Source organism: Gracilinanus agilis, chromosome 2 (assembly GCF_016433145.1).
Source record: "Gracilinanus agilis isolate LMUSP501 chromosome 2, AgileGrace, whole genome shotgun sequence".
NCBI classification, from domain to species: Eukaryota; Metazoa; Chordata; class Mammalia; order Didelphimorphia; family Didelphidae; genus Gracilinanus; species Gracilinanus agilis.
This window is the reverse complement of record NC_058131.1, coordinates 77,795,137-77,867,225: the sequence shown is the minus strand read 5'-3', so window position 1 is coordinate 77,867,225 and position 72,089 is coordinate 77,795,137. Positions and strand designations below refer to the sequence as shown.

The 72,089-nt window shown below is 37.2% G+C and overlaps 1 protein-coding gene and 1 pseudogene across 1 annotated transcript; both read left to right on the top strand.

Moving 5' to 3' along the window:
* Positions 1 to 46,669: 46,669 nt before the first annotated feature.
* LOC123233309 (zinc finger protein 420-like) lies at positions 46,670 to 48,388 on the top strand. The gene is made up of 2 exons (XM_044659453.1): positions 46,670 to 46,900; positions 47,069 to 48,388. The coding sequence occupies exons 1-2, from the start codon at positions 46,670 to 46,672 to the stop codon at positions 48,386 to 48,388; spliced, it is 1,551 nt and encodes a 516-aa protein (XP_044515388.1).
* A 23,189-nt stretch (positions 48,389 to 71,577) lies between these two features.
* LOC123233308 overlaps positions 71,578 to 72,089 on the top strand; it is a 9,004-nt pseudogene continuing 8,492 nt past the window's right edge.

Sequence of the window (72,089 nt, the reverse complement as noted above, 5' to 3'; positions counted from 1 at the left end):
TTAAGCTGCTAGGCGACCCTGGATAAATCATTTAGCCTCTGCCTTGGCCTCTTCATCTGTAGACAAGGATGAGAGTAACATTACCTTGCTTCCAGTCCTTTAATGAGGATAAAATGTAATACCTATAAAGTATTTTGCAAATTTAAAACACTATATAAATGCTAGCCACTATTATTACAAAAGCAAGTATGCTGGGAAGATACTTCACAGAGATCAATGAAACAAGGAAAGCCTCATATATTCTAAAATATTTCAAGTAGCACCTTTCCTGATAGCAAAGAATTGGAAAATAAACTATCCATTAACAGGGGAATGGTTGAACTAGTTAAGGTACATAAACACAATGGAATGATTTTATGTCAAATTATGTTAAAGGACAAATAAAGAAATTCAAAAGAACATGGGAAGACATATAAAGTGATGTAGAATGAAGGAAGGAGAAACATATGTATACTGGCTAAAAAGGTAGACAGAGTAATTTTAATGATCAATCTTGCTCTTCAAAGAGATAATGAAATATACCACAGATAGGAGTGGAGTGTTAGATATATACAGTCATTGGGAGGGAAAAGGTGGTCTGTTTCTGGAAATTTGAATAAAAATATAAAACATTTTAAAAGAAATATACTCAATTATGTATTGTATACTGTCATTTTGTTGTTACTATCAAAGATATGCATACTATTGCTATGTGAGTCATAAACATTCTTCATCCACTTGGTCTTGGTTGTGTGTACGGGCAGGCCAAATTCTATTACACATCTCCTCCAAGAGGTTCTGCAATATTTTAGGGTGTGATATACTCAAAATAGTATCATCCTCATATAGGACCTCCTGTTACAATCTTTGGGGAGGATATAGAGGAGTCATATAGAATGGGCAGAAATGGATGTGCAGTAATCTGCATTGCTGGAAAAAGATAATGAATCAATAAGATTTCAGATCCATTTAAATATTGAATATGCGTAGTGCCAAATAGCAGAACTAGGAACAATTGGTAAGAGAGTTGAGGAGAAGTCACTTTTATCTTAACACAAAAGTTTTAACATTTTCACAACCAGAATCACCTAATATCAGATAGACTGCCTCACAAAAAAAAACATGATTAGACTAGAAATTAGAGATTCTATAGCCCAATATCCTTTTTTAGAAAATATTTTATAACTTACTTTATAATGTGAACATTTCACATTGACTCTTCCCACCTCCAACAAGCCCTCTCTCATAACAAGTATTGTCATGCTTCATCATCAGGCTTACAAAGTTATAATTAGCCACTGGTTCAGAGTTCTGAAATTTTTCAATTTTTTAAAAAACTTTTGTGGAAATATAAACTGTTTTCTTGGTTATACTAATTTCACTTTTATCACTTCATATGAGTCTTTCCAAATTTCTCTAAATTCTTTATATTCACCATTTCTCATGGTACAATAATAGTACATAATTCACATACCACAATTTAGTTTACCATTGCCCAATTGATTGGTACCTTCTTTGTTCCTAGTTCTTTGCAACTACAAAAAGTGAAGCTATACATATATGAATATATATGGAAACTTTCCCTGTCTTCAATTTCCTTGGGAATATACCTACTAAGTAATATTACTGGATTGAATAGTATGTATAATGTACATGCTTAATTATGTTAGCCCTCACACTAATTACCTAAATAAGAAAACTAAGGCTGAGAGTCTCAATTATTTACCAGAGATCATACAACTAATCTGCACCATAGCAGGGTCTACAAATTTCAGTTTCATTTCTCTTTTCACAATACATTGTGCTCATCCCACAATGGAGCAGTTTATTCTGTCTGAAACAGAATAGAAGATCATCAGTTAAGCCTACTGTGGAAAAAAACCGTACACTAAATAGGATCCAAGACTGAAATGTCCCTAAGTTTCTAAGTACATTAACTCTAAGAATCTTTGATTCTAAAGCTTATTTGTCATATATGCATTACCAATTGCTAGGACAATGAATGAAAGAATAATGAGGCTCTCTAACCTTGTGTCATTTCCTTCCCTAGGACTGCTGAATGCTTTCAGGTTTCTGAGCCTCCTTCTATCCCACCCTCTGGCAAAACTCATGTTTCTGGGTACTAAGGCACTCAGCAGAAGAGAAATAAAAAAAAAAACTATGTCAAATAGCCAATATTTCCAAAAGAACACATGTTAAGAATAACTTTTTCCAAAAGTTGTAAGGAATGTATGAGACTAATGTTTATTTTATTCAAGCTTACTACAAATAATATCTATGAAGATTATGTGGCTTTGACAGCTACAGTCTTTGAGAATGGGGAAAAGATAAGAAGGGGTAAGGATGAGCCCAAAGAATAAGGGGAAAGGGAAGACAGAAATAGTGAACAGCCTAACGGATAAAGGAAAAGGGATAAGAATAAATATCAGATAATTAAGTTCTTATACAGACACTAAAATTTTAGAAGTATCTTCTTGTCACATCCGCAGTACTGTAAAGAATCCTGACTCTCCACTTTTATTTTCTTTCTACTTCTACTCTATTCCACAAATAGCTGGCAGATTAATCATTTTACAACATCATCTTAAAAGTTTTAATTCATAAAGATGAATGTCAGGAGAAGGGACAGAAAAGGAACAGTATTTCATTTGGATTAAGGCAGAACTGCAAATCTTGCCTACGATATTTATCAGCTTTGTAAATTAAGCAAATTACTTCTCTTAGTCTCAGTTTCCTAAACTATAAAAGACAGATAGAACCTATAGTACATGAGAGGAGTGTTATATGGTTCAAATGAAAGTGTACATAAAGTACTTTGCAAACCTAAAACTGTTAAATAAATATCGACTCAACTTTATTATTACTATGTCATTGCCCTACTTAAAAACCTTCAGTACTTCCTTCCTATAACTAAATTATACAAATTCATGAAACTCAATATTCCATTTCCTGCAGGCTTCACACAAGCCTGAAATGTACTCATTCATCACCTACAGCTCAAAAAATTCTTGTCTTCTACCAAGGTCCAATTTGTGGCCATTTCTGCTATGAAGCCTTCCCTATTCCCTCTCCCCCTATTATGAGGACTCTCCTTACATTCCTTTGAATTTACTCATGTGTACATGTTTTACATCACCCACTCCCTAACAGAATGTAGGCTCCTTGAGGAAAAAATATTTTTGTTTCATCTATGCATACTGGAAGTTCCTAGCACAATGCCTCAAACGAATGCATGTTGAATTACTTTGTTGAGGCAAGAAAATGAATTATGGGATTTTTCTTAAATAAGGAAAAGGACATGAGGATGAAGGTGAAGGAATAATTACAGTGTAAAACATCTTATCTTAAAAGAATGGGAAAAGATGATGGATTTTCACAATACTCTCTGTTATAATAAAGAACTGGAAACAAAGTGGGTACCCATCTGTCAGAGAATGATTAAATAATATTCTGTATGAATGTAATGGAATTTTATTGTGCCATAAGAAATGACAAAAGGGAAATATTCAGGGAAGGATGGACAGATTCATATGAACTAAAGCAATCACAACTTCAGAAGACTGATGATTCATGTTTCTCACCTCTTAAAAGTGACTAGAGGTATAGAACGTGACATACTTTTATCAGACATGCTGGATTTGTTTTTTTTGACTGTGTTTTTTTTTTGTTTGTTTAGAGAGAGAGAGAGAGAGAGAGAGAGAGAGAGAGAGAGCCATAATAGTGAGGGAAGGGAAAAGAAAATCTTAAAAAATGATCATTGAAACATTAGTAATGTACACAGACAAGAGCATAATCAGGTTTTGAAGAAAAGACAAAGGAAGGGCAGTTCTGTTACTATTATGTTAAATCAATGATGTGCTTAGTTCAATTTCACATACAATCTTCTTTTCTGTTTTCTAAATATTAAAGTATTTATGCTTAAATTCATGATAAAAAATCAAATTAAAATCAGCAAGTTTTGTCTCTCAAGCAACTCCATAACTCCTTTGGTGTCTGTCTCTTCCCCTTTTTCCACTCACATAACCACCACTCTAGATAGACCTCTCCTTATCTGGCACCTGGACTAAAAGAATCTAATTGGTCTCCCTGAATTCAGCGTCTTCTTTCTTTAAACCGTCTTTCACCCACTTGTCAAACTAATATTACTAAAACAGATTTGACCATGTCATTCCTCTACCCACAAATCCTTACCACTAAGGATCCCTGTTGCCTCTAGGCTAAAAATTAAAATGCTGAGACTGGCATTTAAAGTCCTCAACAATATGGGTCCCACCTACCTTTTCAATCTTTTTTTTTTAATTCCTTACCTTCTGTCTTAGAATCAATACTGTGTATTAGTTCCAAGACAGGAGAGTAGTAAGGGCTGGGCAATGGAAGTTCAGTGATTTGCCCAGGGTCACACAGCTAGGAGGAGTCTGAAGAACCCAGAACCTCCTGTATCTAGACCTTTTCAATCTTATTTCCTACTATTCTACTTTATGTACACCTTTCCCATAAAATTAGTCTACTAGCTGTTCTTATTAATAGCCTTAAATCCTACTTTTCTGCAATGTACTCCCTTCTAGCTAGGTGTAGATAGAGTACTGAATCAAGATTCAGGAAGAACTGAGCTAAAATCTGGCCATAAACATTTACTAGCTATGTGACCCTTGGCCAGTCACTTAACTTATTTGCCTCAGTTTCTTTAACTATAAAATGAGGATAATAATAGCACCCACCTTGCAGGTTTATTGTAAGGATTGAAATGAGATACTTAGAAAATGCTTAGCACAGTGCCTGACACATAGCAGGCACAATATAAGTGTTTATTTCTCATCTCCTTCCCCTCCCCAAAGATTTAGAAGCCTTGATACCACCACCTGCAACTGACTTTTCTTAATCCCCTCTTCCCCCCATCCCTACCCACTTTAATGCTCTGTACAACTGGAAACTTCTTTACAGTTGTTTGTACATCCTTTGAATATATACAGTTGCTCCCAGAAGAAGGTAAGAGCAGGAACACTGGCAGAGATACTTATAGTCTAATGGCGCAGTGCCCTGAACCAAGTAGGTTTAATAAATGTTTTCTGAATTGATTTGACATAGTAAAAAAAGGCAGATTCAGAACACACTTAGAGAGACTATGAAAGAAAAAAAGTAGCACTATCATCACAAAAAAAATACACAGAAGAAAAAGATTTTAAGACAGAGAAAAATATATTCTTGTTTTGTTAAATATACACTTTTAAAACTGAATAATTGAGGCAGCCAGGTGTCACATTAGATAGAAAGCCAGGTCTGAAGATGAGAGGACCTGAGTTCAAATCTGAATTGAGGCAATTCCAAACTGTGTGACCCTGGGCAAGATACCTAATCCCACTGGCCTAATCCTTATCGCTTCTATGTTTTGGAACCGATACTTAGCATTAATTCTATGACAGAAGGTAAGTGTTTTAAAAAAATGGTCATAGGAAGATGGGTGAGAAAAATGGCTATTAAGAGTCAAGTACCACTTGCTCAAAAAAAGTAAGGTAATGCCAAAGAAAAGTGAAAGGAAAGACAACCCTTCTTCTGGGCTAAAAAATGGATGAACATGGAAATGTCACAAAAAGTGATTTGCTAAAGTGAAGACGGGACTTAATGAAGGCAGGTTTTGCCAAACAGCTCCTCTCTACAAGCCTGCAAAGCTGAGATTTCCCTGTCCCTAAAATGGCCAGCTGAGCTGCTTGCTGCATGAAATGATTCTCAGCTTCTGGATTTTTACTCAGTCACCTGGACAGATATTTCTTGAGACTGTGTCCTTTGGCATCCATGGCACATCCCCTTGTTCCAGCTGGGAGATCACATCTGGTTTGGAAACTGCAAGTCCTGTTAATTGAAAATGAGAAAGCAGTAGGGAGAGATCCACCTTACAATTCAATTCTAGCCCTTCTCTCTTTATGGAAAAGATGGTGTTCTAGGAAAGTGGAAATCATGGTACAAAGGATCCCTGTTTAGGGTTATTAGGTAGTATGGCCAGGGAGATTGGGCAGAAAAGGGGAAAGGGAGAGTGTCACAGAGTGGCCTTAGGCTGAAAAAAAAGCTAGTTTATTTGATTTAATACCTCCCTAGAGGATGAGAAACTTTTTTCTTTTCTTCAAGTATTTCCACTAGAACTTGAAGGGAGGATCTGAAGGAATAGTGAGTGGGAAGAACCTTAGGTGTAACACAGTCAAATTGCCAATTTCCAGTTTTGCCAATTTCTAATTACGAACAGAAAAGTAACCTCGCTAAACTACAAAGAATTAGGAAATCTCTAATCTCTCTCAGCACATCAAATAACTTAATTATTAAAAGGATTTCATAGGACTTAGTGGTAGAAATAAAAAAAAATAACTTCAATAGGCAGATTCAGTATCAAAGGAGATAGTTGTCCATACCCAGGCATAGCAGGTTTCTATAGTTCTCTAACATCACATCTTTGTACAGCTCCTTCTGAGAACTATCCAGATGTGCCCACTCTTCTGAGGTGAAATCCACAGCCACATCAGTGAATGACAAAGACTCCTGAAACACCAAACATATTCCTGATTATCAGCATGCAAGACAGGAATTGTCAAAAGTGGTTCATGCTTCTGAGTATTTCAAGGCAAAGGTTTAAGTGTTTACTGTGTAGATTATTTTGTACTAAATCCAATTATAATAAAAGCAACTCATTTTATTGTAATTTTTTAAAATTTCAAAATACCTTCCTTACAAGTTATCTTCCTTCAACCCCACATCCCTGGCACATAACAAGTCATTAATAAATACTTGCTAACTAGAACTAGTAGTTTGACAAATGAGAAAAATGAATCAAAGTTAGGCTAAGTAGTCACTCAGCTAGTGGATATCAGAATGGGGATAAACCCAGAGTTTCTGACTCAGAATCTAATTCTTTTTTCACAATACCAAGTCATATAGTCACTCCCTCAAGGAATACAACTGAATAAAGCTGAAACTTCCAAATCACATGTTCTATATCATAAAAATACATGTAAGTGGAAGCACAATCACCCATTGTACTTCAAATATTAATTTCTAGTCACACTATATAATCATTCTCCATTAACAATAAAACTATTCTTCAAAAGGATAATACTGTCCATTACAATTTCTTCCTAATTGTATAATTTCAGACCAATTCAAATTCAGACTTTTTTATTATGCCAACCCCCACATAGCATTTGCTCCTTTACCCAAAAGATTTGTATGTATTGGCAGTAACCATTTCCATAAGTCTTTAAGTAGTGCTTCCCCAATAGTTACCTTTTAACTATAAACTTTAGCTGAGCACTCTATAATAATAAAGTTATATAGTGCTTATAGGTATTAGGCATCATACTATGTGCTCTACAATTATTATCTTATTATTTCATCTGATCCTCACAACAACCCTCAGAAGCAGGACTATTATTATCCCTATTTTACAAATGAGGAAACTGAGACAAAGCAGAGGTTAAGTGACTTACCCAGGGTCACTGCACCACCTACCTTTTCTTGAAAATCCAAGATGTTGAGTTTATAAAATTTTATTTTTTATTAAAGTTTATAAAATGTTGAGTTCACTTACCTGCCCAGCCTGGGCTGGCAAGAATGCTGGAGCCATTCCCTCCTCCTCAAAACTGCGTCTTCTGGGCAAGGGGCAAGCAAGCCTTCAGAAGTCAGAGCTGGGTAGGGGGGGAAAAAAAGCATAGTTAGGAGGGGCGCCTGCGCTGCAGACCCCAGACATTCGCAGTGGGAGGAGCGGGGGAAGGGCGTCGCTGCCAGGGACCTCAACGGCAATCACGGAGAGGAGGCTTGCGGCATCCCATTAAAAGCAGGGATGAGAAATTCTCGGGGAACCACTCCCAGAGCTTGTCCTCCCTCCCTCGACACTGGTCACCACGGGAGAGGCTCGAATCCCAGAAGGAAGCAAGAGGCCCAGGAGGGCGCACCACGTGTGTGACCCTGTGACAGTCGCTTAACCGTTAGATTAAGCCTCATCTATAATAGGAAGGCCCTGGCCTCTGGGCCTCAGGAAATCTCTTCCAGCCCTTGGCCTCGCCCCACACGCACCTGTCAGGCCAGACCCAGAGGTGCAAGGATCTGGAGGCGTCACGGGGCGGGGCTGCCCAGCCTAAACCCCGAGAGCTGTCGGGACCTGGGCGGGGCTCGGAAGAGATTGGGCTCTCAACTACCTCTCGACGCGCCGACCAGAAAGAAGTCCATCGCTGCCCTTCTTCGGCACCTCAGGACACCCCCAAATCACCGCCTCTTAAGTTTCTAACAGCAAAAATTTTTCTCTTAAAACTCTTCGGAGGTTTTTGGGAAGTGTAGTTTTGGACCTAAGGGGGATTTCTGCGCATGCTCATGAGACCTGGGGCAGGAGGTGGGCTTGTAGCCGGATCCCCGCTTGGATTCTGTAGGGCATGCGCACAAACCTGCTTCGTTTCTGTGGAAGAAGCGGCTCCTTTCGGACTGTGGGCGGAGCTTCTGAGAAGTTCTAATGGTTTGCTTGCGTAGGGCTGCACGAAGTGGTGAAGGTGGCCCAGAACGTGGCTTTACGAGGGCGGAACCTAGGAAAAGACAGAAGGCCTGTGATGTTCCCTCCGTTCCTTCCTTCGAGTCTTGATTTCTTACGTCCCTCCCTTTTCACCCGATGACATTCCCTGGTGTTGTAGCAGAAGAGTCTGGGAGCCCAGAGCCGCCCATTCTCCCGGATGTCAAATAACTAGTCTTAGTGCCCACAATGGGCAAGGCAGTATGGCGGGGTAGCGGTGGCCTCTAAAACTGGAAGGCTGCGTGACTCTGGGCTGGAAGTTCAGAACTTCAGAACGTGGAGCAGCCTAATGTATAAATGTGTGAGTAATACGCCTAGTGATCAATGAAGATCCCAGGACAAGAGCTCCCTTCTCTTCCAGAAACTTACCCTATTGTCAATCATTCCTTTATTCTTAAGTCTCTCCTGATCTCTTGGTTGCTTCCCTGCTACCTAAATATGTGCATAGGGCTTTCTAAAGATAGACTGTAGTCCATTAAACCTTAAATGATTTACCAGCCTCTTCCCAAATTTTCTGCCAGAAACCACTATTCCTAGAGTGAAGAAAATGTTGGTTAGCTCTGTTCTTTTTCTAGACAACTATATGAGTTTTCAGGCTGCAATTGAGAGCCACTTAGAACATGAGAAGGGCATTTCTCCAAGACTATTCTATTCAGGGTAATTCTAGCTATTCCCAAAAAACTCTTTACCTAATCAAGAATAAGACTAAAGAAACTACTTCTATGCAAGTAAAATGTGAAGAAAATAAAGTAAAATAATAGAAAAATCTGAGCTCTGAGCCTAAGATTTTTTGTCTGGGCCTTGCTTTGTTCTAGTTTATATTCTTTTTTATCTTGCCAGTGCTTTCTTCAGGTTTATTATTTTTTAAAATTTTTTAAAAATTTAAAAATTAAAAAAAAATTTTAATTTTAAAAAAATAATAATTTTATTATTATTAAGTATTCTATTCTTCAGAGGTCTCAGGGTGACTCAGACTGGGGAGCAGCAATCTATCTGCACCTAGAATTGACTTATCAAAGACAAAGCCCGATTACTAGCCTCCTTATCTAAGTCCCTGACCCAAATTTAGATCTAAACAACAATACAATTATGAACTTGCTCGGGTTGGAGTTCCAGTAGACTGCTGTTAACTTCCAACCCCAGTCAGCTAACTGGAAGATTCTGCATGTTTAGAACAACAGAACTGCTGGCTCTAGCAAGTGAAGGCTCCAGCTCAGTGGTCTGAGCCCCCAGCTCTGGTTATTCCACTGTAAATTTCATATGAAGCTGAAAATGTTTTGAGATCCCACTTTACTTCTGGAGTCAGTCACACATCTGCATTCTGCTTCTGTTCCTAATTTTTGCCCTGTATACAGCCTCAGGCCCACAGTTACTCATTTCCCTGGCTGGCCATACCAGGCTCAGGTCAGAATCTTTAACTCAACACTGGGGTACCTACAACAGAGCTACCAGTTAGGACCAGTTCCTGATCTCATTTTTGTTCCCTGCACAGAATCGGGCCCATCTATGTTGGACCTCTTCTTGCCCTCATGGACAATCACAAGTTCTCCATGCTGGAAAGTTCTCTAAGTATGTTCCTGGCTAGACTCCTATTTACAGTGTCAGCAGATCTCTGTCTTCCTATCTTCTGTTTATTAAAGAAAGGACGCTGTGATTTTTCCTTGGATTTGATGATCAGGACTCATGTATTTGGGGTTTTTTTAGGGGTTTTTTAAGAAACAAATTAGTTGTTTCTGGGAGCTTGAGCCAACTATTTTTATTCTATTCTGATGTCTCTCATAGTCTAATCTGAAATACCATCTCTGCCCTTTTCCAGTCCCACAAAATGCAACAAATATTCATTCAACCAAACTAGAGAAGGAAATGAGGAGAGCCAAAGTAGAAAATGGATTAGGAAATCAACATCTGAGACAACTCCTAAGCCTGAAGGAAAGAGGACTGAAACCCAATTGAGACCTGCCCTTTTCCCATAGGGCTTGCTCAGAACAAGCATCAAGGTAGGAAAATTTTAATCCTACAATGTGGGAGGAGACTTCAGTAGTTTAACAGTCCAACTCTCAGCATATATTCACCAACAGAGAGGGAGGAATTGGAAAATGAATGAGAGGAGAATATAAAGGGGGAGGAAAATGCTGAAACACAGAAGATTTCAAGAGGGAAAAAATCTCATAAATCCAGAGCAAAAGCAATAGAGAAGACCCTAAAACTAGAAAGGATAGATACTGAATCTTCAAAAAGATTACAAAATTCACTGAACAAATATAAGACAAAAAATAGCAAAACAATGCTTGTTGAAACCATGACTCTCAAGAAAGCATGGAATAACATGAAATTCAAAAAAAGAAGTGAAATCTCAAAAAGGAGAAATTGAGAATGATCATAAGTTTAAAACTGGAAAAGCTTTATAAGGCATTGAAAACAAACCTGTTTATAAGTGAAAACACTGAGGCACAAAGAAATGAAATTACATCCTAAGTTACACCGCTAATAAGTGTCTAAGGCAAAATTTGAACTTAAGTCTTCCTGACTTCAAATCCAATGCTCCATTCACAACTACATACTGTCTTTATGTCAGAATTTTTAGGAAAGTAGGAGAGAATCTGGCAGGAGAGAAACAAAAGACAATGGCATTAAAAGAACATGATTTCTATACAAACAGAAAAAAAAATTACTTTTAAGACAGGATGTTCAGAAACAGATTAAAGATCATAAGTCTTCCAGAAGAACACAACAAACAAAAAAGCCTGGACACACATTCAGGATGTAATATAAGAAAATGCAGCTAGGTGTTTCAGTAGATAGAACCTGGAGTCATGAAGACGAATAAAAATCTGGCCTCACTCACTAGCTATGTGACCCTTCACAGGTATTTTACCTTTGTCTTAATCCAGTTGAGAAGGAAATAGCAAGCCATTGTAGTATCTTTGCCAAGAAAACTCCATATGGATCATGAAGAATTGGACATGACTGAACAAGTGTAAGAAAACCAACTAAAAATTCTGAAATCAGAAAACAAAGACTCAATCAAAAGAATCCACAAGAGAATACCTAAATAATCCCATATCAGAAAAAGAAATTGAACAAGCCATCAAAGAACTCCCTAAGAAAAAATCTCCAGGGCTTGATGGATTCACAAGTGAATTCTATCAGACATTCAAACAACAACTAATCCCAATACTACACAAATTATTTGATATAATAAGCAAAGAAGGAGTCCTACCAAATTCCTTTTATGACACAAATATGGTACTGATTCCAAAGCCAGGTAGATCAAAAACAGAGAAAGAAAACTACAGACCAATCTCCCTAATGAACATAGATGCAAAAATCCTAAATAGAATACTAGCAAAGAGACTCCAGCAAGTGTTCAAGAGGATCATCCACCATGATCAGGTGGGATTTATACCAGGAATGCAAGGATGGTTCAACAGTAGGAAAACCATCCACATAATTGACCATATCAACAAACTAACAAACAAAAATCACATGATTATCTCAATAGATGCTGAAAAAGCCTTTGACAAAATACAGCACCCATTCCTTTTGAAAACACTGGAAAGTATAGGAATAGAAGGTCCTTTCCTAAAAACAATAAACAGTATATACCTAAAACCCTCAACAAGCATCATATGCAATGGGGATAAATTAGAAGCCTTTCCAATAAGATCAGGAGTGAAACAAGGATGCCCATTATCTCCTCTATTATTTAACATTGTATTAGAAACACTAGCAGTAGCAATTAGAGAAGAAAAAGAAATTGAAAGTATTAAAATAGGCAATGAGGAGACTAAGCTATCACTTTTTGCAGATGATATGATGGTCTACTTAAAAAATCCTAGAGAATCAACTAAGAAGCTTGTAGAAATAATCAACAATTTTAGCAAAGTTGCAGGGTACAAAATAAATGCACATAAATCATTAGCATTTCTATATATTTCCAACACATCACAACAGCAAGAGGTAGAGAAACACCATTTAAAATCACCCTAGACAATATAGAATACTTGGGAATCTATCTACCAAAACAAACACAGGAATTATACAAAAACAACTACAAAACACTTTCCAAACAATTAAAACTAGATCTAAACAATTGGAAAAACATTGATTGCTCATGGGTAGGATGAGCTAACATAATAAAAATGACCATTCTACCCAAATTAATTTACCTATTTAGTGCCATACCTATCAAACTACCAAAAATCTTTTTCACTGAATTAGGAAAAACTATAACAAAAGATCAAGAATATCAAGGGAAATAATGAAAAAAAATGTGAAGGAAGGGGGCCTAGCAGTACCAGATATTAAACTATACTATAAAGCAGCAGTCATCAAAACGGTATGGTACTGGCTAAGAGACAGAAGGGAGGATCACTGGAATAGACTTGGGGTAAGTGATGTCAGTAAGACAGTATATGATAAACCCAAAGAGCCCAATTTTTGGGACAAAAATCCACTATCTGACAAAAACTGTTGGGAAATTTGGAAAACAATATGGGAGAGATTAGGTTTAGATCAACATCTCACACCCTACACCAAGGTAAATTCAGAATGGGTGAATGACTTGAATATGAAGAGGGAAACTATAAATAAGTTAAGTGAACACAGAATAGTATACTTGTCAGATCTCTGGGAAAGGAAAGATTTTAAAACCAAGCAAGAGTTAGAGAAAATTACAAAATGTAAAATAAATTATTTTGATTATATAAAACTAAAAAGCTTTTGTACAAACAAAAACAATGTAGCCAAGATCAGACGGGAAACAACAAACTGGGAAAAAATCTTTATAACAAAAAACTCTGACAAGGGTCTAATTACTCAAATATATAAGGAGTTAAATCAATTGTATAAAAAATCAAGCCATTCCCCAATTGATAAATGGGCAAGAGACATGAATAGGCAATTTTCAGGTAAAGAAATCAAAACTATCAATAAGCACATGAGAAAGTGTTCTAAATCTCTAACACTTAGAGAAATGCAAATCAAAACAACTCTGAGGTATCACCTCACATGAAGCAGATTGGCTAAAATGAAAGAAGGGGAGAGTAATGAATGTTGGAGGGGATGTGGCAAAATTGGGACATTAATGCATTGCTGGTGGAGCTGTGAACTGATCCAACCATTCTGGATGGCAATTTGCATCTATGCTCAAAGGGCTATAAAAGAATGTCTACCCTTTGATCCAGCCATACCATTGTTGGGATTGTATCCCAAAGAGATCATAGATAAACAGACTTGCACGAAAATATTTATAGCTGCGCTTTTTGTGGTGGCAAAAAACTGGAAAATGAGGGCATGCCCTTCAATTGGGGAATGGCTGAACAAATTGTGGTATATGCTGGTGATGGAATACTATTGTGCTCAAAGGAATAATAAACTGGAGGAATTCCATGTGAACTGGAGAGACCTCTAGGAATTGATGCAGAGAGAAAGGAGCAGAGCCAGAAGAACACTGTACACAGAGACTGATATACTGTGGTAAAATAGAATGTAATGGACTTCTGTACTAGCAGCAATGCAATGACCCAGGACAATTCTGAGGGATTTATGGAAAAGAACGCTACCCACATTCAGAGGAAGAACAGGAGGAGAGGAAACACAGAAGAAAATCAACTGCTTGAATACATGGGTTGATGAGGACATGATTGGGGATCGAAAGTACCACACCAATGCAACTATCAACAATTTGGAAATAGGTCTTGATTAATGACACATGTTAAAACCAGTAGAAATGCATATAGGCCAGGGGAGGGGGGAGGTTGGAGGGTGAAGGGGAAAGTAAGAGCATAAATCATGTAACCATGTTAACTTTTCTAAAATATAAATATTAATAAATGTTTAAAATAAAAAAAGAATCCACAAGTCACTTCCAGAAAAAATAAATCATCCTACATTGAAAATTTCAAGATATGCAGTGATTAAATTTTAAAATTCAAATGACAAAATCTATAAAAAATCAAAGTTCTTCAAATATAATAGAAAGGAAATTTTAGTAACTCAATATTGTTCCATATCCACTAGAAACCACATAAAGGAATGGAATAGTTTATTCTAGCAAGCAAAGGACCTTAAGCAACAATCCAAAGTTGTTGTTTCTTTTATTTTCAAAGAGGATATCATAAGTGAATGAGCATTTATTATTCACCGATGGTGTGCCAGGCACTGTGCAAAGTGATGTTATTGTTTGTCCTTTGTTTTCAAAGAAAGTCAATATCACTGGATGATGTCCTGGATTTAAATAAAGCCGACTTGCACAAAGTCATTGGCCTCACTTCCACAGTCATTGAAGTTCAGTTTCAAGACAAAATTCAAGACAACTGGTGATGACTTGTGATGCAGTGGACGACATTGGCTTCTTTAATGCTTAAGCACTTAAGTGCAAGCACAAGCTTAAGCACTCCACAATATCTGCTTCAGCTACTTTCATGACTATTGGAAAAAATTATTCTCCTCTGCCTATTCCACCAGAGGAAGTCCTCACAAGCTTGGAGTACAAGTCCCCTTAAATTGTTAATAGATTTGAGGCCTGGTACTCTAACCTAATTTAGTCCATCTGCCAAGATGGTTTTACCAGGATGTGCCATTGCACATGCTTCAGCTTTTTGGAGTCACAGGTGAGAGTTGGATGAGAGGTAGGCCCAAAAGGTGAATGATTAGCCCTGTAAAGGGCTCTGCAAGCCCTTCTATCAGAGGTGCTAGTCCTCCCTGAATGACTCCATATATATCATATATCATACTATGCAAACCTAAGCCTAATGATTAATTTAAAAGATGCACATTCAATAAAAGAAAAGAGTCTGATATATTCCTAAAAATAACCCTCCCCAAAATAAATAAGCAAATTCTATTTATGAATATCCCAAACAACGGAAGTATGAGAAATCTAACTACCAAGGAAAAGGAAAAGGAAAAAATCCTCCAATTACTTTTAAAGTTCCTTATTCTAAGGAACTGTTCTCTCAATGAGGAATTGTTTGGGAGTAGGGGGAGTTCACAGTGGTAAAATGTAAGTGCCATAAAAATAAAAGGGAGTTATTATTATGGTAGAGAGGAGAGGTATCAAACTTGGACCCTCTATAGATCAGCAAAACTCCAAAATGGATCAAAATGAAATTGAGAAGTGTTTAAGAAAATAAATAACAATGGGATACAACATGGATAATGTTAATTCATCATTTTCTAAGTCAATATACTTGACAGGGATTCATCTCTATTTGAGTTTGACACCACTGTTGTAGAGGATTGAAATCCAGCCCCTAAATCAGAAGACCTAGGTTCAAGATCTATCTCTGATGCATATAGGCTATGTGACTCTGGGCATATTACTTAACTCTCAGTATTCTAAGCAACTTTCTGAAGATTATAAGTTTTGGGAAAAGTATCAATCTACATTGGAAGAGGTTTTCTTATTTTGTAAACTTCACTATACCATTCAAATCACAGATCTAGTCTCCTATCCTCATAAAAACAAAAGAGATCAATAAAAATTATTTACAAAAAAAGTAATCAACAAGCATTTTTAAAGCACCTAATATGTAACCAGCACAGTGCTAAGCAATGGGGATAAAAATAAAGCAGAAAAACCAATCTTTAAAATGTGTTCATATCCTAATGGAGGAAAAAACATGTAAACAACTATGTACAGATAAGTCATATCAGGATAAACTGGACAATCTCAGAGGGAAACCATTAAATCCATACAGTTCTTCACATGAAAAATAAGCCCCACTTCCTACTCTTAAGTTGCCTGCTCTTGAACACTTCCACGCTACAAATGTACCACTCCAGGTCTGATTGTTCCCCTTATAGGAATTAAAATCATTACATTGATGGTCTCAGAATATAAAAATCCCCCAAACACATGGTGACTTTATATTAGAAAGTTCTCAAACCCTGTGTAAGGACACAGTAAAGCAGATGGTCTCATCTACTTTTGTAATAGCTACTTGCTGTCCTTAAATAAGAGATCCTGCAGTTTTGTCTAAAAAGGCTGCTTTTTCAACTGCTTGATCGCGTGGTTCAATGGGGATATGAATGGGAATGTAGACTCTAAACGATCACCCCTGTGCAAATATTAATAATATGGAAATAGGTCTTGATCAAATGACACATGTAGTGACCCTGGGCAAGTCATTTGACCCCCATTGCCTACCCTTACCACTCTTCTGCCTTGGAGCCAATACACAGTATTGACTCCAAGACGGAAGGTAAGGGTTTAAAAAAAAAAAAAAATGACACATGTAAAACCCAGTGGAATTGCTCTTTGGCTACGGGAGGGGGTGGGAGAAGGGGAGGGAAAGAACATGAATCATGTAACCATGCAAAAATATTCTAAATTAATTAAATAAACTTAATTTTAAAAAATAAAAAATTAAAGGGCTGTTTTTTGTAAGAGTATGTGGGTTCTTCCCCTTGTTTCCTACTCTTGAATAGGGAATGTTTTCTTATTCTGATAATGAATACTATCACTTGCATTCCAAATACTACCCTTTTCTCCACTGGGTGATATTCTTCTTTCTCTACTCCTCCCTTTGCTGTGAAATGCTTTACTTTTCTATTCTAAATTGCCACAGAATGATGCTGTTTGACTGTGTATGCTATGTGTGCCCTGGAAGGTTATTCAAACTGTGAAATTGATTATTTGCTTTTCATATAAACCAGCCACAGTCTTATTTTAGTTTTCATAACCACCAAATTATATGAAATGCTGCTCTGATTGTTAGATATGTCTCTGCTCATTGAGACACCATTGACCTCTATTGCTGGCAACTGCTAGCCTTGCTAATAAATAGATGATGTTCAGAAATTTGTGCCTCAGACTCTCTTCACTGGAAATCTTTATCAAAACAAAACCAAATCTGTACCCCAGGAATCTGAATTTGGTAACATTCAGAGCAGATTCCTGAGTTTTCTAAGAAGTCTTTTTACATTCAGTCTGACCTCCTATCTTGAGCCACACAGTCTTTGGATCCCTACTGATTGGTACACCTGTCCCAAAAGGTTGAGATAATTCCTAAATAGCTTTCCATAGTGCCCTCAGGAATACCTGCACCATATTTTTAAAATTTCCTTTAATCTTATATAACAAGTTATTTTCTTCTTCCTATGGATATAGGCTTCACCTTTGAAGTTCGCTCTACTTCATATTATCCTGGACCCCTTCCTTGTGCTGTGCACCTTAGAACCTGCTCTATGCTTAACAAATTCTTCTTATTCTATATCTCTCCCTTTCACATTATTTATATCTATTGTAACTTAAGAAGAAACTATGTTTTCTCTGGAAGTCAGCTATTTCTAAAACAACCACGTCAGTGATTATTTCTCTCAGCCCTCCTTTCCCACATGCATGAGTACTTTAGGTTCAAGTTTTACTTAGACTTGTGAGCTTACCTTTAAAAATCAGTCAGTAGGGGGCAGCTGGGTAGCTCAGTGGATTGAGAGTCAGGCCTAGAGACGGGAGGTCCTAGGTTCAAATCTGGTCTCAGACACTTCCCAGCTGTGTGACCCTGGGCAAGTCACTTGACCCCCATGGCCCACCCTTACCACTCTTCCACTTAGGAGCCAATACACAGAAGTTAAGGGTTTAAAAATGTAAAAAAAATCAGTCAGTAGACACTATTAGCTTAATCAAGTAAAAATTAACTCAAAATATTTCTCCCTCTCCCTCCAAACTTAGTGCACATTCTCTTACAATACATCCAGAATTAGTCTGGGGATACATTGGCACACTGGTAGAAAGGCACACTTGCAAGAACTACATCATGGAGAAGGGAACTCATGCCTCCCATACTTCAGGGCCAGCATGTGCTTTTCCTTCTGTTGTCCCCATGCTATTCTTCACCACTCATGCCCTTCTAGATAATGAAAGAAGGAACACGAAATATGGCACCTTCCCATGTGAGTACCTTTAACAATTTGAAGCCTATAGACCCCTTCTCAGAATCATTTTTTTAATCCAAAAATAGAACACATAGGATTTAAAAAAAGTAATCATACTGAAAAACAGAGAGGGAAGAACAGCCAGATTAATTGGGGTATAAATCTTTATCTTACCCTACAGAAAAATAGAAGGGGTATAAGGGAAGGAGTGTGTAGGGAGGGGAATAATATAATATAATAATATAAGGAAGAGAAAAGTTGTAGGAGGTGGTGATTAGGACCCCCATAGAGAAGTAAGAGGGGAATAAGAAAGGAGGTGGTAGGAAGGGGAATAAAATAAGGAAGGGGGGGAAGGGGAGTGATTATAAGCAAAACACTGGTGGAGGGAAAGAATGAAAGGAGAAAAGTCAGGATTAAAAGAGGTAATCAAGATGAAAGAGAATACACAGATGGTAATCATAACTGTGAATGCGAATGGGATGAACTAACTCATAAAATGGAAGCAGATAGCAGAGTGGATTAAAAAACAAAATCCTACCATCACTTGTTTGCAAGAAACATATTTGAGATAGGTAGACACACACAGAGTAAAGGTAAGAGCCTGGAGAACAATCTATTGAGCGTCAACTCAGAAAAAAAAAAAAGGCAGGAGTAACAATCATGATCTCAGACAAAGCTAAAGCAAAAATAGATTTGATTAAAAGAGATAAGGAAAGTAATTACATCTTGATAAAAGGCAGTATAGACAATGAAGAAATATCAGGACTCAACATATATGCACCAAATGGTATAGCATCTGGATTTATAAAGGAGAAACTAAAGGAACTTGAGGAGGAATTAGATAGTAAAACTATACTAGTGGGGGACCTCAAACTTCCTCCATATGAACTAGATAAATTGAACCAAAAATTAAGAAAGAAATAATGGAAGTAAATGAAATTTTAGGAAAATTATAGTTAATAGATATCTAGAGAAAATTGAATAGAGATAAAAAGGAAAAAACTTCTTTTCAGCAGCACGTGGTACATATACAAGGATTGACCATGTACTAAGGCAAAAAAAAATCACAAATGCAGAAAAACAGAAATAATAAATGCAACTTTTTCAGATCATAATGTAATAAAAATTACAATTAGTAAAGGTTCATGGAGAGCCAAATTAAAAATGAATTAGAAACTAAATAATCTAATTCTTCAAAAATGATGGGTAAAGGAACAAATAATAGAAACAGCCATTGATTTGATTAAAGAAAATGATCAAGAGGAGACAACATATCAAAATTTATGGGATACAACCAAAGCAATATTCAGTAGTGTTATGGCCGAAGTAACATAAAAGGTATGGGCAGGGTCCTAAACTGTGGAGGAACTGTGAGCATGAAATATGGAATTTAAGAAAACAAGAGAAGAAAGAAAAAGGAAGAAAAAAGACTCCAACACAATATCAGATTTAGAGAGAATCTTACTTCCGCCCCCAAGGGGTTTTTGGCTAGCATTTTTATTAGCATATCAACACTCATCAATTATCTGATTAATATCTTAGACATACAGAATGAACAATGTAGTGGATTAAATCAAAGTAATCAATTCTGTTATAACTTAGTTAATAACAAATTTTTATTAAAGTCAAATGACACATTTTTGTCTCTATAATATTTTCTATTGAAATAGAAAAGATGAAGGAAAGAAAATACTTGATTGAGAAATTATTTGGAAGATAGGAGGATGGGCAGATCTCATACATAATCATTCCTATCAGTGTCAAGCCCAAGCTGAGTGACTCTTCTTGTCTCCAGAAGCCTTTCCCAGTATATTACACCCTCCTTCCAAGGATTGAACTTGGGACCTTCAGCTTTTGAGACTGACACACTGCCTACTGCGCTAAAGAGTTATTCGGGCTTGGACTTGGCCCTGATGGGAAGGATCATCCCCACTCAAGCTCAAAAAATAAGGTCTTTTGTTAGTCTGAGTCTAGTGAAGTTAGACTCTCCCTCAGGGAGGAACTCTCATGTGACAGGGTCAAACCTGGGGCTTTCACCTTTAAGCTAAGTAAACTGGGGTTCATTAAATCTTTCTAGGCTACAAGTTTGGGGGCTTCTAGGTTCCACATTGAGAAAGGGTAGAGTAAGCTGAAGAGTTACAAATATAAAAAACCATCCAGGAGCCACTAGGCTCCTTGGGAAAATCCTTCCCACCTCCTGTATGAGATTGTAACCCATCACAGGGTAGCCAAGCCCCTTGGGAAACCTCTTTCCTCTTGTATAAGACTGTAATAGAATAAAAGGCATATCTTTATATGTCCCATCCATTACTATGTGGAGGCAAAGACTACAATAATGAAAATCACTTCAGATGTCTCATCCATTACCTTTTTAATAAATGCAGAGGTGGGGAATACAATAGTGTTATTACACTTTGCTTCAACTCCTTGCCTTTTGTACAAACAACTCAAAGGCAGGCAAATGATTGGTTAGAGATAGTGGAACTCCTAATTATCTTTTTAAAAATCACTTATGAAAACCCCTTAAAATCAATTTAATTCCTTAGGCAATTAAATTCTCCAAAGAGTGTATACAGGTTGTAACCAGTTTGATGGAGTCCATCCATCATCATCTATGTGACAATTAACAAAGGCAAAAAAGAACAAAAGATTGTTAAGGCAACATGTGATCTTGATGGATCTGGTGACAAACCCAAAATCTGTAAGGACCTATGGTTTTGCCATGGAAAAGAGTTTGCACAAATTGTTTATGGATTTTTACAATGGTATTTTCTCCAGTTCAGTCATAGGGGAAGGGTACAAATAAAGACAACGTAACAGAACATATAGCTAATGGCCAAAACATAGTAATAGAAAGTGACATAGCGTAACAGAAGATATTATATTAGATCAATATGTGGACTTAACAAACAAAATTAAATCTTAAAACAATCAGCAAATACAATATATGCAACAGGATATAGGCACTGAATTCAAGAGTTCTTTTCTTCAATTCTGATAGCTACATTATAGAGAATTCTTCACTATTTGGAGGGGGAACAAATTGACACATTTAACATCAATAAGGCAATGTGGTCTGAAAAAGCTTAAAATTCACCTCCAGACTCATTAAGGTTCCTTCCCCTACCAAGTATCATCATCCATTTAGATTCCTTTGGTCACACTTCTGGGGTTCCCCATAGCCACACTGAGCATAGTGTGGATGAACCCCATATTGGATATGTTGCAGAGACTGGGCAGGCCAAAATGGCAAGGGGGTGTAGGGAGATGAATCTCCTCTATGAATCTCAAGATTACTCAAGCTATCAACTTCAAGGTATCCTATCAGTTCAAGAACCCCCAGGAACAGAATTAAACAGAGCCAATATGAACTTGTAAGCTTTTCCAACTCAGCGAAATTACCTGGGAACAAAAATTGTTCCCTTAGAGTTTCAACCATGTTTTGTAACATCATTACTCCTCAGATAAGCTCTCTGGCTTTTGATTACAGGGAAAACAAAAGACACTTACTTGAAGGGTAAAAAAAAAAATAACCTTCTGGAGTTAGCTAAGAGGTTTTGAAAAGTATTCTTCCTTCCCCTCCTCCTTAGGGGCAAAAAAGCCAGGGAGAACAAAAGGGTATTAGAATAGAAAATATAGGTTCCACCTGATGTTTGGGTCAGGAAACCCCAGAGGCTAATTTCCAAAACATTTTGGATTCAAATGCACTGACCTGCTACCTGCCCTCCCCTGTTATGCTGGGCTTTAGGGTGTAGAAGGTGGCACAGGAGACCCCCATGCAGGCTAACCTCTCAGTTTCCACCCTTTCAGACAGGACTGTGAAAAACCCTAGGGTCAGCTTGAAATTGGTTTGGAAGCTAGAAGCAGACTGGTCAGCATGGAAAGTGTTGCTCAGTGGTCTATGAGCCACCTCAGCTGCAAGCTGGAAGTTCTGAAAGAAAGAAGGGTGATTAGGATGTTTGGGGTGTAGTTGGTAACCCCCTAGAAGATGTATAAGGGTCACGTCTCCCTCTCAGCCACCCCTCCTTACTGGGAGACAAAATAGGGATTCCAGAGAAAAACAGGGGATCCCTGCTACATGTGCCAGGGTGTGGATGTTGAAGGGATGTTATCCCTACAAGGGGAAATGAATGTGACCCCAATAAGATGTTGGTGCCAGCCAGGGCAAACAGAAGCCTCCCCCTATTTCCCAGCTGGAGGTCAGGCTAAAAATGATGGTCAGTCTGCCTTCCTTTAACTCCCTTCACACTGCCTCCCACTGATGAAATATACACTGATCAGGGGCAGCTGGGTAGCTCAGTGGATTGAGAGCCAGGCCTAGAGATGGGAGGTCCTAGGTTCAAACCCGGCCTCAGAAACTTCCCAGCTGTGTGACCCTGGGCAAGTCACTTGACCCCCATTGCCTACCCTTACCACTCTTCCACCTATAAGTCAATACACAGAAGTTAAGGGTTTAAAATAAAAAAATAAAAATAAAAAAAAAACAAATATACACTGATCTTACAAAAGAAACTAAAGGTTTTTTTTTTTTAGGGAACTGATAGCAAAGGGATTTGAAATGGGGTTCACTGGGGAGAGTATATAAAGGTGATTCTCTAAGTCCCCTCAGTCCATGACTGTGTAAGGTACCCACAGAAATACTCTGTGTTCCCCTATCACTGCTTCTCTGACCCAAATCCCCACATAGGTTTCCTACATCTAAGATTTATTATTAAAACTCAGAGGGAATATTGAGGGGCAAAGCCCAAGGCAAAATGGGGTCCAGGGGTCTGTTCCCTAACAGAAGTTCAGACTCCCTTCCCAACACTGATGAATCTGTTGTTGAATATTCAAGTATGCTTCAGGAACCAATATGGATCAGGAGTGTAATAAGGGGGTAAAGTGGCTGATAATAGGGGAGCTGATGGTACAAGTGAGTCACTTGCCCAGGGAGCCTGTAACTACTGTAGCTGGTGATTTGAGACTGCCAAGGATGTGTAGCTTGAGCTGTGATGCCCAGTCAGTCTCCCTGCTATCTGTAGGCTCCTTTAAGGTGGAGAGTGAGGAGCCTCTCCCTGCTGGAGTGAAAGCAGTACTCAACAGGAAGTAAAGCTCACATACTTCCTGAACAAAAAAGATGCTTGCCCAGTACTTCCTTTGAAGTCAAATGGTTGCTATTCTCCCCTCTCCTCAGCCTCTTAGCCCAGGATGATGTTATAAATAACTACAGAAGCTCATAGTTTCAGGCTAAGGGTTTATTTAAACACAGAAGGGGAAACTGAGAAAAGAGGGTTTAGGGTCTGGAGAAGCTGTTGCTAAGGGTGACTGGCCAGTGTTGGCAATGGACCTAGAAGGTAAGACCAGGCTTAGGGAACCAGCCCTCAGCCAGAGATAATTTTCACTGCCCTGATGTTATGTGATCCACCAGCTAGACAGATGAAATTGATGAATTGGTTTAGGGGTGTCCCTGTTGCTAGGCTGATCTAATCTAAATCCTGCCCACAATCCGCAACCCAACCTCCCTTCAACCTCCCAGAGTCCCCAAGGGGAAATCAGGGATAGCTGGGTGTCTGGGTGAGGTCAAGGAAATCAGAACCCCCAGGTTGGTTCAGTATGGGGTATTTATAGTCCCAACTCAAACTGTCGGGTCTTGGGACTGGCACCTGCTGAGCCAAAGTTCCATTCTCCTAACTGCCAGGATTGCCTAGGGTAATTTGCAAATGTAAGAGATCTTACATAAATCTTGCATTACAGGAGAAATAGTAAATCTTCTTTGTAAGCCTGAATGAAACCTCCCAAGCTCACTTTGAGGGTCACACAGCCAAAAACAAACTCCTCCCACCTCAGCTAAAAACCTCCAAAGCTCCTTCAGTTGGCTCTTCAATCCCAGAATTCCTTGCTCCTGCCCACTGTCACTGCATCTGTGTTCTAATTCTCCCGGTTCCAAAACCTCTGGCTTTGCATTGCATTCTTACAGTTCAAGCGGCTACCATGTGCTTGAGACTTACATGTGTGTGCAGAAGGGGTGTGCTTGAGACCTACATGAGTGTGTGTGGGGAGGGGTTTAGCCATTCCAGGAGGCAGAGGGCCAGCTACTTAGCTTCTCACCTTCTGCGGAATCAGCTGTGGGAGGCAGAGGCCAGGAGCAGCTTGCAGCAAGAGTGCAGAGCGGGCAGAGATGCCCGTCCCTGCTCTCATGGTGGGCAGATCTATCTTCACTCAAAAGCTATCTTAAAAAAAATTGAGAATTCTTTTTCCAACTTTGGTGATTGCCAGAAATGTAAGATTAAAATTAATAGCCAATAACCCCAAGTATTATATTTTATAAGATTTATTAATAATCACTTGAAGTAGAGGAAATAAAATGACAAAAGTAAAGCCTGAGTAAAGAGAAGTTTTTCCCAATCACGTTTGTGGGATAAGAAAGAGAAGGGATGGGGTTACAGAAATTTTATCTCCAAAATATGAGGACATAACATGAGGATGAAAGTGGGACTCTGGGAAAGGAGTCCTGGAGTGCAAAATTCTAATTACACAGTTTGATCAAGAAAGAGTTTATATTGCTTTTTTCTCCTAAAAATGTTATCTCTTTCAAAGTAGCTCAAGGCTGGATTTTCTTTTTTGGCTGCTATGTCATTATGCTAACTCATTTGAAATTGCTGACTATTAATAAACTCAAATACTTTCAAAACAATTGCTGTCTAACCATGCAATCCCCATCATGTGCTTGGGAGGTTGCTTTTTTAACATTAAGTGTAAGAATTTATTCTTGTCCTCAAAATCTGAGTCCATGCTTTTGTCAAATATAAGATTACTGTAATCTTTGACTACTGTTTATTGTCTGTCTGTCCTGTTTCACTGATTTACCTTTCTATTTCCTAACCAGATAATTTTGATATTTGATGCTTTATAATGTAGGTACATAGTTTTTTGTATGTTATATCCAGGGCAGCTAAATGGCACAGTGAATAAAGTTCTGGGACTGGAGTCAGAGGGACCTGAGTTCAAATCTGACCTCAGATACTGAAGTAATGTAGGTATAACTGAAGTGGATGGATGTTGTTGTCCACCCTAGGGAACTGGGTTTGATACTTAATAGGCTGGTTATAAGTATCACAGTCCACTTTAGTGAAGTAAGGCAGATTGAGCCTTACCACACTACGGTCAGAGCATAAACAAGTCTTTCAAAACTTCTTGGTTTCAAAACTTTCAAAACTTCAAAACTGATGTATTGATTAACAAAGGGTAACGAGGGAGGATTTAGAAACGAGGATGCCCTGATTTCTAAGTTCTAATACTTCCCTCTTTCCTCCACGCCCATCGCAAGATGGACTCTTTGAGATCTTGAAGCTCCCTATCACTCCCTGCTTCTGGCTAAGTATCCCCAAACCCTCTCTATTCTACCTTACACTAAAATCCTCCCTTGTTGGTTTATCTGGTTGTTAATAGTTTCTCCAAGTTGACTAAGGATGAACTCAAAATCAGTTCACTCTGGGCTGGACCTGGTCTGAGATGAACACCTCAGCCCACACACCAATGGACTTTGGATAAAACTTCCTCTCAGTCAGGGTTGATAGAATAGAGAGATCTTCTTTAGATGGTGGAAAAGGAACCTCCAAAGGAAGTTGAAAGGTTTTCCTTCTCCCACAAACAGGTTTGGTTAGAAAGGCTCAGCAGAGAGCAGACTCCTTCGTCTTTGGCTTCAAGACAGGAAGAGACAGTTGTAACTTCCAAAGTCTTCCTCCTCCTCCCCCTGCATTCCAGAATCCTCTCTTCAGAGTTCCTAGCAGGTGCCCATGCTAGCCCCTTAAAGACAACCTTCAGCTTCTCTTAAACTCATTCTTATTTCTATAATTCTTTTCCTACAATACTGGCTGTGTGATCCTAGGCAAGTCACTTAACTGTTTGCCTCATCTGTAAAAAGAGCTTCAGAAGAAGTTGGAAAACCACTCCACTATCTTTGCCAAGAAAAGAAATGGCTTTGACTAAACAACACATTATTAGGCTCTGAGCAAATTGAGAGCAGGGACTTGCTTCTGCTCTTTTTATTCGTAGGTCTTAGCACAGCATCTGGCACATTGTTGTTAAATTGTGTCTATGCTTTGTGAACTTATGGACCATAGCAGGTCAACACTATCTATGAGGTTTTTCTTGACAAAGATACAGGAGTGGTTTGCCATCTTCCCCTCTGGATTAAGACCAAAAAAAAATTAAATGACTTGCCCAGGGTCACACAGCTAGTGGGTACCTGAAGTCACAGTTGAATTTAGATTTGCCTGACTCCAGGCCCAGATCTCTATTCACTGAGCCACCTACCTGCCTCACCTGAGTTATGATTAAAATTCTCTGAACACCACATCTTAACTTAATAATTATTTATTAAATAGCAAAAAGCAGGCCAGACAGAGAGAGAGAAGCACTAACAGCTTGGCTAGCTAGATGGAAGCATGAGAGGTTGGGGCCACCTGGCCAGTCAGTAACTTCTAGATGCTTTCTATACGAGTAGCTGAGCAAGCCCAAAGTCAGACTCTGTTCCTCCTAAGTGCATAGTTCCAGGGGAAAAAAAAAAAGATTGACTTTCTTTCCTCTCCATCAATTTATGCTCCTCCTGAGGTCTCTTTTCCAATTCCCTCTGGAGGACTCAGACCTCAATCAGGACAAGAGGCAGGTCTTTGGGACACCATGCCTAATGACATGACTTTTAAAAGAGTTGAACAGGGCATGTGAATTTTCCCCTACATGTTTCCCTACAATGTTTCCCAGTATTGCACCTAGCTGACTAACTTCAGTACCCAAGAGTATCCTTGTTTACAGATAAAACAAAGAACTTGTCTCTATCCTGCCAATTCTTATCAAAGATAAAATATATAGACAAGAGGCAGGAGAATGTTACCTATGGCCTCAGGGAGATACAATTGGAGCTTCAGCTCTAAAATCAAATGTTTTTAGCTTTCAAATCCAAAGAATGTTTTGGGAACCAAAAAGGTTTACAATTAAATATTAATTTTCCACCCTTCCCCCTCTGATTCACTGGGGAAACATATCAGTCTCCCCAATGAATTCTTCTGTATCTGATATCTATACATTTCAGAATCATCTCAACTGGATACATAAAGACCCAAAGGCATAATACGTTTCATGAGAAGATCTAAGTATGCTTGAGTGTTTCTTAATAGAGTAAAAATGATTGATAGTTGCATTGAGAAGGTGCTATTGGAGGGCATTGCTCTTTTGGGTATAATAGTTTTTCAAAAATATTGGTGTATGGGGAGTATCAAAGGGGTTGGGTGGCCCTACTTCCACAGTTCAGTTCGTCATATCCAAGGGCTCACTTAGATCATGATGTAGTGTCTGATTGCTGGGGGCATCTTCTATTGCTGTCACCTTCTTGGTCCATCTGGAATCATGATGGTCCTTAGAGCATTTTCTCCAGGAAATGTTTTCCTGGTCCAGATCAATGGCAACATCTTTCCCTAAAACTGTTTTTTTTTAAATAGATCTTAATGTAATCTATGAACCTATAGGATTGCTTTACATTATGCAGATCACTTTGGATCTATGTTCAAAGGATTCTAAAAGTGTGCACAACCTTTGATCCATCATTACCAAGACTATATCCCAAAGAGATAAAAAAGAAGAGAGGGAGGGAAGGAGGGAGGGAGGGAAGACCTATTTGTAAAAAATATTTATTACAGTTCTTTTTGCAGTAACAAAGAATTGAAAATTGAAGGATTGTCCATTGGTTGAGGAATGGCTGAACAAATCATGACATATGATAATTATGGAACATTTTATTATGCTGTAAGAAATGGCAAGCAGAATAAAGTAAAAAAAAATCTGGTTTTATATGAACTGATGCAAAGTGAAGGAAGCAGAACCAGCACAACATTGTGCAAAGAGAAAGCAATAATTCTTAATGAACAACTGGGAATTCCTAGTTATTCTCAATTATACAGTGATCTAAGACAGTCCCAGAGACTCATGAGGAAAAATGACTTCAGCCCTCTGAGAAAGAACTGGAGTCTGAATGCAGACTAAAACTATATTTCATTTTCTTCTTTTTTTTCCATTTGAGAACACTTCTACAAAACAAATAGGGAAAATATTTTACAAGATTATACATGTAAAATCTATACTGGATTGCTTGCCTGTGTCAGGGAGTAGGGATGACAGGGAGAGAGTGAAAGGGAAAGAGTCAGAAGAAGGGAGAGAATTTGGAACTTGAAACTTAAAAAAAAAGGGATATTTAAAAATTATTTTTACATGTAATAAAATAGGAGGAAAAGTATTATTTAAAAAAGAAAAAAGGATAGCTTTACACCTAGTGAAGTGGGGTACTTCATAAAGTGAGTCCAGACAACCAGAAGTTCAATTAATGGGACAATATTTACTTATTAATCTGCTGATTAATAAATGTACCTACTGGCCAGGGAAGACTTCCCTAGTGAAAGTTGTATCTGACTGAAGTTACAATGCAGTTTTTATAGGGTGCAAAATAAAAAGCAAACAATGTCCATTAATGAGACATAAACCAGTCACAAAATAATTGAATCAAGGAAGCCTTATTGTCTAGAAGCCAGAAGTGCATAAGTGGCATTAGTGTGGGGTAAAGGACATTCCATTGTATATCTTATCCTCTACTGGCTTTCTTGTTAGTAAGGGAGTTACTTTCTCATGGACACTGACCATATGTTGTTTTAGTTCTGAGCTGAGTGACCTTCACAGGAAAGCTCATGTCTGATTTTTACTTTCTCCAGGGAGAAGCAGGTTTTCTGATCAATGACTTAGTTTACCTCACTTCTGTTATATTCAAACTCTGAGTTTCACCTTGATTGACAACGGAGACAGTTGGAAGACATCCAAATGTTCCTGGATGCTGTGAGGATAGGAGCAAAGGCAGTTGGCCTAAGGATATAAATACCCTAACAGTCATCTGGGAGGGGTCTTTGGTCCTGGAGGCTCAGGTCTTCCGTCTTTGAGCTTTGACCATTGATTCTCTCTGAATTTCCCTAGATATTTAAGCATTTGATCATCATTAGATATTTAGGTATCTGGGCCCGGGTGGTAGGAGGGATGGAGAAGAAGCAGAGGGAGGTGAAGTGTTTTCTTCCTAAAGGCTGTGCAGGCTGACATCACAAACTGAGAACAGGAAAGCTGAGAGAAATCACAATATCTGTACCAACTGAGTAGTTTGCCCTCCCTGGTTTGGCAGGGGTCAAGCTGAACCAGAGGAGTGGGAAATCACTAGCTCCAGCTTACTGAAACAACAGCCTACAGTCCTGAGGGATTATTGATCATAGCTATTAGTAACAGGGTCTCCTATCCCCAATCCATTACTGATTATTCCTTTCCCTATTTAACATCTATAGATGAAGTTTCATTAAGTACCTGCCTGAGTGGTCATTAAATCATGACCCTTGGGGAGGGAGCAATGCAGTCAGATGAAAACCTTATCCAAGGCTAATAGAGCCCAATATTAATAATCAATCCAACCCCAGGTGGGACCTGAGAGGGTTACTCATCTACTGACCATTAAGGGTCCTGCCTGGGCACTGTTATAGAATAGGGCAATTATATAATATATATATAAGGGTGATTGAGTTGGTGTCCTCAGTCACCAGCTACCTAGAGGAATACAAGACACAGCTTCCCAAACCAATATCCCCTAGAAGCATAGCAGTATCAAGAAGAGTCCCTAATATTTATTTTTATAACACTTCACTGGCACATAATAGCTGTTTAATACTCTTATCTTTATAGACAGCTTTTTTGAACAGTCCATTACCTGGATACTTCCTGCTCTCTCTTGAGCAGTTATTAATCTCTCAAAAACCATTTATTAAGGACCTGCCCTGGGTTCAACATTATGTTAAACTCTAGGGACACAAAAAGCTTATTCATTTTGTTCTGCTATTGTCATGAGGCTTCACATAGCACAGACACTTATAATTTTCTCTTCTTTATTTTAAAAGTTAAAGAAAATTTTATTTTCTCTCCCTACCTCCCAATTCCTTTCTTAAATGAAAAGGAAAAAGGACCCTTCAAACCCGGGGTTTTAAAATTTTTTTGTGTATCCTGGACCCTTTCAGGGCAAGGGAGGGGGAGAACCTAATGGGCCCTTCTTGGAATAGCATTTTTAAGGGAATAAAATAAAATACTTAAGATTACAAAAGTAATCTTTTGTAATTTTTTAATTATTGTTTAAATATAATTATAATAGTATTTTTAAAAAACTAAGTTCATGTCCCTTACATCAAGAAAGTCTGCCTTATACTTAATGTATAAGACAAGTGATGACTTAAAAGCCTCTAGGGCCTCCTTGCAGTTGCCTCCCTTCAGTCTTCCTAGACATGCGCATAAAACTCTCCGGACCTCCGACTCCATTTCCGGAAATATGGAGCCAGTTTCTGTCAGAATAAGGCCAGGATCTCAGTTGCAGTTGCCAAGGAAACGCTGATTGACACTGAATAAGAGGCTTCCTGGTCGAAGTGCTCCATCCCGGAGTAGGGCGAAAAGGCCTGGGAGGAAGTCCTTTCTGACGTCACTTCCTGTCCATCTTCATTTGTGCTCTGATGGCGTGGCTACTAGGGCTTCCTTTTTGTCTCTTCTTTCCTTCTTGTGGCAGCTTCGGGAGCTGAGGCTCCTCCTGCCTTCGGCCTTCCGTCTGACCTAACGCCTCCCGCGGCATCGCCCTGCTCCTGCATCTCCTAAGCGAGCTGAGCTCCCCTCAGGGATCCGAGGTGTGCACTGAGGGGAACCGGCTGCCAGGCCCTGCCTCGGGGGTCTGTGTGGGCGCGGGGCCGGGTGATTCTCTTGGCAGGTGCCTGGTGGGGCCTTTCTCTGGGCTCGGGCTATTGGTCTGCTCCCTCGGCGGGGAAAGTGGGGGCGTGATGGCTGGTTCTGCCCGCGGTCTGCAAGGGGCGCGGTAGTAGACTAATGCTTGTCTGGGGTCGCTTTTCTTTCCCAGTTCTGCCTTCCGAGCCTCGGTCCTTCCCCAGGAGGGCGGGATGGCCCCCGTATTCCTGAGAGCGCCAGGCTTCCAAGTGAGTTCGCTTGACCCTTTCTGGAAACTTACCTGTGCCCTCGAGGGGAAGTTAAAATTCCCAAATGAGTCAGTTCCAACTCTTAAAGTATTCTGTACGTTTAGAGAAGGAGGATAATAAAGGATCTAGTTGTACATCTGAATGTTTTCCTTCATAATAATCTTGCCTCTTTGAGCTGATATAGGAGTCAACAGTACAGAAAAAGGAAAGGTAGAGAAAAAGTTAAGATTGACACCATTTCTAGGGTCAACGTGGTGATTGGGAGAAAGAATAACTAAGATCGTTGTTATAATGCAGATCATAGTGTTTCTATTAAGTTTATTGTTACAATTTAACGTTGTGATATTGCCTACATATGGAATTCTATAATGTTAAAGCCACAAGCTGTCTTGGAATTAAATTGGGAGGAGTATAGAGAAGTGGATAAAGTGTTGGCATGGATGTAGGAAAACTTCAATTCCACTTCTTAACACTGCAACCATTTCCACGTTATTTAACATCATAGGATTTCAGTTTTCTCGTTTATAAAATAGGGGTAGAAATACAGTACTTACATTACAGGGTTTCTACCAAGTTCAAATGATGTATAAATGTATGCTAATATTAAAGATTAAAAATCCATTTAGGTTAGCTATGTAAATATGTTCAAATTAGCATAAAATGGTGTAAGAAAGACAAAATTACATTTTAGAATATTAATCAATAGAAATAATATTTAATAATTAGTGGAAAAGAATTACTTTGTTGCCTCTCAGGAGTTAGTAATACTTGGAGTTTAATGATACATGTTAGTATTGTGAGACAGTTGATATCAAATTATGAGTATTTGAAGAAAGTATATAATTCACATGTGCTCACTTAAGGGGATGATTGTACTATGTGACTTAGCTTTTTTTAGACTGTTTTCTCTACATTTCAACTATTAAATGAAAATAAGTTCTTGTGTTACCCCACAAAGTTTTTGTTGAAAAAACAATCACATGCAATACATAATAGGAACCGCTCAAGTTGTTTGTACATAATTAAAAATACTTAGTTGATATTCCGCAAACATTTGTCTTAGAATCACTCCTTAAAATCCTTTTTTTGATTTTTAATTTCCTGAAGGTCCAGAGGGAATTGGTAACATTTAAGGATGTGACTGTGGATTTCACCCAGGAGGAGTGGGGAAACCTTGACACTTCTCAGAAGGAATTATACAGGGATGTGATGTTAGAGAACTATAAGAACCTTGTCTTCTTAGGTAAGAAGAGCCATCCCCTTTGACTCAGATTGTTGTTTTCTTGATATGTTTTTTTAATTCACCTACTAAAGTAGCATTTCCTACGTGATAAACATTTGAGAATTCAGAAACTAGTTTGCTGATTCTCTTGTGGCCATCAGTGGACCAGAATTGTTCCTTAATTCCAGGTGAAAGACCTTTCTTTTGCAACTGGAACTGACTAGTTGTTTGTGTTGCCTCTGAGGTTGTAACTTGCCATTATCTGCCCCTTCAGGTCAAATATTCTCCCCTACAGGTCCAGTGCAAATGTCTGAAGATGAGATAATTTCATCCTCTTAGTGGGAACAAGTTACAACTAATTTTCTTTATGGATAGCAAGTCTGTACATCTCAAGAATACAATTCAGTGGATCTTTCAGAGGTTCCCTGTACCATCCTTTGGCCATCCTTAACATGCATGTTTACTCCAGATACTAAACAAATGATGATAGGATTATATACCTCTGTCCTCAATGCTTTTCCATTTCCAATGAGCAGGACTTACAGTTTGGAAACCGGATGTAATTTCTCATTTGGAAGAAGGAGAAACACCTTGGATACAGGACCCAGAAGTACTTTGGAGCACCTGTCCAGGTGAGTCACTGAAAACCAAGCATAGGAAAATCATTGTGATATACATCTTCACTAGTCTTTCCGGGGTAAATACCTATGAAATGCTGGACTTTGAGCCTTAATTAAAGGGCAGTTTTGTTCCTGCTGCAGAACTGAGGCAGTGTGGCATGAGCTGACCTTTCTCCCCTATTATGCTTCTAGTTTGGAGGAAAGAGTTTCCTTTAATCAGGAATATATCTTTCTCTTTGGTTTTTACTTTGGGTTATCTTATTCCCAACAACCATTCTCTTGCCTCTTTTCCAATTATCATTCTTTTAAAAATATGTTAATTTTAATTGAAAAATGAGGGGAAATATCCCATTTTTTCCTCCTATATTCTCTTTTCATCTTTCTTTTCTCCATGTTCCCTAGAATTATGTTCTGTTTTTAATGTATTTGTGATTTGAGGTCATATTCTCTTTCTCCATTATCCTCATAGTTTTTTTTCCTGGTTTTGTATTCTTAAGAAATGACAGTTATAATGTTGTAATAATAATCCAATTTTAATTATCTATAATTTATTCAACAGTGCCCCGATAGCAGATTATTTCAGACTGGATTTTTGTTATCAGAAATAGAACCTCTGAATATTTGCATGGAGATTTTCCAATACTATCCCATAGGATATTTTCAGTACCTCTTTTTCACATTAAGAATGCTACTAATATAGGGCAGTGAGGTGACAAAATACTAGAATTGGAGTCAGGAAAATCTGAGTTCAATCTTTCCTCAGAGAGTTTAACTGTATGATCGTAGGCAAATTGCTTAACCTCTTGGTGCCTCAGTTTCCTCATTGTAAAATAAGGGAATTGAACTTCAAAGGACCCTTTGGACTCTTAATGTCTGATGCCACAGTCCTATAAAGAGTAGGATTACAGAATCAAAAGGTATAACTAACTGTTGGTTTTACTATTTGTTTTGCTTTTTAAAAAGATTATTCTGTTTTATTGGTAAAGTACTTTTTCTGGTTTAATAGGTCTAAAGTGTTGCAGAATTGTTTCCATGTATAATTTGTATATAGTAGACATCTGAATAAGTTGAGTATTGATAATTTTGTTTTTAGAACTGCCTTTTTTTGTGCTTTAACCTTGTTTCCATGGGATGTTCCTTAAATTTCAGATATCTGGTTTGTAATAGAAATGTTCATGGCAGATTGTTTTTCCCATTCTCTTTCCTTCTTAGTAGGCATCTAAAACTGATTTATATCTTTAAAGGCCATTATCTTTCCCTGAAATCCTCCATTCTTCCCAAACTTATTTCCTATTAGTGTGGTGCTTACCACCGTCCTAGTCAATCAGTCTTTCAGACTCAGTGTCATTCTCTAAAATTAACTCCACATATCCATTCTGTTGCCAAATCTTGACATTGCTACTTCAATATCTCTCATATACTTCCCTTTCTCTCTGTTCACACAACCCTAGGGAAAGACTCACATTACCTTCTGCGTGAACTTTAGCAATAGACATGTGCTGGCAAACTTATGGCACACATGCTGGAGAGAGCTGCTCCCCTACCTCTCTCTACCATGCCTGAGGACATTTCTCACATGACCTGCTCCTCTCCCCAGCAGCCAAATGGGAGTGCTTCCTCCCTCCTCTATCAGGAGTGAGTCAGGGGGCTCACATAGAGCATGAGGATTGCAGTTTGGGCACTCAATCTCTAAAAGGTTCATCATCACTGCAATAGACTAAGCAAGGATTGATTTCCCTGTCTCAAGGTTCTCACTCCAATCTATTTTCCACTCAGATGTCAAAATGATCTTCTTCCCAAAGCATAAGTTGTCTGCTATGTTACCTTCCTACCAAGAGGCTTCCTCTAGGATCAAATATTTTAAAATCCTCTTTTTGACTTGTAAAGCTCTACATAAACTGATTTTTAGTCTGCTTAAGCCTTAAATCAACTTTCTTCCTTCCCCCTATGTGCTCTGTGACAAAGTACACTGGCCCTATTGCTCCTCAAGCAAAACATTCTGTCTCCCTAATGAAAAGAACATTTTCATTGATGTTGGTAATACTTAGAATTCTCCACCACCTGATTTCCTTTGTGACTCAGCTGAAATCTTACTTTTGCTAGAGGTTTTCTTAGTCTTTTCTCCGCTGTATCCCCTAGCTAGTACCTTCTCTATCAGAATTTCCACTTACACTGTTATATTTTTGGTATATATTTTTTATAATTAATCAACACTTACCCTGTTATATTTTTGGTGTGTAAAGATTTTTGCATGTGCATTCCCCCATTATAATGTGAGTTCCTAAAAGATAAAAGCTGCTTCTCAAAACATCAAAAAAAATACAACACTAAGTTCATTGTTCTAAGCCTATGGGTCTTCTACCTTTGCAAAGAAGTAGGTGTCATATCTTCTTTGGGGCTAAGCTTGTTCTTTGTAATTTTGTAGTTTTCATGTAATTCTCGATGTCTTATTCTTTTACATCATCAAAATTCTACCTCACCCCACCCAACTCCCTGCTAATTCCCAAGAAGCCATACTATTTAATAAATATTTTCTAAGGATAAAAAAAAAAATCAGCCAAAACTGATTCATATATCCCCAAAGTCTGATGTACAAGTATAGTACCATTCTCATGGGCCTCTTACCTCTTTGGAGGGGTTACATGGAAATATTTTCTCATATCTCTTCTTTAGAGCCATGCTTGTTCTTTGTAATTTTGCACCATTCACTTCTCAGTTTTTTGTATATGTTGCTGTTCTTTACATATTCTTAAAGGCATGTATATTGTTTTCTTGTTTCTCTACTTCACTCTGCATCGGTTCATATATATCTTTCCATGCTTCTAAGTTTATCATATGTATCATTTCCTATATCACAGTCATATTCCAATACATTCGAATATCACAGTTATTTAACCATTCTCTGATCAGTTGGCATCTAATTTGTCCAATTCTTAGCCATCACAGCTGCTATAAATATTTTGATGTGTATAGGAACTTCCTTTTTTTTCCAGTGACCTCCTTAAATTTATAATTTAGTAGTGGAACCTCTAGGTCAAAGAGTTTGGATATTTAAATTATTTTATTTGCATAATTCCAAATTGCTTTCCAAAATGGTGGTACTGATTTTACAGCTCCATCAGAAGGCACTTCTTCCCCACATTCTTCCAACATGAACTTTTCCCTTCTTTTGCCATCTTTATCAATTTGTAGTTCAAAGCCTCAGGATAATTTTGATTTGCCTTTCTCTCCTTGTTAGTTATTTGGAATATTCTTTCATGCAGTTGTTAATAGTTTGCTAGTGAAAGAATGAGTAAATAAAGCATTTAAGTGTTTAATATGTGCAGAGTGCTAGAGATACAATTGGAAAAATAAGACAGTCCCTGCTCTCAAGGAGCTCACATTCCTTTGGGGGAAACAACATATAAGGAAGTTTTCAGCTGCAAGTCAGATGGGAAAGTCCCTTTTATAGTTCTTGGGAACTTGGGAAAAAAAAAAAACAATGAAAATTTTTAAAAAATCAAAAGCTCTTTGGAATTTTTGCCTAGTAGTGGAATCTCTTGGTCAAAAAGTATAGACATTTTAATCACTTTATTGTCATAATTTCTAACTGCTTTCCAACATGGTTATATGAATTTATGTTTATCAACAGTGTATGAGTGTGCCTGTTTTTCTACAACTCTTTCAAGATCAATTATGTCCATCTTTTATTATCTACAATTTGTTGATTGTGAGGTAAAACCTCAGAATTGTTTCGATTTGTACTTCTCTTATTACTTATTTGAAGCATTCTTTCACACAGCTGTTAATAGTTCTCAGTTTGTTGGAAAACTGTTCATATCCTTTGACCACTTATTTTATAGGGACTTACTTTTTTTGTCAGATATTTCTTTCATTTTGTCTATATCTTGGATCAGACTCCAGCTAACAGGAGAGAAACACCATACTTTTTTTTTAGAAAAAAATTTCTTTTGTTTATTTGTTGAACAATTAAAATGCATAATTTGAGATATTTCAGTCAATAAAGGAATAAGGGGCAAATAATAAGACAATATTAGAAGATAAACCAAATTTATTAACTTCCAGCAATAAGTTGTTTTGGTTCTGGATAAATTGTCAGCATTCCTTAATTAATGCAAAGAATTACAACAAATGCCCCAAAACAAAGAAATTTCATCATTATATTCCTTGTAGGAAACATTTTTTAATGCCAAGAAACACAAGAAGGCTGCATTGGATGCCACTAGTTTTTTCCCCTTCTAGTATAAATTATTTGATCTTTAATAATTGTATGGAGGATTTTGGAGATTTCTTTTTACATATCTATAAATTTACTTCAGTATAAATTATTTTACATAGAATAAGATTTGAATTCTTATATATTTTCCCATGTTCATTGTTTATGTTCATAAAAATAAAACTTAGGTGTCTTGTTTTTACATTGCCTAAATTTTTGACCATATCTCTTCTATCTTCAGAAGAATTGAATTTATTTTAAGAAGAAAAATAAAACATGAAAGAACAGCCAACAAAACCAATAAGTTCTTAGGGAGGAAAAAAATCTCAAACTTTAAGCAATGTTCAATACTTGTGAATCTTCCCTTCTGGCAACGATTGGCAAAGGAGGAAAGAAGGTATCTTCTTATAGCTATTTTTGCGGGGCCTGGCTGTTTCTTTGTATAATTCTGTACCATTCTCTTCTGAATGCCTTGTGATTATTCCTTCCATTGATTTTGGTTGTGTAGCCATTGAGTGTATGGCTCTGCTGCCTTTAGCTTTCTTCACTTCAGGTTAGGGCTTTCTTTGAAGGCTTTCGTACATTCATGATCTTTAAATGGCTTCTTTTCAAAAATAGCCCTTTGAATAATGACCATTTCTAATCTGATGATTCTCAGATGTCTTTATCCATCATTACTCTTGGATATTTTGAACTGGACTTCATAGATATCTTAAAGTCAGTATGCCAGTAACTGATCTTATTTTCCCCCCTAAGCCTCCTAGTCACTTAGACTTAGGCTCACAATCTAAGTGTCATCTTCAACTACTCATTTTCTAACACTTTTCATATAACAATAGGCAAATTCTATCGGTTCTACCTTTGTAATATCTCTTATGTAGTCCCTTCACTCCTCTGCCCTGCATCCACCCTTTTCTAGGCCGTCATCACATCATACCTAGACTATTGAAGTAGTAGCCTTCTCCCTACCTCAAATGTCTCCTTACTCCAGTCCATCAACTCCAGTAGCAAGATAAATTCTGACAGGTAATGTTCTGAGCATGATCCATTTATTAGTAAGTCTAGCAGTGACCTCTTAATGACTAAAGACCTTGAGTGAGGGCTGACAGGGTCTTTTATAATAATTAGCAAGATGGCAGAGCAAAATCTCAAGCAACATAGGTGTGTCTTCTGGTTGACTATGGATGACAGAGTCAAAATTGATATAAATTATTTAGACCTTCTCTTCTGAAACCCCCTTAGCCATTGCCAAGACATGATTTGAATCACAAGACAAAGGTCCTCATGCCATGGGATTACTTTGTAGCCTCTGCAGTGGTGGGGTGGGGAATTACTGCTGTTGTTCAGTTGTGTCCAACTCTGTCATCTCCATGGATCATCACTATCCCTGCGGTTTTCTTGATAAGGATTCTGAAGTAGTTTGTCATTTCCTTTTTTCAGTAGATTCTTTAGTTAAGCAGAGGTTAAATAGCTTGCCCATAGTCACACATCTAGGAACTTTCTGAGGCAGGATTTAAACTCCAGTCTTTCTGACTGCAGGCCCAGCAGTCTATCCTCCTGAGCCACTTATGTGCCTCCTAGGCATGTAGGAGTTAAGTGACTTGCCCAAGGCCATAAAGCTAGGAGATTTCCCCATTCAATTCTTGGAGGGCCATGCCTCCCATGAATCATTTATAAGCCTGATTAAAGTTACAAATCAGAGTATGATAAAAAAAAAAAAACCATTCATGTCTATTCCTCCATAATGTTTAGTAAAGCAATGCTTATAGAAACAAAATTGATATGGACTAATATCTCTGTTGAAGTGTCAAGTTTCTGTCTGCTTGTTCTAATTTTATAACCTTAATATATGGGAATTAGGGCTAAAGAAATTTCATCCTAGATATTTTACCTCAATGGGATTGATTTGAGAGGGAATGGCCCCCAAATCATAAGTCTTAATCTTACAATAATTCATCTCTTAGTCTCTGAGACCACCCTTGACCAATAAGTACATTGATGAATTCTGTCAGGGGCAATCTCCTTCAGTAAATAAGCCTTACAGAGATAACAGTACATGGAGAAGGAATAAGAAGGAAGGGTGAACCTTTCCTAGTAACCCATTTGCAATATCCATTTCATTAGCACATCATGTCTCAGGGCCCTGGTTTTCCCATGCATTTGTCTGGTTACTGAAAACATCTCTTCTTAGATATTCTGGAATGGGCCTGTTTTCAGAATAGCTCTGAAGGGAAGAATTTCTTATAAAAGATCTGCTTCTTTGGTTCAGGTTACTTCTAGAGATTTTTCATTGTTTCTACCAGACTCAATGCAGTTTAGGAAAGCCTGTTAAATTTTGCTTTCCAATACCTAGTGGTGAATACAAGCTCAAACCTTATGGTCCTACTCCTATTAACAGAGCTAAAAGAATAGCATCAAGTTAAGAACCCATAGTTCATTGAAACTTAAGAGATTTTAAGTTTTTATATACCCCCTTGCTGTTTCTATCTTTATCTAAGCCTTGCACCTAATATAGACACTGTCAACAACAGGCTGAAGGAAGAATCTTTAAAAGAATCTGTGAGGATATAACTTGTAAAATGAGTCCTGTATCAAAATTTTCTTAAGAATAGTCAATTTAGATAAATTGAGTCAAATTCTCTAAGCTAGGTAATTATTTAAGTTTATTGGAAGAGGGTCAAATCCTCCAACAAAGCCAGATTCCTGGTTGATATCAGAAGACTCAGCACACTGGAAGAGACCTTCTTTTATTACTTTAAAGGAACAGCCAAGTTTTCCAGACAAGTACAAAAATAGTATTAAGAATAGTCCATACCCTTCAAAGGATAAAGACACCCAGCAGCACTGTTTATTGGTTATTTCAACTAGGATGCAACCCTTACTTTTCCATAGGTTAGGTCACCCAGGAAGCACCCCTTATTCAGTGAAAAAGTTCTGGCTATGACCTAAAAGTCATATAATGGTTATCTGGGGGAGAAGGATATTCTTTGGGCCTACTCTGGGTAAAGATGAGTGGTGGTGGAGAATACCATATCTGGTTATAAAACTAAGGTCAAAGCCAATGACACATACCTGATCATAAGTTAGGGTGCATGATATATCCATTCAGAAGGGTGGGGCTGACTCTAAGGCCTAAGCTAAAGCAGTTTTAAAACTTTACTAAAATATTAAGCAAAAGCTTCTAAAATCATGACTTATACTATCTTAGAATTACAATGATGCTTATCTTAAAACTACTGCTAATATTAAAATCTAATCATGTATAAGAGGGTAGGGGTATTTTTCTCACTCACGCTTCTGTTAAAGATTTAATATTTTTAAAAGTTAGACATATAAGCCAATAAAAATGCTTTTCAAAATTGGCATTGACTCCATTATCAGTTAACTTTTTATGCCTGGCTTTCATTTATTTCATTCTTTATTTTAGATTTAAGCCTCATAAAGGGGGACACATCAGTTTTACTATTTATAATTGTCCTGTGATGCAAATTAGCAAATTGTTATGTTGCTATAGTTAAGAAGCTCAAATAATGACTGAGAAAAAATTATGCATTTTAAAGTACCACAGAAGACAGAAATCTGAAAAATCTTATAAATTAAGTATTTTTAAAAAGACCTAGAAAAGCCAGGATTGTGTGAAGGGTGAACAATACAATACAAGCCTCAAACCCAGTTTTTAGAACTTATTAATAGAACATGCTTAAATCCTATATATCCCATTAGAATCATTTACATTTGATATAATTGTCTGATCTTCTTGATTTTTCAAAATTTTCCTTTCTAGCTAACCAGCCAATTACCCCCTTAGGAATATGAGATACTGTATAGATCTAATCCTAAACATGAACGCTTATTTAACTTCAAATAGTGATAGACAACAAAAGACTTGGAATGGGAGTTGTAAATATACTAACTATTTAATCTCAAAATTTATACAGAAAGCAAGGTATATGAATTATCTACATGTAAATTGTCTACACTTCAGAACATGCTTTATATATAGGTGTTAATCCCAAATCAAACAATAAACCTAAGTAAAATTGGATTTCCTTTTAAGGTAAAACAAGATAGTCCACAATTTTACTTTCCTCTAAGATAGCCAATTGTACTGAAAAATCTTTTCCTTATAACTAAACAGAAAATATTTGTGATTTTACCCATACTAATTAATATATTTATATCTTTGTCCCACAAACTTCTTCATCTGTCTAATTATGCCTATATCATTCTGAGACATTTCAAGGACTTTATTTTATACATGAATATGTAATTATCAGGAGGTAGATGATAAGCATAATAACTCATTTACTTAAGTTACTATGGAGTTAACTACAAATTTCTAGTAAAAACAATGCAGTCTTTCAAAATTGAATATTTTTATATTAATTCAGAAGTGCTTGGAAATTGCAACAAAAAGATTCATCATATTAAAAAAATACAGCTTTATCTGCCTTGGTTAGAGAGATTTGCTATGAAAGGAAGAAGCAGGGACATGATTAAAACAGCATCAAAACTAATCTTCCAAACCTAAGTCTGAAGGCAACCTAGGTATAAAAAGATATAACATTCTTAGTTCTATTTGATTTTGAGTGTCATGCTTACTATTTGAAACAACCAATCATACAGCAAAGTTCTGCCCCATTCATTGGGCATAATAACCAGGATCGTGGGAAATATTTTTCTCTAAAAGGAAATAACATGATGGAGAAATTGAGTCAGGAGGATCCTACTAGTCCCACAATTAGTCCTACTAATTGAATCAAGAGGATCCTACCACTCTTAAACTTTCCCAGGCATATCATGTAGTAATTCTCAGTCTAGACTCCCTTGAGCAGCTAGTGCCATTTCCCTCAAATAATATATTACTGACTTAATGATCATTCAGACAATTGTACCTGTCTAAAACTTGGAACAAATTAGATTACATTCCCAGAAGATTTTACCTCAAATAGCAAAGTTTCACTAATCATAGTTTAAGGCCAGATAGTTATAATTACTCTCATATTGTTGCAATAAATTAGATAGCAATAAAAAAATTACTAGAAGATATACATAAACACTTAAATGACCTTTTCATCTTCCTCCCCTTAAACTCATCTAGGTGTCAAAACTAGTCATTAGAAATTAAGAAAATAATTATATCCTGTAATTCCACCTAGATAATGAATGATGGTTCACTCAAAAAGAAAAACTCTGAAAAATACTAATTATTGCAAATCTTCAGACTACTGTATATTTATCTCTTAAGGTATTATTTATTAACTCCTTAAGCAAAATCAAGTCTTCAATCCTGAAGTCTATTAAGATTAAGTTGGTTCATACATAATGGAAATTCAATATATACTATTTCAGGTATAAAACCATAATTTTCATAATCGCAAATCATTACATAAATCACTGATATACAATAAAACTTGCAAAAGGAATGTTTGTAATACAGAAGGGGAATCTCATTTTTTTTAGTGGACCAATTCACAAATTCTTTCATAGAACTGGTAAGTCTTTATGGCCTTGATTAGATCATCCCAAGAAACCTGGGAAGTTTACAAATCAGGAGATTTTTACAAGGTCTCTCTTTTCTTTTAACACAAAGTAAATAATTATTAATATTCTTCCCTTTTAAAATATGTCCAATTAAATGCTTCATAGGTCATAAAATTCTGACAATAACCATTAATATCTGCACTAATAATTTCATAGTATCTAAATCAAAATTAAGTTTTCCAATGGAAAACATCCTTTTAATAGCATTTGTCATATAATTTCCCAGAATTTATAATATAAGAAAATTTAGAAACACAATAATAGAAAACTATTCATCCAATCACTTTTGTACTAATCATGCCTAAAACCCAGTATTGGCATTTAATTAAAGAGATAACAATAATATTTACATAGTGCTTACTTTTTGCCAGGATAAGCATTTCACAGACATGTGGTTCTTGCAAAAACCCTGGGATCTGGGTGCTATTTCCATCCCCTTTACAGAGTAGTAAATGAGATAAACAGATAAAATTACTTGCCTAAAATGACATAGCCAACAAATTTACAGAGACCTGATTTTCAATTCATGGTTTCCTTGATCCAGGCTCTTTCAGCATTTTGCCTTAATGACAAACTGCATTATAATTTTGGGCAGCTAGGTAAAGCAGTGGATAGAGCGTTAGACCTGGAATTAGGAAAACCGAAGACCAAATCTGGCCTTAGACACTTATTTACTATGTGACTCTGAGCAAGTCATTTAACCTCTATTTACCTTAATGTCCTCTGTAAAATGAGCTGGTGAGGGAAATGCAAACCACTCTATTATTATCTTTGCCAAGGAAAATTATACATACAAATACCACCTGATCTCTGGCAAGAATTCTTAGAGCTATTCAAATTCCCAGCAATTTTCTTTTGTCTTTTTAAATTGATTGAGAGAAGGGAAGCACAGAAAAAGATATTGGGCACTTGCTTCAAAGCTGCTTATTTATTCTTACTTATTTTTCCTTAAAATAAATTCATAATCTTACCTTCTAACTCATTTAGATATTTTAGCATTTATAAAAGAATTCAAACCTCAGTTTGAAAATTCACAGTAGAGAATTTACATTTTAGTCTCTAATTATATTTAAATTGGTTTATGATGCCATAAATCCCCTACAAACTTAGGTTTCCTGCAGATTCCTTATTTTTTGTGTCTTTCTCATTTGGCCAGAGACTGTCTGGAAACAGAGAGAGACTATCACTCAGAAGACTTAGAAGACTTTTCAGAAGGGTTTTCATTTTTTTCTCCAGGAAAAAAGGTTATAAGATGTAGACAGAGAGAAACATTTGCTAGCAAGGTTTTACCTTCTTACCTTTGCACAAAATTTTATATACACACACACACACACACACACACACACACACACACACACACAGTTTATGAACTAACAGAAACAGTATTAGGATAAGTTAGGAGACCATCTCTTAAATGAATTAAAGGGATGCTGTCACATAACAAATATTAAACACCAGTGATGAAACATGAATACATCAAGAAAAGACTAGCATTTTCAGAGACTGTGTTTTACAACACTAGGAAAAAAGCCACTTGATTTCACAGACAAAAGCGTATTAAACTCTAGTAAGGAAACATAGAAAAGAAATAGTGGGCACATATAAAAATCTCTTTTTCAGGCCAGTATTGGGATTTAAACTAATTTGCTCTTATGTTTTAGTTATTTCCCTTTTACAACTAGGAAGACAAGGCTTCCCTAACTCTTCATAGGCTTCGAAGAGTGGCAATATGGTGTGCCTTGATCAGTCTCTGACCTCAATTAGGGATCTTCCTTGAGGAAAAAAATTCCATGAAGGAATTGTCCCCAGGGGATTTTTATTGGCAGTTATTGTCAAATTATCACACTAAACACAAATGGTAACCTTAGACAGATAATAGACAGATAAAAGTTGTAACTTTCCTCCAATGGAGTGCTTACCTTCTAGGTTAGAGTCAAAATTATGGAATTTGAGGTAAATGAGGAGAGCCATATCTCTGCCTAGAGTTCTCTAGGACAAGCACTACCCCCTTCTAGGAGAGTGGTTCATTGAGGAGCACTCCAAAAAAGGTGGACTTTCCCAATTGGGTTTTGGGAACTAGTTTCTCCCTCTTGATCCCAGATTGGCCCCCAAAATTGTGACAGAATTTTGAGATAAACTGACTTCTCTGATTGAACAAAATCAGTTTTTTAACAGACGTGTATAACTGTTAACAAAGCAGGTCAAGCCAGCAACCTCACTGAGTAGGAGGGGAACACCAAAAGCTTTTCCTCGAAGGATAAATGTTCAAAGATTATGAAAAAATATCTTTAGGAATTGTAGACTATTAAGAACTATATGAAAGATTTTTCTAAAAAAGATTTTTACCAAGATGACAAATGCAAATCAAAAGTACTGACACTAACAATTCTAAGAAGAAATAAGTAGAAAAAGAAAACTAAAGATAAGTAACATTGATACAAAAATGTTATATGAAGTTTCATCAAAAAACCTAAATAGTCTGAATACAGATTAAGACACCATTCTTCACTTCATTTCCTCTATGAATTTTTTTCTAGTGTAAACAATGTGTCTTACAACATGATAAAAGGGAAATATGTATTACATGATGATATCTGTACATCCTGTATTATATTACCTGGCTTGTTAGGGAGGGGGAAAGGATAGGGGAAGAGAAACAAAAAAGTCATTTTAAAAAAAGACTTTAGGGGGCAGCTGGGTAGCTTAGTGGAGTGAGAGTCAGGCCTAGAGACAGGAGCTCCTAGGTTCAAACCCGGCCTCAGCCACTTCCCAGCTGTGTGACCCTGGGCAAGTCACTTGACCCCCATTGCCCATCCTTACCAATCTTCCACCTATGAGACAATACACCAAAGTACAAGGGTTTAAAAAAAAAAAAAAAGACTTTACATGGAAACCACAATTCTCTATTAGAATTTTACCAGAATTTTAAGGTTTCTTAGAATAGAAAACATGTAAGCATCTTACAAAATTTTCCATATAAATAAAGATGTTACACTTAAAAAAAACATGTAGCAATATATGAAAAAATAAATGTTGGTAATTTTCTTGACAAAGTCAGAAAGCAGTTTACCATATTTTCCTTTTGATATTTAGCAGAACATGTTTTGCATTTGTTTTTGCCTTCAGATTGGGAGACTGGGCCTGGAACTAAGCAGTTAACTGAGAAAAGACTCAGAAGGGATAATTCCTATGTCTTTAAATTGGGAGAAGCATTGGAATACTATGTCAATTTGGAGAGGCAGGAGCAGAACCATGAGGAGAAGCATTCTAGGCAAGTAAAAATTCATCCAAAAGAAAAATTCTAACAAATTACAGAATTTTCAGGTTTTTAAATAAATTCCACTTGTCTTATCTATATAAGAAAATCTCCATAAATATGATCTGTAATTGTAGAATTTTAGACATTATTCATTCTTAAGCAGAATTTAGTAGGCTATTATCAAAGCATCAATTTTCTAAATATAATGAATGTGAATTTTATTTCCATTTGTAATTCAAATATTTTCAATAGCTTTGATAACTCATAAATGTAATACATGTAAGTAAACCTGTAGCCCCAATTCATCCATTATTTCTCATCGCAGAATTCCCATTGGAGAAAATCTTCATAAAAATCATGAATATACCAAGGCTTTCTGGAACACACACATGGTCAATCATCAAACAGTTCATAATAGAGAGAAGCCTTATGAATGTAACTATTGTGGAAAAGCCTTCCGCTCAAGCTCATACCTTATTCAACATCAGAGAACTCATACTGGGGAGAAACCTTATGAATGCAATGATTGTGGAAAAACCTTCCGCTGGAGCTCACAATTTACTCAACATCAAAGACTGCATAGTGGAGTGAAACTTTATAAATGTAATGATTGTGGGAAAGTATTCCCGAATAGAACATACCTTACTGAACATCAGAGAATTCATACTGGAGAGAAACCTTTTGAATGTAATGATTGTGGGAGGACCTTCCGCTGGAGCTCACAATTTACTCAGCATCAAAGACTGCATACTGGAGTGAAACTTTTTAAATGTAATGATTGTGGAAAGGTATTTCCCAATAAGACATACCTTAGTGAACATCAGAGAATTCATACCGGAGAGAAACCTTATGAATGTAATGATTGTGGAAAGACTTTTCGATGGAGTTCACAATTAACTCTTCATCAGAGAACTCATACTGGAGAGAAACCTTATAAATGTAATAATTGTGAGAGGGCCTTCCGTAGCAAATTGCATCTTACTCGACATCAGAGACTTCATACTGGAGAGAAACCTTATGAGTGCCATGAATGTGGTGAGGCCTTCCGCTGGAGCTCACAGTTGACTGTACATCGGAAAATTCATACTGGTGATGCTCCTTACAAATGTGATGATTGTGGAAAGGTATTCTGTTGGAGCTCACAGTTTATTGAACACCAAAGAATCCATACTGGAGAAAAACCCTATAAGTGTAATGATTGTGGAAAGGCCTTTGGCTGGCTCTCACAGTTTACTCGACATCTAAGGATACATACAGGAGAGAAAACCTATAAATGTTATGAATGTGGAAAGACATTCCTTGACAGTACATATCTTACTGAACATCAGAGAATTCATACTGGAGAGAAACCTTATGAATGTAATGATTGTGGAAAAGTCTTCCATTGGAGTTCATACCTTACTCAACACCAAAAGACTCATACTGGAGAGAAGCCTTATAAATGTAATGAATGCGGAAAGAACTTCTGCTGGAGATCACAGTTTACTCAACATCAGAGGCAACATACTGGACTGAAACTATATAAGTGTAATGATTGTGGGAAATCATTCCTTAACAAGACATATCTTACTCAACATAGGAGGACTCATACCAGAGAGAAGCCCTATAAGTGTAATGAGTGTGGAAAGAACTTTCGCTGGAGCTCACAGTTTACTCAACATCAGAGACTGCATACTGGAGTAAAACTCTATCCATGTAATGATTGTGGAAAGTCATTCCTTAGTAACACATACCTTACTCAGCATAAGAGGACTCATACAAGAGAGAAGCCTTATAAGTGTAATGATTGTGGGAGGACCTTCCGATGGAGCTCACAGTTTACTCAGCATCAAAGACTACATACTGGAGTAAAACTTTTTAAATGTAATGATTGTGGGAAGGTATTTCCCAATAAGACATACCTTAGTGAACATCAGAGAATTCATACTGGAGAGAAACCTTTTGAATGTAATGATTGTGGGAGGGCCTTCCGATGGAGTTCACAGTTAACTATACATCAGAGAACTCATACTGGAGAGAAGCCTTATAAGTGTAACAGTTGTGAGAAAGCTTTCCGTTGCAAATTAAACCTTAATCGACATCAGAGAATTCATATTGCAAAAAAATAAGTATAATGATTGTCAGTGGTCTTTAGCTAGCTTTCTCAACTTACATGGCATCTGCAAACTCATTAAGGAAAAAAAGCCTGTATTATTACGAATGCAAAAAGACTTTCTTCAACAACACATTCATTACTGAAATATCTGAAAATTCATACTAGAGAGAAACCTTTTGAATGTAATGATTATAAAAAAGCCTTTCATACAAACCCACATCTTACTAGATTTAAGAGACTTCAAACTTGAAAGAAACTATGAAATGTAGGAACATCTTCCACTAGAACTCACAATTTACACATTATCAAATAATACAAACTCTTAGGAAAATAATTGTGAGAATTTTCTTAAGTGACAATTTTACTGAATATAAGGGAATATATACTGCAGATTAACATTATGGATGTGGAAAGGCCTTTCATCAATAGTGATATTCAACATGAGTTAACTCCTACTGAAAAGAAACTATATATATATAAATATATATATATATCTATCTATCATGACAGTGGAAAGGTCTTTAAGAGCAGAGCTCTTCCTCAACATCAGATTTCTCATATTGAAAAAAACTTATGAAGATAGAAACATGTGAATAATTGAGAAGGCTTTCAGCTAGTTGAGCTGAATCAGAAAGGAAATCAGAAATTAAATGAGGGACTTCAAGATTGGAGTGCAATTCAGATATGAAGTTCAGAGATTTCAAAAACTAAGTTATAATCTGGATCAGCATTTTATCAAGATTCTCCTGAAACTCCCTCCTTTGCCATGTAGGTTAGGATACTTCTTGCCCTGAAAGGAAAGGAAGCTAGCCTCAAGACTTAATTGGCAAGGTAGGCTAAGGCTCAAACTATCTAGCTATTGATGCAGCCTCTTCAAGCTGTGTTAAGGTGGCTTCCTAGTCATCTAAGGGTATAAAAAGACTGTATTCACTTTGGGATTTAACACATTATCTTATGCTAACCAGATTTGTTTCCATATGTAGATGAAAGGTGGCCTATATACCTAAGCTAAGTGTTGCAACTTTATTGAGTATCTTTTTTATGGCTAAGTAAATTTTTTAACTGTTGAATGAGTATGAGTATATCATTCCATTCTGATATTTAACTTAAACTAGTAGACCAGCTTGAGTCAGACTTTGTCCATAACTCCTAGTATATCTGGATCAAAGTGCATGGAGAAGAATAACATGTAAATACATCAGAGAAGTAAAAGAACCTAAAGAGCTTTTAATGACAGAAAGGGTTATTTTCTATAGGCATTAAAGAGGCACTGAAGTTTATTGTTTAGGAGGAGTATTATGATCAGAACTATGGGGTAAGAAGATCACTAGGTTTATAGAGGAAGGATTTTGATTGTGAAGAAGCTTTAAGGCAAGGAAACCAAATAAAAGGCTTTTTATACTTGAGGAGGTTCTGATGAGGACCTGAATTAAGGTAGTGGTTATGTGTGGAGAAAATGAAAAATGTTTGTTATTGTAGAGAGATGATTGATAAGAGTTGACAACTGAGTGGAATTTGGGAATAAGAGTGAGTAATTGAATATTGCACAGGGTCTAGGGACTTGATTGATTGGAAGGAATAGTTTCTTGTATAATAATAGGAACATTTTAATAAGCAGTATGTTCAGGGAGGTGAAAAATAATGAATTCTATTATCTACTTTAGAAACCTGTGGGAAAATCCAGTTAATAATATCTCTTAGATAATGGACAATGTATGGTGTAGAACTGAAGTTCAAGAGAGCTCAAAGTTGGATATATGACTGGAAGTTTTCTGCTTAGAGGTGATAATTAAATCCCTGGAATATGCTGAGGTAATTAAAGAAGATAGGTAAAGAAAAGAGGGTCCAGTTTAGAACCTTGGGTTGTACCCACTGTTAGTGGGCATGCCACAGATGAAGATTGAGCAGAGGAGAACAAAGAGTAGTTAGCCAAGAAAACCAGGAGATAACAGTATTATGAAAACCCAGGAAGGACAGTGTAATAAACAGTGTCAGGTGCTACAGAGAGGTCAAGAACCTTACCACTTGTTGGGTTATGTTGTATTCAACAAATTCAGGTATGAATTGGACTAGATGACAGCTGAGCTTCCTTTGAACTCTGGAATCTTATAATTGAGTGAGTACTTTGAACCCATGAGCCCTGATTTTTTTTTCTTTTTTTTTTTAACCATTTTAAATTATAGTTATCCATCATCAGTAATCAAACTACAAAATAAAGAATAGAAGTTTACGTAAATCATTAACTTTTTTTAAAGTAGCACTACATACATTCACAACATAAAGCAATTTTTTTTCTTTTGTTTTTGTTTTGAATCTTTTTTGAGGACTCTGAAGCTGTACTACCTTTAGCTTTTCATCCTAGTTCTAGACCCCACTAATTGTCTGTTTGCAGTGTCAGTCCAAATATACAGAGTATTCCAGAAGTCTTAATACAGTTTTAAGTTTAAATAAGCTTAGGCTTTCACTAAGACACTTGTCTTTGCATTAATGGATTAGTACTATAGATTTCTATCTAATTTTTAAATCATAGTCTAGACTAGTGATTCCCAAAGTGGGTGCTACCACCCCCTGGTGAGTGCTGCAGCAATCCAGGGGGGTGGTGATGGCCACAGGTGCATTTATCTTTCCTGTTAATTGCTATTAAAATTTTTTAAAAATTAATTTCCAGGGGGCTAAATAATATTTTTTTTGGAAAGGGGGCGGTAGGCCAAAAAAGTTTGGGAACCACTGGTCTAGACCAGGGGTCGGCAACGTATGGCTCTCAAGCCATATCTTACTCTTTTGAGGGCCAGATATGGCTTTTTCTGCAGGAGCCATAAAGTCAACTGCGTCACAGTAACTAACAGTTTACGCATGACATCGTGCGCCACGTGATACGTCACGTGATCCTTTTGGTACCGTGACTGTCTTCTAAGATAGAAGCTCCCTCATTGATGTTGCCACATGAGACGAATCCTGGTCTTTAGTTTGGCTTGGTAGGTGTGCTGTGTGTTCCTCCTTCTGCCCTTCTTTTACTCTTTCCACACCTGTTACTGACATCTTGGGGTTCTGATCACTTTTGTCTACATTCTCTCCCCCTCTGCCTCTGATTTACATGGCTTTATCTCAGTGTATTCATGGGGTCTGCACTCCCTATTTGTGGGATTGTTATTGTTTTTAGCTTTTCTACCTGCTCTTAAAGGGGAACTATAGTCAGATGACATCTCTACATGTGCTTCATTAGTGAGAAGCATTTCTCATTAGTGGTTGTTTCATTTGATACAAAATGATTGAGGAGGCAGCACTGATAAACACCTGTACCAGGAAATGTGTGTGATGTGTCCTGGCCAGTTTTCCATGAAAAGGTACCCTCCTCCTCCACTACTTACTAATGCCTGCACACAAGTAATTATTTTCTATAATCTCCCAATCTCCTACTTAATTTATGTGGCCAAATGGCTTAATCAGCAGGCTGGCAGCTTTTTCTTCTCCTGTTGCCTGACTTGAGAGAGGGAGAAGAAAAAGTATTCTTCCCTGAATTTTTCTCTTTATTTTAGCAATTTTCTTTGTGTAAAGGAGTTTTATATATATGTGTGCAGTTATATCAGTACTATAGTGCCCCATTAAGTCTTGTTTTTTTATTAATAACCAAAATAATTTTGATTAATAATCAGCAAAACCATGCAGCACCAGAAATCACATTAATGTACTTTATTCATCATTGGTTAGCACATAATAACGTTATTAAAAATAGTTCAGAGACTTATTGTACTTTAAAAGTGTTGTTCTTACATAAAATGCACATATTTACTTGTATTCAGTGTTAAACATATTGTACGGCTTTCACAAAATTACATTTTAAAGAATGTGGTGTTTATGGCTCTCACGGCCAAAAAGGTTGCAGACCCCTGGTCTAGACCAATGGTGGGCAAACTACAGCCTTGGGCCAGATATGGCCCCCCTGAAATGTTCTATCCAGCCTGGTGACATTATTCCTAATCTGACGAATACAATGAGTAGGATACAGTACAATGAAACTTCGAAAGAGTTGCCTTAGAAACACACTGACAGATGAGCATTTCCTTTCCTTTGGCCCCTTCTTTAAAAAGTTTGCCCATCACTGGTCTAGATAATAGATACTTTTTATCTACTTTGGTTTCCTGTATGGATAATTAGGCCAAAATTTCAATTAACTAGGTGTTTCATATGAGAGGCTCTTCAGTGTTCTGAGATTTGAGAATATCATTATAATGATGGCATTCACAAGAGTGTTTAAAGAGCCTCACCACTTATTGGAATGATAAATATCATATAAACACACTGGTATGTTATACTATATTTCAGGTCAAAAGAGGGCTGCATTCAATCTATAGACCATATTTTGTATCACTTGATATAGGCTTTTTCATACTGTTTGTTTGTAATTCTAATATAGATGGGCTGATTGTTTAATATTATCATACTTTATTCAGCCATCTTCTTATCAATATGTTTATGTGTTTGAGTGTGTGTGTGTGTGTGTTTGGCATTTTTGCACTTATATAAAGAGGCTTTGGATATTTTGGAATAGAAGCCCTATTTTCATTTTATTATAGATTTAGTTTATAGATTAATTCCTTTTATGGAATTACTAGGATGAAATATGTGGTCAATATTTTTACTCATTGAATAGTGATATATTACTAAATATTTACAGGTTTACCATTTCATTAATTATTTAATGAAAGTCCTCTTTTCCCCATAATCTCTACATTATTGGAACTTTGTTTAAAGTTTGAAGGTATTGTGTTCATTATTTAAATTAAATTTGCATTTTGATGAGTCCAGTGTCTGAAAGAGGAAAAAATGTCCATTAATTGGGAATGACTGAACACATTATATTAGAAGAATGTGATGGAAATTATTGTATTATAAGAAATAACAGAGATGGTTTCTGAAAAATTGGAAAGACTTGCATGAATTTATGTGAGCAACAACATTGCAAAGATTTAATTCTAAAAAATGCATTGGTTAACAAAAATTAAGAGTGGACTGATGAAGAATACTATCAACTTCCTAACAAAGAAGTGATGAGCTCAAGTTGTAGAATATGTTGGGCTTGAGATATGCTTTTGGATACATCCAGCATGGGAATTTATTTTACTTAATTGCATATATATTAGGAAAAGAGGAGATAAGATCTCCTGTTTGACTATATGACTTACATTTTAAAAGTAGGACAAAAGGTATTTAATTGTTTTTCTTCCTCTATTTTCTTTGAAAGTATTATAACAGAGACATGGAGCAGAGATATAGAATGAATTATAGCCAAGTTTCTCATCCTCCATGCTCCCCAAACTCCCTCCAAACAGATCTAGAAAACATCAGTTGATTCCTGAGGAGGAAATCCTAGAAAAAAGTCTCACCACGAGTCATTTTTATAGTTTCTGTCTGCTTAGGGATATATGTCTGGACACCAGGAACATGCAATCAGATCACAAATATGCTATGTGCAGCACTCCAGTGTGCAGAAAGGCTGTGCCCAAGTTAAGACTTGGTCTCCTACCAAGGCATCTCAGCTTTGTGCCGGCTTGTTTCCTACCAAGTCACAGATTGAAGGCAGATTGAAGAGGGGACTTTTGACCAAGGACATTAGAACAAGTCCTGGGCTGTCTACTGAGAGGATTGAGTTCAGAAACAAAGCAGGAGCCAGATCTCAAGAGTAGAGTAGAGACTTAGTTCCAGTTTCTATCCCAGTCTGACTCATGTAGAGGATAACCAGGACAGGAATCCCAGAACTTACTCTGATCCAACAAATCTTAAACAGCCAGCTGATAGTGACAGTGTCAAGTAGTAGTATATGCTTTTTCAGACCAGGATAATCGTACATTGTCCTAGATCAGACTACTTCAGGAGCACTGGACACTTGTGAGTTACCAGCCTTAGCTTCCCTGGAATAGGACACTACTCAGTACCTCAAGAAAGTTGCAGCCTTCCCTCCAGAAGTGCTGCAGAACCTAGACAAGAGTGACTCTAAAATATCTATAAGCAGTCTCAGAGAATACAGCCCATCCACAAATTCAAATAGAATTCCTGCAGAGAGATGAAAGAAGAGTTTTAGAATGTTTTTAGAAATCAGAGTGCTTAAGGAACAAATTTGGAGGAGAGCTATGGAAGAAAAAACTATGAAGGGAATAATTGGCATGGTATCAGAGTTATAAAATGTTCCTAGAAATCAAAATAAACCAAATAGAAGCTAGCAATTCCATGAGACAACTAGAAGTAATCAGAAGTCAAAAGTCTGATAACATAAGAAGAAAATATAAGATATTTCATAGTTAAAACAATTGACCTGGATAATGGATTAAGGAGAGAAAAATTTAGAACCTGGACTACCAGAATGCCTTGACCAAAAAAGGAGGCTACAGTTTTTAAACTGTTCACAGCTCAACTCTTAGAAGCCTCAAAATAAAAACTAGTCAAAATCCAGAAAAAAGAATTCAAGTACTGTGAGAAGGACCACAGCCAATTTAGCCACCATCATTATAAAGGAGGGGAAAGCTTAGAATATAGAAGGCCTTACAGAAGGCAAACAAAATAAACTTCTAGCCAGGAATAACTTGTCCAGCAAAACAGCATAATCCATAGTGAGGGAAAATTGACCATAATGAAATAGAGGACTTCCAAACATTTCTGATGAAAGATCAGCACTTTATAGAAACTTTGAAGTTCAAACAGAGGTATGAAAAGAAAAAGGTAAATATAAATGAATAGTCATAAGGGACTAAGTAAAAATTAACTTCCTACATTAAAATATGGAGAAATGTTGCATGTGCCCCCTCTGAATGCTGTCATCATTAGTGGTCATAAAGAGAATCTAATTAGAGATAAAGCCTGGAAGTGTGGTTCTGTCTTGATCTTAAGAAAACAATGTAAAGCATGGAATAAGAAATACACTGGGAAGAGAAAGGAAAGATGTGGGAAAGAATCTCACATAATCTGGTTGCATAAATAATCATATTGAATTTCACTCTCATCTGACTTGGTCAAGAGGAAAGAATACATATAAAGTTGAATTGTAAAATACATTTCATTTAATAAGAATAGTAATGGGAAATAATAAAAGAGAAATAGGTGGATTAAGAGAGAGTAATACTAAACAAAGGATGTACAAAAATATTTCTAGTTCTTTTGATTTGGCAAACAATAGGAATTCGAGGGGATATTTATGAATTGGGGAATGGATGAACGGGTTTTATATATTAATGTAATTCTATTGTATAAGAATTGAAATAGATCATTTCAGAGAAACCTGGAAAGATTTAAATGAACTGATGCAGTGAAGTAAACAGAACCAGGTGAACACTTTATATAACAACAACAGTATGGTAAAGACAAACAACTTTGAAGGAATTAGGATCTCTTAACATAATGATAACCACAACTCCAAAGGACTAATGATGAAACATGTTTCCCACCTCCTGATAGAGAAGTTTATTCAGTATAAAATGAAATGTTTTGTTGGACATAGCCAATGCAGAAATGTTTTCCTTGAATATACATGTTTGTAAAAAAGATTTTGGTTTGTTTTTTTTTTTTTCATTCTCAATTGGAAGAGGGGTGGGATCAGAGTAAAAGGGAGAGGATGAATATTTGCTGATTTGAAAAAATCTTTAAAAAAATGTAACAAGTATAAACTCAATAAACAAAAATACAAGACTCTTCATTTGTGTTTATAAGTGTAAGACATGTGGGGTACTTCTGACTCATATACAGGCTGCTGGTGGAGGTGTCACCCCCTGATATTCCTTTGATGTAAGGAGTTACTACCCAAACCATTTAAAGTTAGAAAAGAAAAGTAAGAAAAGCATATAACCTTTAAAGTTGCTCATAATGTTAGTTAAGTAGATAGTTGAGAGCATTTATTGGGCTCAATATCTTCCTTTGGTATCATTGTTCTTAAAAAAACTATTTTGTTGCCATTTTAGGTTCACTTTTAAAATGAAATAGTAAATATTTGAATATTTTTAAGCCATATGACAACCATAATTTAGGATAACTATAAAGTTATTTTTTGTTTCAAAGCCCTGCAATATATCCATGAAGTCAGAGCCAACCATTGTTTGTACAAAATGTATCATCTTTAAATCTCCATCTCCAGCTGTCTTTGATTTGTAATGTCATTGTTCAGTGCCCATAAACAGAAAAAGTAGATGTGAGTTACTATATGATCTAGTGACACTGAATTCCTTGCCCTCTTTACTGACTGAGATGCTCTCTTCTCATGCTATTTCCATCTCCTAGCTTCCTTCAAATCTCAGCTAAAATCCTTAATGCATAAATCTTTTCCTGGTTCCCCCTTAATGTTATTGCCTTCCCTCTAAGATTATCTCTTAATTTATCCTGCTTTGTATATAATTGTTTTTATATGTTGTCTCCTCTATTAGATTGAGTTTTTTGAGAGCAGGAACTAGTTTTGCCCCTCCTTTTATCCCCAATACTTATCACAGTGCCTGGCATGTAGTAGGCTTTTAATAAATGCTTGTTGAGTTTATAGGACATAATTTTGATGTTTTCATTCCCTTTATTTTGAAAGATAATTGTATTGCTCCTTTTATGCTCATTGGAAGTAGACTTGATTTCAGCATGTGTCATTTGCCTCCCAGGTATAGTATTAGAATTGCTACTCAGAATAGTTTCTACATAAGACAGCAGCAGCTGGTATTCCTGACTTGACTATCATGGCCAGCCTCTTGACATCATCCTAACATATGGGAGACAAACTGGTGTAGGTTTGCCCTATAGCCTTATGGAAGTTAATTTGTGGTGAAGGATTCAAGGTTTAAGGAATATTATCATATGTAATTTCTTAATTGTATCAAAAACTTATGATTACTTTAATCCTATCAATGTATCTTCCTTTCAGCTTCATTTAGCCAAAAGAAATTCACATGGATTGTTAGGTTTTGTTTGCTGAGTGAAATAAAAAGTGAAGAAATATAGCCAAGAACATCTCTTTACTTACTCCAAGACTCCTAAGGAAGCACTTCCCAGCTATCCTTTCCTGTATTGTCCCTCATATAAAAGTATAAACATTTTAGCCAGCATCAACTCTTGCTTCTGGTGCTTAAGTAAGCAGGACAATGGATGGAAGTTTAAGAGCTGCCACACTGGGACAGCTGGTTCTTGTGTCCCCACACCCTGAGACTTACTTGGTACAATGCTTACACTGCCTCTGCTTTATCTCACTGAGCAAAACTAATAATTTTCCACTGTCTGTGCAGCTGAGGCCCAAGTAGCAGTCAGAAAGTTGTTAACTGAAAACTATGATGGCTTCTGGTGGGAATGGTCTCTCTAGTGCTACCCCAAACCTAGTACTATGCTACAGGCTGTCGTTGCTATTTCTGTCTCTAGGACAGCATTGGTGAAGACGTGGCACGTGTTTTGTTCCCCCTCTTCCCATCACCCAAGGACATTTTTTACATGTGCCACTCCTCTTTCCATTTGCCCAAAGCAAGCATTTCTTCCCTCAACTCTCTTCTGGCAATGCTGGGACTCACAGATAGCTTGAATTTGCTGTCTAGGCACTTGAACTCAGAAAAGATACCTCAGCACTGCTCTAGGATATAGTCATATAATCAGTATTACAACATTATTAGACAACTCCCTTTACTCAGAGGCTGGATGACCTATCAGGTATGCTATAGTGGAGATTCCTTAATATGGGTTGAGTCAGACAACTGACTCATAGTGTCTCTTCCAAAGATTCTGTTACCAGTTTGGAGCAATTCGCCTTTTCATTTCTTGCCTTTGGCACTTAAAATGCTTAAGAAATTGAAGATGGTATAAAAAACTACTTTTCAATATTCAGGTTACAATGAACGCAGTGAAAGAGGCACAAAGCAGTCCTTGCTTTTAGCTAAATCTAATAGGGAGACAACATTTAAAAATAAGAATGTATAAATTGGCCATATACATTCCCAAACAAGTGATGAGAAAATGAGCAGCCATTCTCAGTGACCCTGAAGCATATTCCATTATGTACTAGGCATTGTGCTAGGTGTAGGTTATACAAATTCAAAGAATGAAACAAGCCCTACAGAAAAAAATGCTTATGTTCTAGTGGAGATAACGAGCATGCACATGAATATATACAGAGTAGATAAAAAGTGTATGAACTTTTGAGGTACAAAGTTATGTGGGATCATTGGCTTTAGGAAAGCTTTCATATAGAAGAAGGTGCTTGTGTTGGCTTCTTGTATAAAAAGATTTTAGGAAATTATGATGAGAAAATGGTGCATTCCAGTTGAAGGCGATGGAGGGCTGTGTGAAGAAGAGAAGGCCAGGTTGATCACAGTACAGAAGAAAATTACTAAGTGCTTTTTGCTTACTATGTGCCAAGCACTGTGCTAAGTGCTGAAGATACAAAGAGTCAAAAGACAGTCCTTGCCCTCAAGGAGCTCACAGTCTAATGAAGATAACACACAAATAAGCTATACAAGAGTAATGAGAAATGATTAATAGAAACCATTAATATTAAGTAGGGTTAGGAAAGACTTCCTATAAAAGTTAGGATTTAGGAAGCTGGAGAAGTCAGTAAGAAGTTGGGGGAGAATATTCCAAGCATCGGGACTAGCCAGAGAAAATACATGGAGCCAAGAAAAAGTGTCTTAGTCATGAAACAGCCAGGAGGCCAATGTCACTTGATGGGAGAATACGTGGCTGGGTGTAAAGCATAAGAGGATCAGAAAGCTAAGAGGGAGCTAGGTTATGAAGGTCTTTGGATACCAAACAGGATTTTGTAATTTGTTCTTAGAGGCAATAGGGAGCCATTGGTTTTTATTGAGCAGGAGATGGAGGGTGTAATATGGATCTGTGCTTTAGGAAAGTAGTGAATATAGTGAGTAATATGTGACCAGGCTTGAAAGATAATTTGTTGCCAAGTTGTGAGGACTTTAAAAATGCAATGAGGCATTTTATATTTGCTCTTTGAGACAACAAAGAGCTACTGCAAGTGAGTAGAAGAGTGGCATAGTTGGAAGCAAAATTTACCAGAACTGCATAGGCTAAACTTGCATGCAGAAAAACTTTGATCAGAAATATCTTTTAGAAGACCATTGTAATAACCTAGGTAAAAGGTAAAGATGAAAAATTAGTGTTGTGTGAGTATAGAGAAAAAGAGACAGATTCTGTGCAAGATGTGTTTTAGAGGTTAAAATATCGAAATTTAGTAATTGATTGGATATTTAGGGTCAAGAAGAGGGAGGAGTAAATGCTAAAGTTACAGACATGATATACTGGAAGCATGGTGGTGCCTTAAATAGAAATAAAGAAGTTTGGTAGAAGGAAGTGTTTGCCAGTCAACTAGCATTTATCAGGGAAATGAATAAGCATTTAAGTGCCCTTCTATGTGCCAAAAAAGTAGTCCCTGTTTTCGAGGAGCTCAGAGTCTTACTTAAGGAGACAACATTTTTAAAAATATGAATGTATAAACTGGACATATATAGGATAGATTAGATTAATTCCAGAAAGAACGCAGTATGATTAAAAAGGACTAAAAGGCTTCTTTCAGGTGGTTGTTAACTGAGACTTCTTAGAGGCTAGGAGGAAGAGATGAAGTAAGGAGAACCAGTGAACACTTTGGAGATGAAATGTTGCATTTGAGAAAAAACAAAGAGGCCGGTTGTCACTAGATTGCCGAGTATGTGGAAGAGAATATAGTATAAGAATACTGGGAAGATGGGAAGAGGTCAGATATGAAAGACGTCAGAAGCCCAAATGGTATTTTATATTTGATCATTTTGAAAGCAATAGGGAGCCATTGAAGTTTATTGAATATGTGAGTGATATGGACAGATTTGTGTTTAGGAATTGATATTTGACAGCTTTATAGAGGATATATACTTGAAGCAGGTTAACCAACAGCATGCTATTGCTATAGTCTAGACAAGATGGTGAAAACCAATACAAAGTGTTTGCAGTATCAGAGGGAAACATGAGGTACTTGACCACCGTTTGGATATAGGGATGTGGGATGGGGGTGTGAGAAATGAGGAGTGAGATAAGACCCAAGTTGTGAACCTGGGTAATTGGAAGGATGGTGGTACTTGCAGATGCAATTGAGAAATTAGAAAGAAGGGAGGAATTAATGGCAAAGTAAATGAGTTTTGTTACGGATGTTTTGAATTTATGATAGCTTTTCTGTGCAGTTTTAAATAACTGACAATTGGTGATGTGCTACTGAAACTAGGGAGAGACTAAGTCTTAACCATAGGATTGACAATTAAATTTATAAACTATCCAAGAGTGTAGAGAAGGCCTAAAACAGAACCTTGAAGAGCACCCACAGGAGGGGGGTATGAACTAGACTAATCTGTAAAACATCAGAAAAAGATTGAACAAATAGAACTTGGGGAGAGTGATGGCCTTAGGAGGGGGATACTTTCCTAGAAAGAGAGAATAATCAGCAATGTCAAATGCTGCAAGAGGATGAGACCAAAGAAAACATCAGGTTTGGACATGGAGATCATTGGTAACTCCTAGAGAGCACTTCCAGTTTAGTGATGAGGTTTGAAGCTATATTGCAAGGGGTTTAGTAAGAGGAAATGAAAACAGTAAATGTAGGCAGCTTTTTTATAGGACTTTGTCTAATAGAGGGGAGATAACAGTTTGAGGAATTAACAGGGCCTAATGAAGGTTTAAGGACAAGGGGAGAATATTGGGGTTTTAACCTGCTGGAAAGGACAGGAAAATATTTAATAGAAAGATTGATCTTTGAAAGAATTGCCTTATTGTCAGACACTGGGGGAAAGGAGGCAAGAGTGGAATATTATCATCCTTATTTGAGATTAGGGGATGAAGAGAATGAAAAAAGAAGCTTATATTGCATTATTCATCCTAACAAAAGTAATGAAATTGATGTTTGGAATGAGACATTTTTTAAATTTTTTATTTTGGGGGCTAGGGAGTGGGGATTCCCCTTTATTGACAAGATTATTAATAAGACCTTAACATGAGCCACTGGAGGAAATAAACACAAATTATCCCATCCTCTAGTTTTTGTTGAGCCATTCTTGGTTTTTACAAGGTTGTATTCCATTCTTTAAGCCTAAGAGAACAAGGAACTTGAGGTTCCTGAAATTTCTACACCCAGGATTCCAGAACCCAGAGCTTTGTGTGAAGAAGATGATCCTAGAACTGAGGCGGGAGCCTTATACTTCCATGATATTTCAATCAAGTAGTCACTCTAAGTCCCATAAGAAAAACTCAGATGTATGGCAGAGGAAGCATTAAGAAACATAGGTATAAAATAGCAATCTAGTCAATATGGGCTTGTTTTTCTTCAACTGCTTTTAATAAATCATGTCCGTTGTTAATTAATCCCCAGAAGCAGCAATCCCTGGCAAAGACTTGTTGGTCAGGATGCATACAGGACTCTGAGCGTTGGGTTCCTCACCTTCCGGAGAAGGCAGCATTCTTGGATCAAATCCATTGAGGAGAGGGGCGGTTGAAACCAATACATTCAGGATCCAGGGTTCAAGTTCTGCCTCTCTGGATGACCTTGAAGAAGGTCATTGTCTTCTACCTCTGGGGCCTCTGTTTTCTCCCAGTTGGTTGGAGGTGGTGAATGAGGAATGTGTAGAGTGGTCAGAGCTGGTTCATTTTAGGGTGTAAGGCTTGGAATAAGCACATTGAACATCCTGGGATGTTCTTCAGCTCTTATCCTTTTCTTAGATAAGCCTTCAGAAATCCAACCCCTTCCCTGCTTCCCTGTTTTCCTGCTCAAGCCAGGGAAATGGTGCCCAGACAGAGACATATATTTTTACACTTGCAATTATGTGAATGTATTTTTTACTTGACTTTTGCCTCCTTTTTTGAATGGCTGGGGAGGAGCAGGCAGAAAGGAAGAGAAGTGGCAGTGTCGAAAGAGAAAAAAAGAGATTCATTTATAAAGAAACATTTACAAAGAGGACAGAAGACTATAGAAGGTCTGAAGAAAACAAGGTAAAGTAGGACAGTTTTGTTTTTTTTTAAACCCTTGTACTTCGGTGTATTGTCTCATAGGTGGAAGATTGGTAAGGGTGGGCAATGGGGGTCAAGTGACCTGTCCAGGGTCACACAGCTGGGAAGTGGCTGAGGCCGGGTTTGAACCTAGGAGCTCCTGTCTCTAGGCCTGACTCTCACTCCACTGAGCTACCCAACTCCCCCCAAGCAGGACAGTTTTGAAAGTAATGAGATAAATTTATGTTGTTTTTTTCAAAGCAAATAGTATGGAGATTCCGTTTTCTACAAAATTCTCCTTTTTGTTCTGCTTTGTAAACAGAAATGTCTTTTATTTTGGTGTTGAGATTTAAAAAAAAATTAAGGTAGCTGGAGAGATTGCAAGGTTTTTTGACTTGCCAAAAATACAGCACCAAATCAATGGGACTTTGCATCTGACAGATATGTGGAATAAAGGCACACCAGCTGCAGCCATCAGGGACACAAAGGAAATGAAGATCAAGCAAGGGGTAATTACTGTCATTAAAATTTACATGTTCCTACACTGTTTGGATGTACATTCTAGTTTTCTTTTTAAAGTCTTCCCAGCCTAGTTCAAGGAAGTAAAACTCAAGAGGTTTTTATTACTATTATTATTTAAGCCTCAACATTTTCCATGACTTAATGGGCCACCAGTGTAGAATTTTTGAGAACTACAATTTTTTTTTAACCCTTACTTTCCATCTTAGAATCTATACTGAGTATTAGTTCCAAGGCAGAAGAGAGAGAAGGGTTAGGCAGTGGAGGTAAAGTGACTTCCCCAGGGTCACACAGGTAGGAAATGTCTGAGGCCAGATTTGAACCAGGACCTCCTTTCTCTAGGCCTGGCTTTCAATCCACTGAGCCACTGAACTATCCTTACTATTTTTTCTAATTCTAATATTGACTAGGTCTAATAATCATAAATTTCCATCAGTGGAAAATAAGTTAGTGAGATTTAATTATATTGGTAGTTTAGAAAACAGGACTCAAAACTAATCCTCTATAAATGCAAATATTATCATTTTAATAGTATGCATGCATTCAGAGAAGGAAGATTATTCTGTAAAGTTTCCAAAAGAAGAAAATTTAAATTATATTGGCTTAAATGGAATCTTATCATTACATAATGGTCAGAACATGGAGACTAAAAGTAAAAACGCAATCATCAGAATGTTTTTCCCAATTTTTTCTATATCAAATACATAAAAATGTCTAAATTATAAATCAGATTTTTTTTTAAAATTTGGCCAGATGTTTGTCATTGCTAGGCATAAGCTTAAGTGTCTACTAGCAAAAATGAAGCAAAAGTCTTAGGAAATATGGAGTTAAAAACTTCAAATGGTCCAGAAAACTGCCGATTCTTTGCTCTCCTTGGTCAAAGGAAATCAATGTATATTTTTATTAGAGAAAAACTAAGAATAGTGCCCATCCAATTTTTTAATCAGTCAGCAAACATTTTATTAAGGCTTTGTGTGTGTCAGGCACTAGACTGTCTTGGTATACAAATGAAGGCAAAAAACAGTCCCTGTTCTCAAGAAGCTTAACAGTCTAGAGGAGACAACATGCAAATAGCTATGTAGAAGAAAAATATTCAGTATAAATTATGGGTAATTTCAGAAGGAAGACAACAAATTAGAGAGGACTGACATGGCTTCTTGCAGAAGACTAAGTCTTAGTTGAAACTCAAAGGTAACCAGAATGTCTTAAGGAGAGACAGAATTCTAAGCATAGAAGACAGCCAGTGAAAATACTCTTAAGAGTTGAAAGATGAGGTGTTGGAGGAGCAGCAATGAGGTTACAGGATCACAAAATCTGTGGAGAGGAATAAGGTGCAAGATTACAGGAAAAGGAGGAAGGGGACAGGTTAGGAAGGGTGATAATGAAAAAAATATATGTAATGTGACCCACACTTTCTTTAAAGAATCAAAAGACTTTGAATTTAGTTAAGTGTGTGTTGTTCTTTTTTTAATTCTCATTCTTCCAGTCTCTTGTCCTTCATTTTTCCTTCTCACCTGCTGCTCCCATACTAGTGGACTTCACCATACTCTCTCCTCAAACACCTTCATCTTCCAGTTCCTTAACATACTTATTTACCATGACTTACTCCTTCACCATACTTCAGCACTCATAAAGATAGGTAATCTTACCATTACCCACAAATGGACCTCCTCCATGTTCCCGAAAATTCCTTTATCTAATCATCACTGATTGACTTTCAGCCTTTCAATACCAGTGCCTGTTCTTCATCTACACCCTGACCAAATGCCTCGGTCCTTCATTTCTCTTCCACATCATCATTCCTTTACTAGCTACACTCACTGTCTTTCCCCATTTTGAGTCCTTGGTGAACCAGTTTAATTCTAAGTTGTCCTCTTCCCTTGAGTCCATGGCCCCTTTATTATATTGCCAATTGTGCCCTAAAAGCTTCAACCTTGGATCACTCCTACCATCTACAATTTTGAGTCCTATAGCCCAGGCTACTGAATGAAGTTGGAGTAAATTACATAATGATTCTGACTGGGCACACTACAAATTTATTTTATATAACCCAAGTGGGCCCCCAATACTACTAGGCAATTTTTGAATATGTCCCTAATTAACTTACTTTTCCATTTACCGCAGCAGTTCTTTGAAATTTTTTCATCTTTCCTTAAACTTGGTTCTCTACACTTCTGTCCTCTCAGTTGATGACCTGTTCTCAAATTCTACTGAAAAAATGGAGACTGCCCATCTTTAGATTTAATCTCATTATCACACGAGGAAGGTTGTAAAAATGAAAATTATGCCTGAATGTAACCCAGGTTACCATCCTAGTATGAGGTATTTTGTATGCTGTTGCATATATGGCAGGAGATATGACTCCAAATTCTGGAAAAGAATGCTGGACATGATGCTGGGTGTTTGTATACAGGACTAATAGAATGGATGCCAGAAATTCTGGGAAAGGAACATGTAGTGCCAGAGAATCTCTGGGAGAGATACATGGAGAGAGAAGTGGCATAAGTGTAGAGTTGTTTCCTCAGTATGTGCCTGATTTCCTGCATGTCTTTCTAGGTAAGATGGGGCCCCCTCTAAGTTTTAGCTATGATTTAATCTCCTCTTATTCCCAATTGAAGAGCTTATTCACTCTTTTTCTTCCTAAACTATCTTCCTTCTTTTCTGGGCTTTAAAAAATGATCCTCACAATCTGCTTTTCTTTTTTCTTTTTGGGGGAAAGAGGGATACATTTGATAATGCCTCTTTCCCAATTCCCACTCCCTTCATTGTAATAAATAAGTTAAATAAGCAGAATCAAGCAAAACATCCACACATTGGCCGTGTTCAAAAATGTCTATCTCAGTCTGCCCCTCAAGTTTCTCTCCTCTCTATTAGGAGGAGGTCAATCCCATGTTCCATCTTTGGTTCTCTGGAGTACCTTTTAGCTGTGACCCTAGGCAAGTCACTTAAATTCTGTTTGCCTCAGTTTCCTCACCTGTAAAATGGGGATAATAGCAGTTACCTTCCAGAGTTGTGAATACCAAATGAGATAGCCAGGAATTGTGATCTCCCATATGAAAGGATTTGAAGAATCTATCTTCATGTACCCATGACTTGCATCTCTGCATTTAGACAACACTAGGTGGATATACCATATATATTCTACATGGTCAAAGCTATCTTAAATGAGTAACAGAACAATGGACTGACTTAGTAGTTCAGTATATTCTAGTCATGGTGAAGCTATGACACCAGCCATCTAGAAATAGGAAGCTTGATGACACCAACTAACTGTGAGATGCAGAGGAGCACTATATTTAAAAGCAGAAGGCTTGAAATTTAGTCCTTTCTCTGCTACCTCCTTTCTGTAACATCCTCAGGTATCTCTTCATTTCCCACTTATTTTACTGTACTCATTTTGGACTAATTTGGCTTCCCCGTGCCCCGACTAAAGTCATCATTTGTGATTCTCACCCCCTTGCAAGATTCAACCAGCCTTGTTAATCCCACTCACCCCTGTGATTGGAGGTTGGAGCCATAAACTTTAATGTTAAGGAGGACAGACATGGCCTCATTTCCCACCCAGCTGCACTCATTTTAGACTTAACTTTACCACTAGGTCCTCCTCCATTTTCGGCTCTCCTTTGTGTGTTGTATTCTCTTATTTTGATTGTAAGTTCCTTATGGGCAAGATCTGTCTTTTTTCCTATTTTTATCCCCAGTTCTTAGCATAGTGCCTGGCACTTAATAAATTATTGACTATATAAACTTCAGCTCTTTTGACAGCATCCCAGAGTTGTAAAAGTTAAATGAGATAGCACATGAAGCCCTTTTGTATTCTATAAAGTGCTACATAAACAAAAACTATTAATACAGGGTTAGAAATAACACTTGTTTTATGTAGACTGGATGGGTTTGTTAAGAGAAAGGGAGGGAGGCTATTTTTCTTACTGCCAGAATTAAAAAAAATTTTTTTTTAAGTCTAGCCCAAGAGAAGTTCGTTTAAAAAGCTTAACTTTGCTTCTTGTTCTGGAAGATTGCTTTCCTGGTTGTCCTAATTCTGTAGGAGGGACTGAATGTTTTTACTTTATATACTTTTAAGTGTTCTTTTAAATCTTAAATACTAAAGTGATTTTAGAGGAGTCTTCTGGGATGTTGGATGGTCTTCCTGTGGCAGTCTTTTGGTATGACATGGACTAGAGTTCCACAGAATGGGTATAGGCATGGGTAGTTTGCAGTCTGCATCATAGGCAGAAATATGATAACATCATAGGTCTACTAGAGTATTTGAGAGTAATGGCACAAAATCTTGAAAAAACATATACATATATATGTACATATGTATATGTAAAATAGTTGGAAAGGGGAGATAGAAATAAACAATTTGATACTTTTTGTTATATTTAATAACTACAATGTATATATGTTAAATATAAAGGTAAACTATATACAAGGTATAGTTTATATATATTATATATGTATCATTTGCATGTGTAAGCTTTACATGTATCTTCCATATTATATATTCTTCATTGTGTATTGTACATTCGTAGTAGTGAACATTTTGAAAGCACTTTAAGATTTGAAAGATATGTTGCATATATTATTTTTATTCTCACAACAGACTTATCAAAGAGCTGCTGTTATCCCCATTTTATAAATGAGAAAAGTGAAGCTAATAGAGGTTAAATGACTTGCCTAGGATCATAAAGACAATAAATGTCTGGGATAGGAATAGAACTCAAATTTTCCTTATTCCAAATTCAGCATTCTTTCTAGTGGGATATAAATGTGTATTTATATGCATTCTAACATGCTAAATATATGTATATGTACTTAAATGACTGGTAAATAAAGATTTACTATTTTCTATATTCTCTCTTTTGTGTATCTAACTTCTGGCTTCTTCTTGTAGTTTCAGTTAAAGTGCCCTCTCTAGGAAATCAACCCTGATCCTCCCTAGTCACTAGTAGCTTCCTTCAAAATTCACTTTCATGTCTTAATTTTAATTTTATTTTTATGTACATATTTCCCACTAATAGAATGTAATCTCTACAGCAGAGACTATTCCATTTTGTTTTTACATCACCCCACCCCCACTGCACAGTGACTGGCACATAGCAGGTGCTTAATAAATGCTTTTAATTTTTATTTTAGAATTTTTAAAGTTTCATTTATGAAGAGTTTCAACACAGACCAAGTCATTTGTCATTTAAAAATTAATCATTCAAGAAGCTTTTATAATAATTTCAGTTATTAAGCGAAATACTAAAGCATTACAGAATTTACAAATTGAATGGGATCTCAGTGACTCCTAGTTCTATTCGTACCCCAAATGGAATCCCCATTACAATCTAGCCAACAAATGTCTTCCAACATTTTGTTTGAAGACTTTCAGTGAGGATCAACCCCTATCTCAAGGAAATTCATTCCAATTTTTGGATAACTATTTTTTTGGAAGTTCTACCTGAGAAAAAGACTAAATTACCTCTAGGCTACTTACACTCCTTGCTCTTGGCTCCAGACAGAACATGGTCTAATCATTCCTCTACATAATGGTTTTTCAAATATTTGAATATAGCTATCATATCCCTCTGAGTCATCTCTTCCTTGGATGAAACATTCTAAGATCTCCGGTTGACCATCATATTGCACAATTTCATGTCCCTTCACCTTAGTAATAACCTTCCTTCAGGCACACTCTGACTTACCAGTTATAGCTACGCTGTACTGCCAAGAAGAGAACACAATTCTCCAGATGAGGTTTGACAAGGGAAGTGTACAGAGGACTATCTTTTCCTAGAAACTAAACTCTTTCTCCCAAACCCATGGCCACAAATTTGTTTGGGCTGGTTAAATTAACTTTACTGCTCTTCACAGGATTAGCTGCTTTGCACCATGTATCACTTCCATTTCTCCAGGGGGCAGCATGAGGAAAGGAGATAATCTAGTGATGATGAACCTTTTAGAGATGGAATGCCAGGCCCCGCCCCCACCCCAAGACTGAGTGCCATGCCCCTGCCCCCCATGAGTGCTGGAAGTGTGCCCCCGTTTACCCAACACAAGGGAGTGTTATGAATAAAATTGATATAGATGGATATATTTAAAAGTATTAATATTTTAATTAAAGTCATGTTGGTAAATTAAAGAAGACCATGCACCTGCTAAGATCTAATTCAAATCGCCTGCCATTACCTTCTGCCCACCTGGCTGCCTCGTACCAAAGAGACCTCCCCCCAATGCCCTCAGAAGTCTTATACTGTTCTATATGTAATCACACTTCCTGTCTACCTGTATTACAAAAGGAACCATGGGAAATGCAGTTTCAAAGTCCCCTAAACATCCACAGGAAGTTTATGTCATATATCTAAATATTTAAGGCTCAAATGAACCCCAAAGAACCCCCCAAAATTCCAATAACACAGGCGGCAGAACTCACTCCAATTGGGCTGCTGGGCGGAGAGGCGAGTGAAGTGGGGAATGTCCTCAGCGAGTGTAGAAAGGGGGACAGGAGTGGCCTGAGCACCCCACTCACCTCCAACTCTACAGCCTGTGAGCCACCCACCTTACCCCCTGTGTGCTCCCATTGGGCAAAAGTCTTCCTGAGACTTTTGAACTTATATATAATTAAGCAAAAGCATCTAATACAGTGACCGCATTATCAATCAATAAACATTTAATAAATACCCATTATTTGTCAGGCCTATGCTAATAAGCACTAGGAATATAAAAAGTAAAGCAAAACACAATCCCTGCAAAGAAAATGGAATAGGAAAGACAAGAGATATCTAGAAGAAAATTAGAGCTATGAAGGAAATGTTTCATATAAAAATGAGAGATGATAAAGGACAAAAATGGTTAGGGACTTTCTAAGGAGCTTGACCTCCTGGAGAATATAATCAAGTGGGCCTTAGAAAGTATTGCTATTAATAAGGCTTTAAGGGGAGGCAAAAGAATTCCTGATAAGCTATTTAAAATCCTAAAAGATGATGCTATTCAGTATGCCAGCAAATTTGGAAAACTCAACAGTGGCCACTGAATTGGAAAAGATCAGTTTACATCCCAATGCAAAGAAAGGGCAATGCCAAAGAATGTTCAGATCACTGAATGTTTGTGCTCTTTTCACGCACCAATAAGATTATGCTTAAGATTCTGCAGGTTAGGCTTTAGTGATATTCGAACTGAGAAAAATTAGAAGAGCATGCTAGTTTTTGAAGAGGCAGAGGAACAAGAGACTAAATTGCCTACATTTACTGGATTACAGAGAAAACAAGTCAGTTCCTGAAAAACATCTACTTCTGTTTTGTAGAGTACATGAAAGCTTTTTGACTGTGTGGATCACAAAAAATGTGGCACGTCCTAAAAGAGATGGGAATACCAGGTCATCTTAAGAATGCATGTAGGTCAAGAGGCAACAGTTAGAACCAAACATAGAACAATTGGTTTAAGATTGGGAAAAGTGTATAAGAAAGCTGTATATTGTCACCTTGTTTACCTTACATACAGAGTACCTCATTCAAAATGCTAGACTGAATAAATCAAAAGCTGGAATTAAGGTTGCTAGGAGAATTATCAACAGTCTTGGAGATGCAGACAGTACCACTCTGATGGTCGTGTAAAAGGAAGGAAAACCCCAGGTTGTTGATATAACTGGATCGGTCCAGTGGTTTCAGTAACTTGACTTATCAGGGTATTCCCTCCTTTAGAATAGAGAGCAAGTGGCTCCCTCTAGCACTAGACAAAATAGAAGTGGTGGGCAAAATGGTATAACAGTCTGCTCAGGCAAGAGAACACCTCAGGAGGAAAGGATAGACATTGGCTAGGAAATTTGGCTTAACCTAGCCCCCCACCCACTTTGGTGAGCTCTTCAGAACAAAACCTGCTACTGGAAGGAAAGCAATGGCAGATGACTCAAGAGGTTTAGCATGACCTGAGTCTGAGAGCCCTCCCTGGTTTGGGGGGTAAGGAGGGGACCTCCACCCACCAAACTCCCTTTGATCTTTTCTGTTAATGAATCTGACTGCATTCCTAAATGTTTGTTGAGGTTTATTACAAAGATATCAAGGACAAGGTTTGGGGAAAGAGGGTAACAGGGGTTCCCTCTCTAAAGAACCTGATTAGGAGTCGATGTCTCTTAGTCCTCGGCTAAGCCGAGGATGGCCTGAACCCTCTCTCTGTTAATATTTCACTGCTGGCTATCCTAGGCTAAATGAATAAAATGTAGTCTCTAGGGTAAGTAGGTATAGAACAGATGATCTTCTGGCTTGATCCAGGCCTCTCTCAGAGAAACCTTTTCAGGGAATTTTCAGCTAATCAGGATCTCCATTATCTCTTTAGTTCAATTCAAAAGGTAGTCTTCTGGTCAAGTAGGGAATCACTTTGTATAGGAAAGGTGATATCAGGATCAGGAGAAATGGTCTAGAGCTGCCTCCCACCCAGAGTTCAAGCTCCAAGGTCCTGAGGTTTCAACAGTTTCCCCCTGGATTTCTGTTGCTCTCAGAATTCTCTCCCAAGGAACATTCTAAAGCTTCTCCCTTGCTTTTATGCAATTCCACTTTGCTTGACTGTTCCTGGAAATTCCCTTTTCGGTAGAAAATGAATAAGAATCAAAAACCCTCTTTGGAGTGTGAAAGAGGAGAGTGTAAAACCTGGCTTCAAGCTTGACATTAAAAAAAAAAAATCCTGACAACTGTTTCCATCATTCCATCACTTTCTGGCAAACAGGGGGAAGAAGAAATGGAAACAATGTCAAATTTTGTATTCTTGGACTCAAAGATCACTACAGATAGTGATTACAGCCATGAAACTAAAGGAAAGGTATGGCAAAATCTGGACGGCATGCTAAAAGCAGAGACATCACATTGTCATCAAAGGTCTATATAGTCAAAGCTATGGTTTTTCCAGTAGCATTGCATGACTAAGAGAATTGGACTATAAGGAAAACTGAGCACTGCAGAATTAATGCTTTTGAACTGTGGTGCTGGAAAAGACTTGAGAGTCCCTTGGACATCAAGGAGAGCAGATCAATCAATACTAAAGAAACTAGCGCATGCAGGAATAATAACTGAGTTGTTGGAGGCAAGCCACAATAGCTAGCAGTAATTCACTGTCAGGGTCATACTCATGGTAGAGATTTAGTCTCTAAAGGTAATCATAGGGCTGATATCACTGCAAAGTATGCAACCCAGAAAGCTCCAATGTTAAATCCAAAATGGATTTAACATCTATTGATTCTGATGACCTAGAAAAAACTTATG

What these genes read in the sequence shown, in the direction of transcription:
- LOC123233309 (XM_044659453.1), top strand. Translation starts at nt 46,670, where the DNA reads ATGGTCAATCATCAAACAGTTCATAATAGAGAGAAGCCTTATGAATGT. An exon ending in AATGTAATGATTGTGGGAAA is followed by an intron (nt 46,901 to 47,068) that starts GTATTCCCGAAT and finishes GATTGTGGAAAG; the next exon opens with GTATTTCCCAATAAGACATA.